Below are 55,910 nucleotides of genomic sequence, written 5' to 3' on the forward strand. Positions count from 1 at the left end.
GATTTCTGAGTCTGTCTTCTTCACTTAGCATGATGTTCACTAGTTCCATCCATTTACCTGAAAGGGCCATGATCTCATTCCTCTTTATGGCTGAGTCAAACCCACTGTGTGTTTGTACTGTATTTTCTTAATCCATCATCTACTGACAGGCTTCTGGGCCAGACAGAGCCATTTATTGTAGGACAACAGAGGTATTTATACATTCCACACAGCTTATCTAATTAACATAAACTAGATACAGCAGTCAACCAATAAGGAATCTCCACACTTAATGGCTCGCTGGCATTACTTCACAAACCACTCCCTCTGGCAAAATGCCAGGCGCCATCCTGACTTGTTTACAGACTCTAACACTAAACTCACCTCCTGGCAGCCCACAGGGAGACAGAGTGGAGGAGACCCCTGGGGCCATCTGACGCCAGATCCTGGACTTGATATACTGCATGTGGGTCAGGAACAGAAAGCTGGGATGTGAAGTCTGTTTTCAAGATGAGAGGCATGCTGCGGAGGAGCACAGTTACCAGGTCACTTCTTCAAACTTTTTTATGGCTGGGCACACAGGTGGCCTGCCACTCAGGAGGCTGAGGCAGGAGAATGCAAGTTGGAAGCCTGGGCATTGCAGAGACCCTGTCTCAAAGTCAAAATCAGAAAGGATGGGGGAAGCAACTCAGTGATAGAGTGTCTCTCTATTCAATTTCAGGAAAAAAGAGCTGTTCTTGAAGGCATCTGGGGGCAGGTAAGTTATGGACACTGAGAGGCCTGTGGAGCCTGGCCACCTGCATTCAGGTCCTGTTCCGGCTATGTGAGGTGGGCTGTGTACTCAGATTTCCTGCAAGGCACTCCCTCCCTGTTATAAAGATGTAAGTATTATGTATAAATACCACTGCAAATTGCATATTTATAAAACTATGTACTTTATCATGTGGCATATTACAGGTAGATCTTAGCATAGATATAAGTTATAGTAACACTTGGAAAGACTCAGATTATGGCTGGTAGAGGTTAAGCACTCAGGATCTCAGTTTCCCAGTAGTGAATTTCTCCTTTGGCGAGCCTTCCACAATGCAGACCTTCCCAAGTCCCCTTACTCTGAAGAAAAGGAGCAGCAGCCATCACAGGGAGCTCAGAGTCCAGGAGGGTGAGCTCCATAAACTGGACACATCCTCCTCACATGGACCTTAGGAGTCAATTTCTGAGTTATTCATATTGAAGAGGGGAACAGTAGACATTAAAATTATTTTGGAGCCCAGAAATATTTTCAGAAACTTCCAAAAATATAAGAAGCCTCCACATCATTTCAATTAGAATCCACTTTAGCTGTTCTTTCTGAATTGATTCAATTATAATATTTTCTGAATATGTTGGGTGATCAAAGATGGGTGGGTGTGTGCATGCTTCCAAAGGCACTGTGGGGTCTTCCTGTCCACTGGGAGCCCAGCCAGAGAAGCCAGGGGCACCAGCCCTGGGCAGGCTGTGGGTGCTTCCAGGGACAGAGGAGGGCTTTCCCCAAGCACATCCTTCTAACTGCACATCAGCAATGCCAGGACGTTCTTAGCAGGAGCCATGAAGTTTTGTTTTATGTTACGTTAATCAAGGCAGCACGGAAAAATCACATGTGCACCCAAAGCTGCTGCTCACCCTCCCTGAGGCGAGGACACTCTGCAGCCCTGCTCCTCTGTCTCCCATTAGCACAGGAGTCTCCTACAGCCCTGGGCCTGGGACAGCTAGGTCGGGAAGAGGGAGGCAGTGGGAAAGAGGCAGAGACACCATGAGGCCAGCAGGGACTGTCCCTCTCACTCCCTCCCAGTTTGGGAGCAAATGGGAGAATTTCATCCCCAGGGCTCTGCAGCCAGCTCTCTGTTCTGCCCTCTGTTCTCCCTCACCTGTTGAAGAGCACATCTGACCTTCCATGAATTTTTTCCTCCTTATTTTGTGCTTTCTCTTTCTCTCTCACGCCTGGTGTGACCCTGTCCTGCCAACCTCTTGCGATGGCGCCCTCGTGTGCTCTTAAAAGTAGCATCCTCACTTGGTTCCCTGTCCCTCAAACTCCCAGCTGGCAAGTTGCTGAATGTGGACAGCAGCTGTGCGAGGGATGAGCCTCTCTGCAGCCCTGCAGCAGGCCCTGGTGCCCTTGCTGAGGCAGGACAGGTGAGAACTCCTCTCTCAGCCTCCGCTCCTTCTCGCCAGCTCCCACCTCCTCCTCCAGCACCTCTCAGACCTCCGCCTCAGCACATACCCCTGAGGAGCAGAGCTTGAAGGATCTTCCCCTTTCCTCTGCTCTCTACACCAGATCCTCTTTGTTTCCTCCCAACTCATGACACACTGGCTGCCTGCCCTTGCCTGGCCCCCTGGGTGCCACGATACATGCTTATTCCAGGTACTGTTTAGGAAATTATTCTATTACCACTTATCAGAGAATTAAAATGTAATTCCCACGTAGTTGTTTTGAGACAAGTGACTGGATCTCCAGAAGGAATAGGGGCTCTTGCTGAGAATTTATTTTGACAGCTGGAAACGACAGAGTAAGTCTGTGTTTACTCAGGAGACAGAAGAAAAGTGGAAAGTGATGGGTACAAATATTTTTAAGAAAAAAAAATGAGAAGGTCTCCAGTAAAAGCCTCAGCACCAGCAGGCACCACGTCAATCTGAGTGGGCATCAGCACTCCTGCCCTGGGTCCGTCCCAGGGTTTATGATTCAGTAGATCTGGGAGGCAGGAGGCAAAAAGTCTTTTAGTGCAGAAGTTTTATCAAGAACAAAACAAAAAGCTTGGTGTGAATGATTAATAGCATTTTTCAGGAAAAACATTGTTGGCATTCACCAAATAAGCACTGGGTTAGGAACTGGTCAAGAGGGAGCCCTGGAGTGGCTGCTAGCCCTCACACAGGGATCCTGCCTAGGTTGGCTCCTCAGAACACACCTGGAAACATGGATGTTAAACTCACTTTGCAAAACAGCATCAGTGTCCCCAGTGCAATCTGCACTACAGCTCTGTGAAGGAGAGGGCCTTTCCTCCTCTGAGACATGGGAAGGAACAGAAAAGCAAACCAGAAGAGAGAGAGCGCTTGGTGGAGACATGCAGGTGTTTCCTACCCTCAGCCTGGTGACAAGCAGCCCACCTCCACTGACAGGTGAGGCTGGAAGGCTGTGGCACCCAGACTGACCCAAAGGGGAAAGCAGAACCAGCAGGCGGTTCTGAACAGAAGCGGGGAATTGGTGCCCCAACTGCCTAGGATTCACTGCAGTGTAGCCTGAAAGACAAGGGCACCCACTTTGAGGATTTTGGAAAGGATAAGAAGGCCTGTGTGTGCAAGAAATTAGTGTGGATATTACAGTAAACAGATCAGTGCTACCGAGCAGCAGGGTTTAGTAAACTATGACACGACAAAAAAATGAAGAGCATCTTTGCATTTCTCTTGTCTGTCTCTGGTGTATTATTCCCCTAAGATCTATCAAGTATTTTCACGAAGTATGGCTGTGAATATTAGGAATTGCTATCCAGGTAAGTGCTGAATAAGATAGATAGATAGATAGATAGATAGATAGATAGATAGATAGATAGATAGTAAAATCAAGACTCTCATGTGAATATAAAACAAGCACAGGCTATGGAACCCAGAATGAATTCCTCCTGACTGTGTCTTCCTGCCCTTCCTGCCTCTTTGGGCCCACTCCTCCCCACTCTTCCCTGTCTCAGTGACACTATTCCACTCTCCTCTCCATGAGGTCAGTGTTACAGTTTTCACAAATAGTTGAGAACGTGTGGTGTTGTCTTCCTGTGTCTAGTAGGGTGACCTTAGCCTTCAACAGTCTGTAACATATTTCAAAATACTGAGAAGAGTCTAAATGTTACCACCCAACACATGGAAGTGATTCGTGTTGGAGAGAAGCAAATGCTGGTTACTAAATCATTACATATCACTCATACTGTGCCCCAAGATATGCACAGATACTGTGTCAATAAAAAGTGCAGGATAAAATTTGGTCTAGCTCATTAAATAAGGAGGGACTGGCAAGACATCACAAGTGGTTCAGAGGAGAAATCAAAGTGTCATACTCAAGGCAAATGGAGCAGGATGGGGTTTACAGAGGGATGTGAATGACATGGTCCACAGAGCAGCAACCTACTGCACTACATGAAAATTTGAATCAGTTCTGTTTCTATGAACAAGAATGATCTTCATAGTTGACAATATCCTAAAACCTCCAGCACTGTAAAGTAGCTCAAAGTAATAAAATGCAACTAGACACAACACTCAGTATTTTTTCTATTGTTTTCACATTTTCAATGTTTTTCTGACTTTGCCATAATGAAGGAAGGCTGAATCCATATGGAAGTTGTATGGGTTAAAGACCTTCTTGTTCACAAACTGTTAGATATTTTATGTGCATTATTCACTTGGATCAGAGACCAGGTGGAAAAACTTACACTGTAAATTGAGGGAAATGATGTTTGGATAATTTATTTGGGGTCTCAGTGTTAATAAGTGTCTCAATGAAAATTTGTATTTGGGACTGATGGCTCCAAAGCCCCTGCCTCTTCTATTTTAGTGTCAAGTATGTGACGTTTGAGTCAGGTATGGATCGTAGACCTTCGTGCAGATTAGATGACAGCCTCATGATTTGGACTAGGCTGACCTCCCTCTTCCATCATGCACACAGTGTGGACACGGTGCTCAAATAGCCTCATGGAGGCTTTCTGGTGTCAGTTTCAGGTCATCTCACATTTCCTGATCCATGCACGGGTGAGTGAGAGGCAGGGAATCAGGAAAACACAAAAGTGAAGCCTTTGGGTGAAGCCTGAGCTCACTCTCTCTATTTTTCATAGTAAATGCTGGGACATCCAGAGAGATGGAAAACCTCACCTCTGGGAGCTCCTTCCTCCTCATGGGCTTCTCTAACATCTGGGAGCTCCAGATCCTGCATGCTGCACTCTTTCTGATGGCTTACCTGGCCGCCCTCCTTGGGAACATCCTCATCATCACCCTCATCACCAAGGACCATGGGCTGCACACCCCCATGTACTTCTTCCTAAAGAACTTGTCCTTCCTGGATCTGTGCCTCATCTCCATCACTGTTCCCAAATCCATCACAAACTCTCTGACAAATTGCAACACCATTTCATTCCCTGGGTGTGTTTCCCAGGTATTTTACTTCTTCCTCTTTGCCACAACGGAAGTAGCCCTACTCACAGTCATGTCCTATGACCGCTACGTGGCCATCTGTCACCCGCTCAGGTATGAGATCCTCATGAGCCATGGAGCTTGTATGCAGATGGCAGCCTACTCCTGGGTCAGTGGAGGTGTCAATGCAATCCTGCACACAGCGGCTACCTTCTCCGTACCCAGGTGTAGGTCTCCTGATGTTCACCAGTTCTTCTGTGACGTCCCACAGCTGCTGGCCCTGGCCTGCTCCTACAACATTGGGGAGCTAACGGTCATTGGACTGAGCCTGCTGTTGGACTTTGGCTGCTTTGTGTTCATGGATATTTCTTACATTCACATCTTCTCCGCTGTGCTGAAGATGCCCTCTAGCGCAGGTAGGTTCAAAGCCTTCTCCACGTGCCTGCCTCACCTCCTTGTGGTGACTCTATTCCTCTCTTCTGGCTTTTTTGCCTATTTACGGCCCCTGCCGCAATCTCCATCAACCCTGGACTTGCTAGTTTCAGTATTCTATACTGTAGTGCCACCCACTGTGAACCCCCTCATCTACAGTCTGAGGAACAAGGATATGAAGGTGGCGCTGAGGAAGCTGCTGGTGAACAGGCATCCTCCTTCCAGTTAGAAGGGTTGATCTCACAACATCACCATCTTTTGCCCTCTGACTTAATCACCTGCACCTCTGTAACATATTTGGCCATGATTTTGGACATTTACAGTAAGGAGCTGATGAGAATCAGGTCGTACTCATTACAGTGACACTGAGAAGCATCTCTGTGCCCAGGTCAAATGGGTGGGGACCGAGGCCTCTGCTGGTGAGTGGACTGAGGTATGCTGGCCTTTCTCTTGTCATCCCAGTGGAGCTCCTTGGTCTGTGACAAGTGGCACTGGACAGGATGGTGGGACACAGAGATAGAGAAGGCCTCTCCCAGGCAAAGTGTGGTGGTCCCTGGCAAGGGTGGGGTCTGGAACATCATGTTGATGATGTAATTTATTACCATCCTAAAGGGACTGTGTTGGAGTTGGCTACAGGGACATGAGGATGTAGGACATGGCCAAGCTAAAATGCCAGTTAAAACCCCTGATTTTATGTCTAGTGAAGGTCACCTTCTTTGGTCTCCCAGCCCCGATCCATGCTGGTTTCTGCATAGTTGGGGTGGTTGCAGTCTCAAGAGAGGAGACAGACATTAAAATTCAAATTTCCTATATATCAATACATATGCCTATAGAAATATCCAAAGGAGGCTTTGGGTCCAAGAAAGAAAATCAACAAACCAGAGACTTCACAACAGATGTGGTGAAGGAAGGCCACTGTACTTTTTTGAAAACAGGGATGTCTGAGCTTTTCTTTCAGGGATGAAGAGGCATGAATCTGTGGGGGAGGAAGGCAGACCAGAAAGACCAAAGTGTGAGCAGAGGCTGGAGGACAAGAAGGCCCACACAGCAGAGACAGGAGAGGAAGAGAGCCAGGTCTCCTGGGGGAACTGCAGTGAGCTTGTCTTCAAAGATTGCCAGGATTGCTGAGGGAAGAGGCTTGGGGGCCCCAGGTGCGGAGAGCACCATGGACCAGCTGCTGCCCTTAGGGAAAGCTCCACAGGCCTTTCAACCCCAGGTCGCAGAGATAGCCACCCAAGGGAAAGTCGGATGCTTGTCACCCCTGCTGGAACCTCCTCTCCGACCCGATGCCTGAGTGAGCACGCCTTCCTCCACTGGTCCAGAGATGGTCCGTGTGATTCTTCCTCCTCGGATCCCTTCAAAGGGTCACTTTGTCCAGTCAGATGCCTCTGGGCACTGCCAGCTGCTGCTTCTGGGCAGTTACTTTGGTTGTCATTTGACATTTCACAAAGCTTTTGACTTCCTCCTTAGACTGTGTTATTCTTGCGGTTTACCCACATCTGCAGAGTCCTGTGCCGTAGGCATTTGGCACGGGTTTTCATAACAAGTAAATTATTAACACATATGATCCACATCCTTTATTTTCTCACAAAATTTTGTATTGCCTCTGTTTTAAAAGTTTTTAATGTCTTGTTCACAATGTCAATCTTGGGTGTATTCTTGTGGAACAGAGTTTTGTTTTGTTTTTTTTTTAAGATAGTGGGCAGTCTGAAAGTTTCAAATTCCTTCGAGAAAACAAGTCAAAACCTATACATTGCTAAAATTAAAATTGCTTTAAAGTGCATTTACAGAGTCAATTTAATTCTCAACAGTCTGAGTCTAAAAATGTTCCTACAATTGCCATGAGGTTCCTTCTAATTTGTTCTGGGAGAAATGGACCATAATAACCCTTCTGCAATAGCTCTAACCAAAGTACAAGTAGCTTTATAGTGGGCAGCTGAATTTCCACAGGGACAAGTGATAGATATGTGAAATTCTATGACTAAAAAATGTTCATACATTTCTTTAAAGAATGCTTTGCGAGACTGGCTCATTCTCAAGTGTTTGGTGTGTGTCACACAGATGCTAGCATTTGAGAGGATCCCCAGGACTCACAGATACCCATCATATCTCCATGTATGACATTTTTCTTTTATAGTTGTGCCTCTTTTTCCTTCAAAACCAAGTAAACCTCAATTTTGTGTGTATTGAAATTGTCGGGGATTTGCACATTCAGGGTAGTTTTCCTGGAAACTTGTGAATATGTTGCTATCTATGGGAAAAGACTTTGCAGATATGATTTAGGTAGAAGACCTTGAGATTGACCATCCTAGATGAAGAAGGTTGGCCCAAATTCTCTACATAAACCTTCAAAGCAGCAAGTATTTCCCACCTGCAGTCTGAGAAGCATAGAGATGACAGCATAACCTACCAATACTGGCCTTTGAAGATAAGCAAGGAGCCCATGATCCAAGGAATGTGGGAAGCCTCTAGAAACTGAAGGAGAAAAGAGTTTGTCTTCTGGGACATACAGAAAGGAAGGTAGCCCTACTGATACCAGTTTAAAAAAAAAAAACTATTCTAAAAGCCTTTTTCAGGACCATTGAGAGGTATAAAGACTATCCCATCCAGGGAGATAGATCAGGCCCAACTTTCAATAAGGGGAGGATAAGTGAGGTTTATAGCCCAAGGGAGGTGGGCATGGAGCAGTTCTGTGCATAGAAAATTACTGGGATGAAATATCAGTGGTCGGGGGATTCTTGTTGGCCCAAGGGAAGATGATCTTTGCTTAAGACAGGCAGGGTGACAAGCTACCAAGGGTTGAGGATGAGAAATTTATATACACAATGGAATATTACTTAGCATTAAAAGAAAATAAAATTATGGCATTTGCAGGTAAATGGATGGAGTTGGAGACTATCATTCTAAGCGAAGTAAGCCAATCCCAAAAAAACAAAACCAAAGGCCACTCACTGATAAGTGGATGCTGAACCATATTGGGGGGAGTGCATGGGAAAAATGGAGGAACTTTGGGCAAAATGGAGGAGCATGCGGAGGGGGCATGGGTACAGGAATGATGGTAGAATGAGATGGACATCATTACCCTAGGGACATGGATGACTGCACATATAGTGCTACATTATATACAACCAGAGATGTGAAAAGTTGTGCTCCAATTGTGTACAATGAATCAAAATGTTGTCATACATATTAATTCAAATTAATTAATTAATTAATTTTAAAAATGACAGTATTAGAGGGAAAAAATGGGGAAAACTGGCGTGCAAGAGTAACATTGATTTTTAATATATAACAATATTTATAGCACTATTAATTTAAAAACTGATGACTTGTTAGCATAAGTTAATGTGGTGACCCTAATGATAAGCAAATATCTAACAGTTCTAACCATTTGAGATTTCTGACCAGATATTGAAAAAAATAAAACTTCAAATCTCTGGGGAAAAGAATTTTAAAAAGTGAGAAGATAACAGGAGGAGTTGAGTTCTCTCTGTGCAGACTCAGCAGCAGAATTCTTGGGAAACCTGAGCTCTCCAGTTGTGCCAAGGATGGGCCCAGTCAAGGAAAGGGCCATGGAAGCGGACCAGAGACCGGTCAAAGAGATCACCTGTGACACCTTCTTCATTGTTCAGAAGGGGGAACACACATCTTCTTTTTCTAAAGAAGATGGGCTGAAGATGTAATTCAGTGGTAGAACGCTTGCCTAGCTCGCATGAGGCACTGGGTTCGAGCCTCAGCACCACATAAAAATAAAAATAGACGTATCCATATACAACTAAAAAATATTTTTTTAAAAAGAAGAAAGATTTTCTTATTACAACAACATAAGATCATTTATTATTTGGCCTCCTTTGGTTCATCAAGCATCTGGTGACCCATTTGTCGAGACTTGGCAGTAGAGGACATTTGCTGAATGTTATGTTTTAGAAATGAACTCTCCCCTCAAAGCTCATGTGCAAGGTAATGCAAGGAATTTCACAGGTGAATCACTAGATTATGAGAGGTGCTACCTAATTGGTGGATTAATCCACTGATATGGATTACCTGTAGTAACTATAGGCAGGTGGGGTGTGGCTGGAGGATGCACCTTTGGGGTTTATATTTTGTTCCTAGTGAGCAAGGCATGCTTTCTCTCTCTCTGCTCCCAGTTCCCTGAGGAAGCCTCTGCCCAGATCTTTTCGTCTTTTCTCCCAGAGCCCCCTCGGCTTTCTCACCCCTTTCCCACAACCTCCTCACATGCTGTGAGGACCACATTCCCCATGCCCTAACCTCCTGGGAGTCCAGGAGTTCCTCAGAGGCAAAGGCTGCTTACTCACATGAGTGAATTTGAGATGGAGCAAGGGAATGTGGCCTATGGACATCCTTGGGCCACCTCTCCCAGGCTATGTTCCTGACACCATTTCCACCAAGATTGATATTTGCCTGGTGAGCAGCAGGGGGCACTGTGGCTCTTCCCAGGGTCTGTGCACTGGGGCTGCAGCTGCTGTGCAACCCTCCCAAATCCCCAGGGCTGGGTATGGGTGCCTGCCTCTGCTGACAGGGACTCACCAGCTGTGCCCCTCTGGACTGGATAGTCTCCTGCTCACAGTTTGCAAGGTCCCAGCAGCTGCTCCTCCTTGGCCTTCCCATGGGCAAGCTGAAGAACTAACCCCCAGCACCCTGTGTGTAGACAATCAGTCTCAGCATGGAGCAGAGATCACCAAGAGTGGAAATCAATTGGCATGCACAGCCCCTCTTCTTTCAGGCCATTGGGGAAAATAAGACAGACTTCAGCCAAGTAGCCCTGCTCTGGGGCTCCAGGGGGCTGATTCTACCATGGCCTGGACTCCTTCTTCCTGTGCTCCTCTTACACTGACAAGTAGGGACAGGCCTCAGAGACAGGGACAGGCTCAGCCTCTGTCAGACTTCTGCCTCAGACCACCAAGCAGTTTATCTCTGGCCTCCATTCCATCACTCCTGAGTGTCTGTACAGGTCCCTCCCCAGCCTGTGCCAGCCCATCACCTTTGAGTGTCTATCTGTGGGTCTCTTCCCATTCTCTACTGGTCTATCACCCCTGAGTGTCTGTCTGCAGGTCCCTCTCCAGCCTGTGCTGGTCCAGTACCCCTGAGATCTGCAGGTCCCTCCCCAGCATGTGCTGCCCATCACCCCTGAGTGACTGTCTGCAAGTCCCCCCAACACAAGCCTGTGCTAGCCCATCACCCCTGAGGTCTGCAGGTCACCCCACAAGCCTGTGCTAGCCCATCACCCTGAGGTCTGCAGGGCCCTCTCCAGCCTGAGCTGGCTCACCCCTCCTCCCCCTCTGCATCCCCTGGAGCATGGGCCAGACTTGCCTGCACCCGAGCAGTGGCCTCAGTCCTGGTGACTGAAGGATATGCAGGTTCCAGCCGAAGCAGGGAGCCCTCCCAGGTATCTCTTCAACTTTACATGCAGACAAGGCACTTCTCTGGATCCAAAGATGTGCAGGTGAGCTCAGGTGTTGTGTCGACCTCTGGGCTCTAGATGGAGGATGAGGCCACTGTTCCTGTAGCCCTCCAAGCTGTGCTCCTAGGATGTCATGGTGCTCCAGAGCCATGGGGCAGTGGGACCAGCTGCCCCGCACTCTCCTGGTCTGCTGCAGGCAGCCCTCAGCGGGCTCTAAGGAGGTGATTTCTGTGTCACATTAGACCCTGGTTTCCTTGGCAGAGTAGATCTGATAACTTCACAGTCCTTTAGCTCAAAATGTGGACTGTTCTATCACCAGCACCTGCCTGATTCCAAACTTCACAGGCAGGAATTTCATCCTTGGAGATCAAAATCTCCTAATGGACACTTTGGGAGTAAAACAAAAAGAAGTGATTCCACCTACTCCACAATCAGCCTTGAGAAATGACCCCAAAAGTCCTCTAAGTGCTTCAACTGGTTTTAGGAAAAAAAATGTCAACATGAAGAAAGAAACTGTTTCCTAGAAATAAGCCACCAGCAAGTCAAAAATAAGACTGTGTTCTCTCCAGTGTATGTCCTTGTCACCTTTGTTGGGAGCCACTTGGCTGTCCCTGTGGGCTTGGTTCTGCAACTCAGTTCTGTTCTACTGATCTGTGTACCATCTGGTTGGCTGTTTGGTTGGCTCTGCTGTGTCTGGAAATGAGAGATTGTGATGTTTCCCACATTCTTATTTTTTTAATTGATTTTATTTTTTAAATACACAACAGCGGAATGCATTACAATTCTTTTTACATGTATATATCATAATTTTTCATATCTCCATTTGTATATAAAGTATGTTGACACCCAATTCGTGTCTTCATACATGCACTTTGGATAATGATGTCCATCACATTCCACCATCCTTGCTAATCCCTGGCCCCCTCCTTCCCCTCCTACCCCTCTGCCCTATCTAGAATTTATCTATTCCTCCCATGCTCCCCCTCCCAACCCCTCTATGAGTCAGCCTCCTTATATCAGAGAAAACATTTAGCATTTGTTTTTTGGGGGGGATTGGCTAACTTCACTTAGCATTATCTTCTCCAATGCCATCCATTTACCTGCAAATAACATGATTTTATTCTCTTTTATTGCTAAGTAATATTCCATTGTGTATATATGCCACATTTTTTTTTTTATCTATTCATCTACTGAAGGGCATCTAAGTTGGTCCCACAGTTTAGCTATTGTGAATTGTGTTGCTATAAACATTGATGTGGCTGTGTCCCTTTTTAATCCAAATTGCTTTGGCTGTTTGGGGTCTTTTTTGAGCTTGTATAGGAATCATTTTTTTTCTTATTCTGTGAAGAATGTAAATGAATAAAATAAGAAATATTTAAGAAGAAAAAACTGAAGAAAAAAAAAGAAAGTCTCAAACACGGAAAACTAATACAAACTCACTGAGAAAAATGCAAGAAGTGTTAAATAAATGCAGAGGCCTGCTAGTTTATGGTTCAGGACACTAAGTGTGGTCATGATAAGGATCTACAAAATGTGAGGCCCCCTGTTTCCCCACAGAGGTCCCTGCCCAGCTTTGCCAGCTCCATTGATGTGGACCTAGACCTGAGTCCTCCCAGGTCCCAGGACCAGCCTTCTCAGGTCCTGCCTCCAGAAAGGAAGCACATCTCTGTCAGAGGGAGGAAGCTGGTGGTGGGGAGCCATGAGCTCATAGCGTCCCAGGGAGTGAGGATGCCCTGACTTCTAGACACTTGGGGATGCCCCGCCTTGAGGACTTAGTGCCGATGCCTGAATCTGACAAGCTTCATCGCTGAATATAAGACATTGCACTGACTTCGGGAAATGGGGAGAAAAATTTCAAATCCTTTTTTTTTTTCCTACTGAGAAGGAAAAAAGGGAGCAGAGAGGAGAGTGGGTGTTCAGTAGGCCCTAGTTGACCTCTTCTCTTGCAGGTAATTAGTTGCCAATCCCAAAATGCTGCAAAGACCTTGAGAATGAAAAAAAGTGCCTTTTTTATTTTTGGTAAATGACTTGAGTCATCCCTTAGCAGGTTTTAGTTGATTTCTAAATGCAGTCCTCCACCTGCCATTTCTGTGTGGCGAGAAGACTGTCTTCTAGCTATCTGAAATGCATGATATGTTCACCCCTGAGCGCAGCAGCCCAGAACTTACTCATTCTCTGTGTCTGGAACAGTGCGCCCACTGACCAACCTCTCTCCTCTGCCCCACCTCCCCCGCCTCTGCTCATCCTCGTTCTGCTCTCAACTTCTGTGAGATCAAGTGTTTCAGCTTTCAGATAGGAGTAGACCCGGAGGTCCTCGTGGTCCTGTCTCCCTGTGCCTGCTTATTGCACTTCACATCATGTCCTCCAAGTTCATCCTGTGGTCACATGTGGGAGGGCCTCCGCCTGTGACTGTGAGGCTGAGTGGGGATGTGGCTCAGTGGGGATGTGGCTCAGTGGGGATTGTTTTTGCCAGTTATGTTGTAAATTTCCACTCAGAATGACTTGGGAATTGAAGTTGTTTGTCATTTAGGGGTCACAGTTACCAAAAGAAAATTCTCCTTTTGCAGGAAGAAATGGTACATTTTTAGAAACAATTTGTTTTCTCAATAGGCAATCATGTTTCATATTTCATATCTGATATGTACTTGCAAGAGTCTCACTTTCTTTGTAAAAACAAATCTGAGTTTCAGAGAGAAAGGATAATGCAGAACATAAGTAGGAGAATCACAATTTGAACTTAGATAATTTAACATCCTGTACTTTTTTTTTTTTTGGAAACTTAGTGTGTAATTAAACCCCGTGTGTGCTGACACCATGTGCCATTCAATCATTTATTCAGCAGTTGTCTATATAGCCTTATATGAATACTTGAGCATAGGCATTATGTACTCAGTTCACTACATTTTTTTATACATCTGGCAGGTTTAAAGCCCATTCTATGTGCACATGAAACTTTTATTTACTGTAGAGTTGTTTCCTAATTGTTTATCTGTGCATACACCAATAGCTTCAAAGTTTAAAGAAATATGTGTCTGAAATATTAGCATCAAATTAGCTTTCTGATTCTGAGACTATTCCATTTCCTCTGGAGTGCCCTGCCTCCAGAGACGGGGCTGCGTGGAGGCCAGGGGCAGAAATAGAATATAACAGAGAAGAGCATTTGGCTAGAAGTTGTAGAGCTCCTGTCCAAGGTTCTCTTTGCTTCCAACTTGGTCAAGATGCTCAAGTGTCTGAAGATCAGTTGCTCTGAAACCAATATGCAGCACTTTAATACAAGGTCCAGTGATCAATCTTCACATTTACAGCCAATGATTGTTCACAAGGCACCAAGAACTCATTGCTTAAAAAGCACCAACTTCTCCTTGAACTGTGCTGGGAAAACTGGATATTCACCTGCCCAAGACTGAAATGGGGTCCTTGGGTAGAAATTCAACTTGAAATGGGATGAAGACTTAAACATGAGACAACCAACCACAAAACTAGTAAAAGAAAGTGTAAGAGAAATACTCCAAGGAATTATTTTTGGCAGTTTTTCAGGGGGAGGTGAGGAGGAGGATTTAATTCAAAAGCAAAGGCAGGACTAAAAACAAGAAAGAGACCAAAGAAATTGTATAGAATTTAAAAACTTCTGCATATGAAAAGAAACAACGTGGTGAAAAGACACTACAGAGAGGGAGAGCTTATTTAAGACAAGGCTTCGGCCCAGGATGGTGGGGGTGGATGTGCTGTGGGCCTTTGATGGGACCCAGCTGGGCTCCTGGGAGTACAAGGAACAGGTCCTTGGAGACTGTGAACCTCCTCTCTCTGTCTCTGCTGTGGTTCAAGACACGACCATCCACACTCCTATTTGATAGCCCTCCTTGACAGCTCTCACCAGGAGCCAAACAAATGCAGCCAACTGACCTTGGCCTTTGTTCCTAGTAACTGTGGACTGTAAGAGCCTTGTCCCTTCATAAGCTACTGTCGAGGTGTTTTGTATTGTAGTAATTCCAGGTTGGCCAACCCAGTTCAGACCCAAAATACACAATCATGGAAAACAATGACTCACTTGAAGTGTGGGCTGAACAGGGATCAGGAGTCCAAGTCTATATGATGAGTTCAGGGTCAGAGGTGTTGGGCAGGTGGCTTTGCTCCACCTGTTCTGTATCACCAGGTATTTCAGCATGGGATCCGAGGCCCTGCCTTATGTTGCCGCATTTGAAAGGGCAAGTCAGCAGCTCAAAGTCCCCTAGCTCCTTGGTTTCATTTTCCATCATGGGCAGAGTGGCCTCCAGCTCTCCCTCTGACGGTCCTGTCATCAGTGCCGCTGCAGAGGTGTGGCGTGAGCCAGACACCAGGGCTGCCGGTGCCCATGCAAGGATGGGGTCCGACTCTCAGACACAGAGGCACCTCTTGGGATGCAGCTCTGGCAAGCAGGCCTCGGGACCCTCCTGCTCTCACTCCTGCTTACCTGGCCAGGTGCAGGTGAGTGGCAAGGGGGACATATGTTCTGTGCTTTGTCCTGGACAGTAGCCTGGAAAGAACTGTATTCAACAGGACATGGCCAGGGCTTCAGTGCTCATGTCCTCTCCCTGACACTCAGGAACTCATCTCCGTCTGTCTTTTCTGTTTTCCTGTGCCTTCCACCTTTTCTGCTTTTCTTTAATTTTAATTTTCAACTGGCACATCATAGCCATATGTCTTTATGAGGCACATTGCAATGATGTAATACAGGTATGTGAACGTGATGAGCAAACTCTGATGCTTAGCATATTCTTTACCTCAAACATCGCTTCTTCACGGTGACAGCATGCAGCATCTTTTCTAGCAATCTTGACACAGACCCTCAACACTTCTCACATACTCCCCTCACTGGGCAGCAGAACACAGAACTCACTCTCCCTATTTCGTGCTTGCCTGGCAGTGTCTCCCTGTCACTCGGTCCCCACAGTCCCCGGGGCTCTGCTGAAGCCACACTGCTGTGCACTGCCCAGGGACCATCTCCTCACACCCCTCAGAGAGTGCCATCCTGTGGGGTCCATGGTCCTGTGCCTGGCTTTCCTCACTTAGGGGAATGCCCAGGTTCATCCTGTGCCTACACGGCAGGGTTCCCTTACCTCACTGTGGAGCCGTGTCCCTCTGTGTACACACACCACAGTTGCTGTCTGTGTCTACTTATTGATGGAGACTGAGGCTAGTCCCACGTCTAGGCCACTGGGAGTCATGCAGCCATAAACCCAGGAGCAGGCTGCCCCTCCACCATGCTGCTTTCATCTCCTTTGGTTGTGTACCTGGCATCAGGATTGCTGGATAGTAGGGGCAGGATCTCACTAAATTGCCCTGGCTGGTCTGGAACTGCCATCCTCCTGCTTCAGCTGCTAAGTAGCTGGAATTACAGGCAAGCGCCATTGCACCTGGCTGAGTTCATGTCTTAAATGTGAATTCATGCCTGGTGTGGTGGCGCCCACCTGTGATTCCAGCAACTTGGGAGGATCACAAGTTCAACCAGCCCTAGCAACTTATTGAGACCCTAAGCAACTTAGAGAGACCCTGTCTCAAAATAAAATATAAAAAGTGGGGGGAAGTTGCACAGAGGATGAGCACCCTTGGGTTCAACCCCTGCTAACAAGAACAATCAAACAAAAGTATCCCGTTCAATATAAAAACTGTACATTCACAAAAGTTGTGTGGAAGTTGGATCAATTGAGGTCACATGCAATGGGCAATGTCAACATAACTTAAAAAATATTCAACTTAAATAGAATATTAAATAAGAAGGTGAAATATGGTACATCTTACCAGAGAAAATCCATGTTGATTTTAATGAAATACATGCTATCAAATACCAAGATGAATTTCATTCATTGCTAGCAAATGAGAAAGACAATTGCAAACAAGAAAATTAACTTTGTAATAAATTTATTTCTAGTTGATACCTGGTTATTTTGTGGTGTTAAATATTTTAAAATGTATAGGTCCCTGCATAGTGAAGTGGCTAAATCAAGCTAATTAACATAAGAATTAACCCACGTGCTCATTACATTGGGAGGTGAATGTGAGTGTGCAGTTAATGGACTCAGTGGGTCGTACAGTGGATCTCTTGCGCTGATTTCTCCTGGGAAACCAAAGCTGCCTCCTTTGACTCCCAGCCTCCGAGCCCAGCCCCTGGAGACCCATGTTCTACTCTGGGTCTTCATGGGCTCCCCTTCTTTATGGTCCACAGGTGAGTGAGAGTCTGTGGCATCTTTCTTTTAGGTTCTGGATTATTTTACTTGTGATAATGTCTTCCACGTTATCCGTGTTGTTGGGAATGAAACAATCCCCTTTCTAAAAGACAAGACTTAGTTGTCCCTTGTGTGTCTACACCATATTTTAACCTGGTCATTCATGGATGGGCACTGAGGTTGAGTGCACTGTGGACCCTGGGGGACTTCAGTGATTGAGGACTTCAGGTATCCATCTGACACATGGCTTTGCTGTCCCTGGCTATTGTGCACCTGGTAGCAGGAATGCAGAATCACGTGGCAGTTCCAGTTCTAATTTTCTGGGCACTTTGTCTTGTTACCAAGTAGCTGTGCCAGCTCACAACCCCCTACAGTTTACCAGGGCCCATCTCCCCCGGCCTCACCAGTACTCACCTCCTGCCCTTCTGAGGACAGCCCTTTGACAGGCCAAGGTGCCTCGTGTTCAAGTATGCATTTCCTGGATCGCTGTGGGTGGCAAGCTGCTTCCTAAACCTGTCAGCCCTGCCCAGGGCTTCCTCTGAGATGCTTTTTCAGGTCCTGTTCCAACTTCACGTTGGGTTGTGTCCCTGCATGCTATCGACTTGAGTGGCTGTTCCTTTATTATGTCACCCCCTTACCAGATGTGTAGTTTTCAGGTTGCCTCCTTCCCGCGGGCTCTCCCTTCCCTCTGTTGATTCTGTCCTGGGCAGAATGCTTTTATGTGATGCAACCTCATTTTGCTTTTGTCCTCTGTGCCTGGGGCCCTGTGCTGGAAATCAGTACCCAGGGGAGTGTTGGGGAGCAACATTGTAAGTGTCCCTCTTCTGTTTCACAGTGTTAAGTTTTATGTGTCTTTATGGTCTGCTTGGGTTGATTTCTGCATGTGATTGAGATAAAGGTCCAGTTCTATTCTTCTGCCTGTGGATATAGTTGCTTTGGAAGAGACTGACTTTTCTCGTGGTATGTGGTTGGAAGCTTTGTGGAAACTCAATGGTCTGTGACCATGTGGAGTACTTCAACTTAGATCAGCCTGTGTGGTTTTGTACCAGTGCTATGCTGTGGTGTCAACTTTAGCTTGGTAGTAATATATTTTGAGGTCAGGCTCTGTGGTCCCACTAACTTTCTTTGTTTTCTGCTCATGACAGCTTTGACTCCTTGGGGTCTTTTGTGCTTTTATGTGAATTTACATATCTTTATCTTTTCATTTTTGTGGAAAGTGACATTGAAGTTTCCACAGTGGCTGCACTGACTCTGTGGATCACTCTGGGTACTGTGGTCATTTTAAGAGATTTTCCAATGGATGGCCTAGGGACCATCATGTTATGAGAAATAAAGTCAAACTCAGAAGGTCATGTTTCCTCTCATAGGCTGAAGCTAGAGAGGACAGGGGAAAAGAAAGGTGGAGGTGAATCTCCTAAAACTCTAAGGAACAGCAATGGAGGAAAGGGACCAAGGAAGGGGAGGGAGGGGAAGTGCTGAGGAGTGATATTAGACATACTGTGTTGTCATATTGTGTGCATGGATGAACATGTACCAACACATCCCATCAGTGTGTGCAACTACAGTGCACCAATAAAAACTGTGGGAAAAGAAAAAGAATTGATACGACAAAAAATATTTTCCAGTCCATGGCCACAGGATTTTTTTTAAAGAGTTTTATGGCTATACATAGTAGCTGGGTTCATCCAGACAAGCTCATGCATGCATGGAAATGGATTTTGGTTCATGATCCCACCTTTTCCCTCCCACCCTCCCCTCTCCCATTCTCCTTCCTGTACTCTACTAGACTTCCTTTAGCTTGTCTATTAATTTATATTTGATTTGGTTTTCATGTCTTCCTATCCTTCTCTCTCTCTTTTATTTGTTTACTGTAGCTTCTACACATGAGAGAAAACACTCCACATTTGAGTCTCTGAGTCGGGCTTCACTAAGTTCACTTAGCATATTCTTCATTTCCATCCATTTACCAGCAAATGGCCTAATTTCATTCGTTCAGTGACTGAGCAAAACTCCATTGTATGTACATACCACAATGTCTCAAACCATTCATCTATTGATGGGCATCTGTGTTGATTCCATAATTTACTATTGTGAATTGTATTGCTATAAACATTGGTATATTTTATTTGTGTGTGAGTGTGTTTTCAGTTTCCTTCATCATTGTTTGTAGTTTTCATTATGTACATATTTCACCTTTTTGACAAATTCACCCCTAAGAATTTTATTGTGATTTTTATGCTACTGAAACTAAGATTGCTTTCTTTATGTATTTTTCAGGCAGCTTGCTATTGAGAGTCTGTGGGGGAATACACACAGTGCTACTTGGCTCACATTGCATGAGCTTTTGTAAACTCTGGCTAGTTTAGGGGAAATTCCAGCCCAATGTGACATGTGCCAAGAGTTTCACATATGGCTAGGTGTCTCCCCAAGCTCTTGTTGATCCAGAAACAGTTTGGCAGTTCAGTGACCCCTGGACTGTGAGCCTCCTAAACTATGTGATGACCATGTCCTGGCCCCGTCAATGCTGCTCTTACAGGGTGGCGTAGCTAGTCCTCTTCTTGGGGTGCTAAATGACCATGGCACAGCCCAGGTTCCATGCAGACTCAAGTTAACTATGTCATAGAAGTGTCCCCTACAGTAACAGGCAAGGTGTGTCCCACACCTATCCCCATGTACCTTGCCCAGGTCAGAGGCCTCTGCCTTTTATGGATTAACTATCATGGTGTCCAGGTGACAGTCACGTAGGAAGCTGAGCAGCCTGGGGAGTTCACAGGAGATGTGGCTTTGGGCACATGGCAATTTCTTGGGAAATGGATGGGGGACTTCCTGGCTCAGGAAGGGACCTCAGTCCCAAGGCAGGGTGCTCAGTCAGCATGACCATTTCAGGGACTTTCAGGGGGTGCTGTGCCTTGTGCTGCTTCTCAGGCCTCTGAGCTCTGTGTGCAGCCTGTGGAGCGCTTGGTGCTGTTCTCCTCCCTGCACTGGCTGTTTCCTTCCTAGGCCTCAGCACAACCTGCAGACTGGGGTCCCCACTCCTGGATCAAGCGTCTCTCCAGGTCTGTAAGGCAGGCTTTGCAGGTGTGGAATCCAGGCCTCCTGTCCTTCACTCTTGTTAGATGCTTCCAAGAACACCTTAATGCCACCAAGACGGCCTCACCTTGCTCACTAAGAAGAAAAGACATCAGCTATTTAGAAAGAAGAAATTTCATGTTAATAACAGGAGCTTCCCCCCATGTTTACAAGAAAGGGTTCATGTTTTAAAAATGGAGGCTGAAAGTTGTGAGTTGGCACTTGATGTGCAAGGGGGTTATCTGCACACCAAAGGCTATAAAGAAAAATATGATACTTACATAAAATCATATAACAGGGAAATAATTAAAAATGAAATATCCAACAATCTCAAAACTTCTCTTTAATGCCATAGAAAAGTATTCAGAGAGCAATGAGCCTCTCAGACCACAGACCAGTTTCACTGACTGTAACACAATTAATTCTCTGACACTAGAGCAATTCAGAAAGAAGCCTGTCCACTGATTTAGTCCAGCCAACGTGGTGCAATAATCTCACATTCTCCAACAGGAAGGCCCCTTGTCCTAAGTCAGGGTGTGTGACAGTACCACGTCCCACATCTTGCTCATCTCAAGTTCCTTGGCCAGCGGCTGTCCCCTGTGCTTGCTGACTACAGAGTTGCTCCTAACTCCCTGACAATCAGGGACCAGGCTGAAAAGTGACAGAGACAAGGGTGCAGGGTCCCTCCCTGCCCACACCGCAAGGCCCCCTCCAGGTCCCCATGCTGTCAAAGTCCAGGAGGCTGAGGCAGTTTTTAAAAAAAAATCACACCTGCCAAAAGAGAAAGAGAAAGGGTTTACATTTCCAGAATTCTTCAAGCGATGCTCTGAGGAAAGGGAGGGAGGAAAGGGCACTTTTGATTTTGCCACCAGGCAGATCAAACATTGTCTGAATACTTGCATTTACATTTATCTTTTCACTTTTCATAATTCCTAACCTTAGATATAAGCTGTGGCAATGTCTTAGACTGTTTTTGTAAAGATGCTCTCATGCCTGTTTTCTAAAATGCAATAACATTGTATGTAGTGTTCCCTTTATTCGTCACACAGAATCGTGGCATTTAGTTGTTTCTTCACAGCACACATCGTTGTATGTACTATGTATCATATATTGAGTAATCCAAGGTTTAAACAGAGACCTTCAGATTGCTGGTGCTAGAACACTCTCTGAGCCTGGCTCATGACAATTCCCCATGCACTCATTGACTCAGTTTATGCCAATGTAAAATGAGGACCACACCCTGTAACTTTGCAGGTTCTGTTAGACTGAAATTGATGCACATGGATTTGAATTCAGTTCTTAGCCCCTGGGAAAGCACACCTGAAGGACCAGGTCTTTGCACCCACCCTCACATCCCGTGTTACCTCCTGAACTCACCTTGCCTTCCAGCGTCCCCTGCTCACTAGCTGGCCATGGCTCAGTGTGTCCATGAGCTGATCTGCTGCTCTCATCACACAGTCTCAGCCCCGCCTGCCAGCCCTTGGCCATGATGCTTTATCTTCCTGATTTCCAGGACAATTCCAAGTGATGGGACCTCGGTCACCAGTCATCGCCGTAGTGGGAACAGGGGCCGAGTTCCCCTGCCGCCTCAGCCCCTCCACGGATGCCCAGCACATGGAAGTCAGGTGGTTCCATGGCAACCACTCGGGCCTCGTGCACTACTACAGGGACTCCAAGGACTACCTGGAGCAGCAGCGGCCAGAGTACCATGGGAGGACGGAGCTCCTGAGGGAGAACATCACCAGAGGGCAGGTGGCCCTGAGGATCCACCCCATCCGCCTTGCAGATGAAGGGGACTACAGGTGTTTATTTGTAAGCTCCACCTACCACAATGAAGCACGGTTCCATGTGGAGGTCACAGGTGAGCCTGTCAAACAGAAGCTCTGATTCAGTTTTTATTGATATTCTGTTTTATCAAGAGCCATATTGATGCCATCGTGTATGGACAGAGTTGGGCTAAGCTACACAAATGCTAGATATGATGCCAAGAAAGGTAGAGATGTGAGGCTCTATTTTTGTCTTTCTTACGTTTTAATAGGAATCTATTTGCATCTCCACATGGTCAACATAATTCCAGGGAGGGAAGTGGAGGGATTCTAGCGTGCCTCATTTCTGATGGGTCCCAGAAGCCCACAGCCTGGGCTTTCAAACCCCACAAGGAGCCAGACAGAGGGAGAGAGACTCCACAACCCACCATCAGGCCTGAGTTCAGTGCACCTCACTACCATGCACATCCAGCACGATCCTGGGTGGTCTAATGTGGTGTTTCCCACCCTTGCCTTCTGGTTTACTTGGGTCCTGCATAAGTTCATGCCCTTCTGTATTGCTCCTGGTCAGATATGAACCCCAGGAAAGTATCTGTCCTGCCAGGTGAAGGAGGAAGGAAGGGTCCAGCTTCAGTGAGAGGCTGAGCCTGCATTAGCCCCCTTCACACACATCTTAAAGCCTCAGAAAGAGTTTTTGTATCTCCCTCCTCTCAGGGGGACCCATGAGAAACCAGCCGCCACCATCAGAGGGCGTTGAGCATACTGAGCTTCTGAAGCCAGGGCAGGTTGGACCTGTTCATCTCCTGTATCAAACAGGGGGCAGCCCCGATGCTCCAATCCCACGGCTTCCCCAAGTCAGGGCAAGTGCAACTGAGCTTTCCACTCAAGCATAAAGAGCAGGTAGAATGCTGAGGAAAACGAGGTAGAACTCATGTCAGCCTCCCCTAGAGCATTGTTGGCATGGAGCACTAGCTATAGCAATGAGTTCCACTGGGCTCCTTATCATGCTCTGGGTCCCCACTGTGCCCAAAGTGGGTTACTGACTTCCTTGTGTTCTCTGCGGGTGGAATGCTTGGTATTTCAGTAGCTATAGAGTTTAGGATGCAACTTTCACAGCACACACATGGTGAAGCCAGAATTCATGAAGGGCCAGGCCTTCCCAAATTATCACAGGCCTTCAGGGCCATCACGGTATAAATACTGGAATAGTAAGTGACAAAATATGTTTCTAAACATGAGATGCTTCTCCAAAGAAAGGCTTCTCTGCTGCCTACTTGAGGCAGCGTCCCTTGGCACACCTCCAGGCAGGCTGTAGTTTCCATCATGTCCTGGTGATGACAGTGGGAACCATCACTCTGAGAACCTGCTATTCTCTTTACTTAAGCCAGGAAAATGAAATAGCCTGTTTCTTCACCTCCTCCCTGTCTAGACCAGGTGTCCTGGGTTGAGCCTCTGGGTCACACCCACTGGACTCCACACAATGCAGCGTGGTGCTGGCTGCTGTGCCAGGTTAGGAGGCCTCACCAGAGCCCAGCTCCTGGTGAACCGCAGGTCCTTGGATTGAGCCTGTGGCCCTCTTCTCCAGAAGGCCTCAGTGTCCTGTGGTGGTCTAGGTTGTGTGGTTTCTGGGCCCACATGTCTTCACCTGCTCCTCCCTCCTAGAGGAGTGAAGTTTGGTTCAAGGTCAGAAATCAGTGCCTGCTGGAAATGTCATCCATTTGGGCAGCCCCAGTGTACTGTGTGTCTTAGAGAAAAGGTTCTCCCACACCTTGGGTTTAGATAGACCCCACGTGGTCCCCAATCTTTAACCATCAGTGGTGCTGCAGGTGAAAATCTTTGCAGAACCCCAGCCTTCGGTGAATTCTGAAGCTGAGTTCTTAAAGCCAAGGCTCATCCCTGTCCCACTCCCCAGCCAGCTTCACAGGAGCACAGATCCATGGACTAACATGTTGTGGGAGCTGCAGGCAGATGTTGAAATTCTCCTCTAGGAGAGAGGAAATACCACTTAAAGCCTTGGTGTCAAGTCATATCCTCAGTCTCTTTGCACTAGCAAAAACCATGGGTTTCCCCCAAGGATGGTCTCAAAGTTAATATCTCGGATTCTCAAAATATGTAACACAGGGGACAGTGGCCTGAATCAGAGAACCACCTTACTCTCTTATCCCCAGAAAATCTGGCACCTTGACGCCATGTTTCTATAAAGTCCTGCTAACTGAGCTCTGTATTTTTAGAATATACTAAACACAAGCCCATCTTTATTGAACTCATGAGGACACAGCCAGTGATGAGACACAGAGGGACATGTTTTCAAGTGAAAGGGCCAGGAGGGACAAGTGGAAACTACCCTCTGTTTCCTTCACTGAGCAGCCCTGTATGCTGAACTGTATGTTCTGATTATAGAGCCCCAGCTACTCCCTGGCTTCTCCAGCCCCTGCGCTGAGAGTGTCACCCATGTCCTAGGGAAAGGGAGCTGCTGTCCCGAGAGCTGAAGCCACTGGCTCTGCTGTGCTGCTCCATGTCAGCACAGGAAATGGGGCCGCTGGGCCGAGCAGGCGTTCCCCACTGCTTCTTAAAGCCCTCAGCTTCTGAAATGACCCTCTCCTGTTCAGACACTGAGGTCCCTGCTGTGCAGGACACCATGGGCTTGAACATTCAATCTTCACTCCAGATGTTTGTTTAGGGCCCAATTAGCAAGGCCTCAGGAGGTGACAAGAGAGGGTCATCAATAGACTCTCAGGGCTTCCATTAACAAATCACCACAAACGAGTTTGCTTGAAACAACAGAAGTTGTTTATTTATCTAGATTTATTTACATTTCTGGAGGCCTTCAGTTCAAATCGAGGAGTTGGAGAGCCAGGCCCCAAGGCCCCTGGGGAGAGCTTCCCTCTCTGATCCAGCTTTTGGCAACCCAGCTGTCCCTGGGCTTGTAGCTTCACCATCCGGTCTTGAACTCCACATCTGCTTGGCTAATGTCCCTGTGTCCCTAGGTCTAACTTTTTTCTCTTGTTAAAAAGTTGCCAGTCATATGGGATCAGGACCCACCCTAATCCAACTCAACCTAGTCTTTACCAATTATCTGAAAAGATCGTGTTACCAAAGAATGTCACATTCACAGGTATGAGGGTGAGGACTTGACCATGTCTTTATAGGAAACCGAACTCAACCCACAATGGGCGGGTTGACCCCCGGTACATTTGTTTGTATCTTATCATTTCTGTTAGCTAAGATTGAGATTATTCACTAACCTGCAAACGAGTGTCCTATAGCAGAGCTTCCTACCTCAAGTGCAGGGGTGTTGGGCACAGGTCTGCCGCAGCAGCTCACCTGTGAGGTTCCACAGTCCACGTTGACCTTGCACCCACCATGGCATGGACTCCTTCTTCACTACCAGGGATGTTTCCCAGTCTCCCTGCACTGCAGCCCCAGGAAAGAGGAAGGGGCAGGAGGCAGGGGCACTTCTCCTTAGAAACAGAGTCCACAGCACATGCAATTGCCACTCAGCCCCTGTGGGAAGCTCCAGGCCACTCCTAGCTCCAAAGGGGCTGGGGCATGTGGTCTCCTGGGTGGCCACTGCCACAGGTAGGCTTACCTTGCCCAGGTCTGCGTGGTCCAGAGTGGCGGCTGCTGGGTGCAAACTGCTTTTCACATTTAAACCTAATTGACACTAAGTGACAGGCAAGTCCGTGCCGCAGTTCAGCCAGGCACGTAGTGCTCCGCAGCCTGTGCAGCAAGGGATGGCCAATCTGACGGAGGGCCCCGACCATATCCAGGAACATAGTGGTGAGCTCCTCTGAGAAGGGCCAGGATGAAGGCCTGGAGGCCAGATGTGGGACTCCCGCTGGGTCCTCATCACCACCAAGGGCAGCTGCACAGGCTGCTCCTGGATTGATAACGAGTTTGGTGTCCAGTTTTCCAAATAACCAGATAAAATGATTAGTATGGCTTCAAAGGGTGGAAAGGAAAAATAAAAAGGACGATAGGGACTCGTATGTTAAATGTTGACATGGGTGATTTACTTTATTCCCCCTAAAGTCCTTTGTGGCCAATATTTATTTATGGATTGATTGATTAGTTTTAGTCCCACTCCCAGTTTACAAAGATGACCAGCAGACGTAAGTTCACACCACTTGAAGTGGCTCAGAACTTGAAGAAGCTGTGTCTGCCTCTCTTCACTTTCCAGGCTCGGGGTCAACCCCTCATATTCATGTTCAAACTGACGATGCCGACGGCCTGAAGCTGACCTGCACATCCATGGGGTGGTATCCAGAGCCCGAGGTACACTGGGAGGACTCTCTGGAGCAGCACCTGACCCCAGCCTCAGAAACCAAGACGACAGATGGAGACGGCTTGTTTGAAGTGCAAACCTCCATCATGGTGGACAAGAGCTTGAGTGCAAATGTGTCCTGCTTCATAAGGAACCCTGTCCTCAGCTCTCAGAAGGGAGTGTGTGTCTCCTTAGCAGGTCAGTGCCCTCCGCATCATATTCTTGAGATCTGGCCATTGAGAGAGAGGGTGTGGCTAGCAAAGGCCCACCACAGACAACCCAGAAGGATGCAGCCATTCACCAGTTTGCAACTCCTCCTACCCAGAGAGCTAGGAAAACATGTCTTCTGTCCTGTTTTATAATTCTCTCCATGGCAAAGAAATGCCATTAGTTTATTTTACAAGAATATGAATGCCTGCATGTGTGAAGGCATTCAGAGAGTAAGGGAGCATTGTAGGATACTGCCAGTTCTCTCCTCTGACCATCCAGCCCACTGCCCAGGGAAACCACTGCCAACAAGTGCAGTGCAGTTGACATTGATGAATTGAGGGGATCCTCTCCGTGTCGCTTTCCAGCTTTGCAGATTTGGGTGAGACTGACCTTCCTGTTCCCAGTGCCCAGGTGTTAGGGAGCAGGAATGAGAGGGTCTCCCCATAGAGTGTTATGAGGTTAGCTGATGCAGTCATGCCACCAGCACAGAAAGACCCCACAGGCTCTACACCCTCCCACAGTGACTGTGCAGGCATGAAGTCTGCCCAGATGGTTCAGTGCACAGTCCTTTAATAGGAAATGTCTGGATTTGAGGTCTGCAAGTCTGCAGAAGGTGCTCCTGACACCCCATCTGCTTTGGCTCCTGCAGGGTCACCTTTTGCTACCTCCTCTCTGCCCACCTGCAGGTCCACAGCAGGGCTCTGGACATTCACCCTCCTGTTCCCTCCTCCTCCCTGTACCCAGCTGGATGCCACACCTGCATGTACAGACATTAGCATCGTCCCCTCTGGGAAGCCATGCCTGAGGCATTTGTACCAAGTTTCCCACTCAGTGTGCGTGACTTTGGTCATGCACGTCATCGTGGGAGGGTAAGCCCCTGAAGACACTGGGCTTATTTCATATTCCTCCTCCTTATTCCTCTTTCATATTCCTCCTTCTTAGAACAGTACTAAGGAAGGACTTTGGGTCAACACTCTTTTATGCTTTAGTCTGGGAAGTCACATTTGTTTGAAAAGTTGGAATCATAAAGAAGACAAGCACTAATGTCAGAGGAGTAAATTACTTTTTTTAAAAAGTATTAATCTTAATAACATAAGCTCAGAGGAGAGCAAAGGGATGGAGCCTCCTTCTCAGAACTATACAGTGGAGAAAGGAATAGACATTTAACAGGAAATGATGAGCTGGGATTACAGCCGCAAAAAATTATAGTAATACAGAGTTTTTGAAAATCAAAATGTAGAAGATAAAACAGAAAAAGAATATAGTTCTTCATATTTATATGTTGGAAACAATTTATGAGTAATAGTTTCACAATTGATTCATTTATAAGCCTTTTGCTAAGATTTAGATCAAGGTAATCCATCAACAATATTGTCCTAAGGCCTTTTTTGAACCAATCTTATTAAATACAAGGTGTTGGCAGTAAAGGTCCCCTATGTAAGGTATGACAGGTGATATCGATATGCACATGCATTGTGAAGTGATTGCCCTAATCAAGCTAATTAGCATTTATCAACTCACATATTTATTATATTTGGTGTGTAGTTAGTGATGTACTCTCTTACAGAATTCCAAGTATACAGGGCTTTATAGTTAAATATAGTCCTTCAATGAGTGGCCTTGATGCTTCTCTTGAACCGACCCATTGTTAAAATATTTGCCCAATAGTCACTTTGAACTGCTGGCCATGGCCATTCCAGAAGAGGCCCTGAGGGGAAGTTGAATTCTGTTTCTAGAGCCTTGAACAGGAAACCTATTTGCCAAAACATCACAACCCCTCCCTGATCCTAGAGAAGCTCCCAGGACTCCTCTGCACTGTTACTAGGATCACAAATACATATATGTAAAAGTTAATTGCATAGAGAGGCCTCGTGACAAAGTCCCTTAGGAATGACCTAGTAGGGGGGAGAAGTGGACAGAAGGAGAAACGTGGTACTTTTGAAGATATTACTTATTAAAAAAATAATTACAAGTCACAAATACAGAGATGCTAATGTTAGTTAAATAATAATGGAAAGGTGGTCAATGGGGAAGAAGTCAGAAAGAAGGAATTGGTCTGGGTGTTCTGTTGTCCAGTAGAATGACGATAGATGATGATGAAGTACACCACAGTTTTAAAAAGCTAGCAGAAAGGTTTTTGTATGTTTTCACCAAGAAGAAATACTATTTGAAGAGAGATGAATGTTAACCCAATTTGAACACTAAACACTGCATATGTGTATCAAAACTTCATATGGCACCCCATAGATATGTAGAATTTGTGTTGATTTTAAGAAATGTTCTTAGTACATAGGTGGCTGAAGAATTGGTTTTGTATCTTCACTGTGTTTAAAATTTCTTACAATTTTTTGTATAAATCCTCTGTGTCTCCATACCTCTGGAGTCGCAGGGCAGCAGGAGTCTCTTCAGGGTCCCTGTTTCCTCGGATTACCAGGAGAGGGGCCCAGAGTGGGAAACTGGGCCCTTCCTGACAGTGTTCCCAGAAGGACACGTGGTCCAGGGACCCTGAGAGAGTGTCCTGTTTTGCAGAGGGCTTGTTCCCCAGCTCCTGCACCTGGATGGTGGTGCTGGCCGTGCTCGTCTCTGTCCTGGTCCTCACTGCAGCCATCTGTGCTGTGTTCCTGCTTGCCAGGAAAGACAAAGGTGAGTGGGGACAGACGGAAGGACTGCTGTGCAAGAAAGTCAGGAGTGGATGAGGGGCAGTCTTCAGAATTAAAACTGAGAAAGAATAACCTGAACAGGAAACAGAATTCACCTTCACCTTCTGGCCTGCGTCTTTCTCAGATGACAGGTTTCCTCGTTGAGGCAGCCACCTCGTCATGAGAATTATGTGTGTGTCTATGGGATTGTTTTCAGATCTGTCACTTAAATAGTTGCATTCAAAAACTATAACCTCCTATGGATGTATGTGTCTGTCTGTTTGTCTATTTATCTGTCTCTCCATCCAAAGATGGCCAAAGGCTGTGGTGTTTTCTCTTAGCAGAACCCCTTAGTCAGCTTTAGGGCATCTTCTCCTGTCCTCAGAGTGCCAGTGTTTTCTAACTTTGAAAGGTGCATGCTGGATCAGGCTCGGGTGACTCCTCTAGGAACAGTCACAGGATTTTGACAGATTTAAACTGCACTCAGGCCAGGGCTGCATGCGCCTGTCTACCTTTTCCCAGTCTCCAAAGAAAGCATCTCCTGAGAGAATTCAATTCCATGCCCCGATTCTCACTCCAGGTGGGCAGTGCTGGGATTGAAGCCAACTGTTGGAAACCTGGGTAGCCCAGGGAACTGTGCAGGATGGGAACCAACTGCTCATCCGTGGGCAGTGAAGGGAAAACTCTTCTCAGAAAGAATCACTCCCAGGAGGGCTGGAAGAAGAGCTGAGGCCTTGCCTTCCAGCATGTCCCCCAGTTTGTTGGAAGGTTTCCCTCCATCAGCATCAATGCCAGTGCTGTCCAGGCCCTGACCAGCCCTCCTGTAGGACCAGGATGTGGCTGCCTTAGACCCCTCTATTGACAGATGCTCACCCCATTGCAGTATCCTGAGAGCCAGCTGCACGATTTAATTCCCCTATTCCTGCAAAGGGAGTACTCATAAAGGGTGGACAGAAACCAGGGTGGGAAGAGATGCCTGCCCTGTGCACGTGCTGCTCTTGGGCCTCCAGTCCCTGCAACGGACATTTGACAGAGCCCTGCCCAGAGTGTCACATGGCTTGTCCCAAAACATGATGTTACTAATGTTGTGCAACTTTAGAAGACAGGTTTCTTTTTAATATGGAGAGATGTTTGAAGGAACCAAAAATAATATTTGGAAGCCAGAAAAGAATCCAATAGAAAAATATAAGAAGAATGTTGGTTATTGATCAAATAATTTGACAACATGTCTGATAATTTGGAAAATTTTTCAAAATGTACTACTTCAATGTCACCAGTCATCATTTATTCAAAATATCTCATTCAAATTACGATCTTCACTGTTTCCCTTTTGTATCATTTTAATTCGATAATTATATCAGCTTGAACTACAGAAAAATATCAAATAGTGTGTGTGAGTGTGTGTATGTGTCCAATTGTTAGGAGCATATATCCAAAACAATTGCTTAACTACCCTGAATAAGCTGTTTTCTTAAGATACATTGTTTTGGGTCCACATATGCACTCTTTCAGCTCAAACAACATTATCCCAAAGTGTGTGGAATAGGCTTATCACACTGATTTATCATATAAAGGGGGAAAAGGAATATTTACTCTTATTAAGTTGGTTCTACATAAACCAAATTTGAAGAAAGTATAGAAAGTAGTTAAATGTAGAGAGTGTAACTGCATAATATTTGTCTAAATTAAACATTTTTTTTTAGAATGAAAGAGATCCCTGTTAGTATTTATACCAAAAATGAAATAAAATGAGGACAGCCTGGGGTTTCTCAAATTGGTTTCCATCACCTCTCTACTTAGGAAGGGCTTCTGGTTTTGGGGGTAGAGTAGCTGGGCACAGGTTTGAGGGAACCCCACAAAGTGTATCTTATTATGTATCCCTTTGATTTGGGAGTCACACACATGCATTACCTATTGAAAACAATCAGAAATAAAACTTAGAAAATAAAAAAGAATGATTTGAGCCAGGTGTGGTGGTGCACACCTGTGGTCCTAGCTTGGCAGGCTAAGGAGGGAGAATGGCTTGACCAACCTGGCAACACAGTGAGACCCTCAAGTCAAAAATGACTGATTTATCAAGGAATGTCTATATTCATGCTGAAATGTGGGCATTTATCTGTTAGCGTGCATTAATTGGGAAGCGTCCATGTGTCAAGGTGTCTGGAGAAGTCAAGGGCACAGGCAACACAGGTGTGACTCTAGTTCCTATGGGGAAAGTAACGTTTCCCACTTTCTAAATTTCCTGGTGCCTGGCGTGAGGTCCAGTCCAGGGATGCTGCAGTGGTTGGGACCTGGTCTGGTTACCACCAGGGCCCATTGTGTTCTGCTTGGTCCCCAGGGTTGTACAACAGAAAGGCGGTCAGACTTCTTAACTGAGCTAATGGGAGGACCTTAGGTCACTGAGAGTGTGAGGTGGTTCTCACGCCACCCATTGCTAGTTCCCTTGAGAAGTTTGCTAAAGAGGGAGCGGGTCTGGGTCCTCCTCCTCCTTCTGTGTCCTGCACATTGCTAATGGGATTTAAAATGCTGCAATCTTGGTGAAAAGCAGCCTGGCATTTTCTCAAAAAGCTGTGCACAGAATTATCCTAGGACCAAGCACCCCCCTCAGGTGTGTGCCCACAGAGTCAACAACAGGGGTCACCTGCCCTTGAGCATCCATTGTGGCATTACTCACAAGAGCCACAGGCATCAACATCCCAGGCATCCAGGGTCATATGAATGGATGAACAAATATGGCATAGATTCAGACACAAAAAACAAGTTCTGTTATATTCTCTAATAGAGATAAACTTTCAAAATACTACATAGAAAAATAAGCCAAACATAAACAGACAAACAGTGTGTAACTTATTAATATGCAACATTGTCAGATGTGAGTTCCCAGAAGGAAGAAGTGGATTAGGGAACAGCTGGAGTTGGGGTGGAGGCATGGGATCCTCTGCCTAATGCTTAGGTTCCATTTGGTGTGAAGCAGAGCCTGGAAGCAGAGGTGAGGAAGGCACAGCTGTGGAACAGAGCTGTTGCCACTGGGCCACTCACTTCACAATGGTTAAAGCACTAAAGAGTCTGCACCAGAGCAGGCAAAGTTGCTTTCCTCATAACATTGGGCTTGGAGGTAAAAGCCCTGAACTGCACTCCTGGATTAAAGCGTTGCTTCTTTTTTTTTTCTGTTGCCCCTTTTTTTTTTTTTTTTCCTGCACCCTGCTCTCTATACTTGGGGAAGACAGGAATGTGGACATTTCTGGGCTCCTTCAACTACAGATAGGAACTCTGTGGGGACCTGATATCTAACTGGATCTTCAGAACTCTTGTGAGCTGAAAGGCAGCTCCCCCAGGCCCCAGTGAGTCTTACCAATCAATCCATCTTTCTTTTCTTTTCTTAGGTCTACTCAAGACAAAGCACGGTGAGTTGGCTTAGTTTTAACTCACAGAACCTCATCCCCCCATTAGGTCTCTGGAACACATTGTCCAGCATGAGAAGGTGTGGGAAGTGGGAGAGCTCAGAAAGTTCCAAGGAACTCAGGCCATCCGTGTTAGCAGCAGATCAGGGGAAAGCGTGGGTGAGGACGAGCCACCTGCCCTGCTTAACATGCCTGTGTGCACACTTCCAGCAACATCTCCAAGGGGCAGCTGTGCTTTGGTAGTTCCAGAGAACCCAGGCAGAATCACCATACCACTCTGCCTAGCAAGTCTTCTATGAGGACCCCGTAGAGCACAGGCTCTCCAACTTGGGGGTGCCACAGGTTCAGCTATTAAAAGTGCAGAGAGCTGAGCCCTATGCCAACTTCTGGTTCAGCAGGTCCAGGCTGGTCCTAAAAATGAGGACTCTACAAGCTAATGTGTGACGCTGACACTGCAGGGCCAGGGACCACACTGATGGTTTAGGAAGATATTGAGAAGCATTTAAACATCAGAGTTTAAAGTTGATGTATTAAATCTCGATGTAGGAGAATAGTCCAAGGTTGAACACAGGAGGAATGGGTCAAATCCAGCAAGAAGACAAGCAGTTACCAAGTGTGTCCACACCTGGGTCTTACCTACCTGTGGGCCTTACAAGTAGAGAAGAAGATGTAAGAATGAGAAATAGACTGAAATTTACTTCTGAGAGGAAGACAATTTATTCTGCTTTGATTTTAAAATCAAAAGAGCCATTTTGGAAACTCCATTTTCACTCACTTGGTCTATTTGGACCAGGTAAGTGCACCTGCTTCATCCCAAGGATTACGATTAAGATGTTACAAGCTGAAGATGAGGACCTTGGGTCCTGCTGCTGTTGCAAAGACGTCCCTGGCAGAGCAGGCTGGCCCTGGGGGAGGCACTAGGCTTACAGGGTAAAGCAGTTCTGAGGGAATTAGAGAGGGGCAGCACTGCCCTGTGTCCTAGTCCAGGGCTCTGGAGGGCAGATGCTGAGCTTGATCAGAAAAGCAGGTCTCCAGGTCTCCAGAGCAGGCAGAGATTCCCGACAGAGTTGAGGTGCAAGTGTGATCTCTGCAGGCCACTTCTCAGGTGAAGAGCCCCTCCAGGTGAGTAAACATGGGTAAGAATCATCGATACCTACCTGAGCTTAGAAACACAATATTGGAGGTAAATCTCCTTTGGGTCTTGACCCTCTACCTCCAACTAGTTAATAATATCAGAGAAATTATTCTTCAAACAGTTTAAAATTATTTAAATAGAAAATGCCTAATGCCTGTGGCAGTGTTTCCCCCAAGGAGCCCCATAACCTAGAGAACTCTCCTGTACCATAACCCATAACTCTCTCCTGTACCACGGTGGGCACCCAGAGAAGGGGTGAGGGAGAGGGTGCTCAGGCAAACCCATGTGACCCATCCCAATCTGACATGGATGGAATCACAAGCCGAGATCATCCATCCCTGTCAACTGTGACTCTGAGCACAGCCACATCTCTGAGCTCATACACATGGAAAACGTAAATCCCAACTTACACAAGTCATAGACTTTGGTGGCCTGCGGAATAATGAACTGTCAGGATTTTAGACAAGTACCTTTTAACTTGGGCACATATTTGTTTTTAAGATAGGCTCAAGGGACACATGGTGAGTCATTCATAAATTCCTCTCTGCTAAAGTATTTGGCTACAATTTAAAGGCCAGGTGATTTTGAAGGACAGATTTGAGGAAGGAAATATCAATAAATATCAATGGCGAGTTTGAGATTCTTAGTGTCCCTAATGAGCTTGATCAAGCATCCCTTTGCTTTGTTGGATTATTATCTCTGTTATTCCTTCCAGGTTGTAAATATGACTTTGATTCTGAGGAATAAAGAAACTGGTTGTAGAAACTGGGCAGAATGCTAAAGGAAAGGTTGCAGTAAACCCATAAAATCCTAGAAAAGGAGCCAATCTGAAAACAGCCCCATCCACCATCGAGAGCTCTACCAATGCCCACTGTTACCACTTCTTATTTCTTGCTCATTATTTTGCTGGTTTTGTTTGCTTACTCCTTTCCCTGGGTTTGAGAAGAAGGAAGGCTCCCTAATTGTATGTGAAGTGCCTTCTTTGCATTTGCCTCTCTGTGCCTGGAGGATCCTCTCTAACCCTCTGGGATTTAGAATCCTTCCCCATGCCCACACACCAATAACCAAAGAATCATTGCTCTTTATCATCACCAAGTCACACCCTATGAAGTGCTCAAGGACAAAAACATCTTTGCAATGCCCAGGATTTCTTCCAGTTGTGGCCCTGGAGACGGACTGGCTGGTCTGGGGCATCCTGACTCTTTCCACTCTTTCCATACCTACTCCTGCCCAGGGCCTGGAACCCTGTCCCTGTCCCTTAGTGCTCAGGTCTCACAGAAGAACCAGATGAGTTCTTTGAGGAATATCTTACAGGGAGCCCCACAGAAAAGAGCAGAAACCTGAGGCAAGGGTGGACACAGGCCACAGGGCAATGGCCCTCCACAGTGCTTTGCAAGTCTCAGAAAACCACCTGGGGATGATGAGGAAACACCGTCTCAGCATCTCTTCTGCCTTGTCCTCATTCTTATCTCATATCTGGCTAATCTTTTACAAAGTCATGGCTTGAAAGAATCGAGTCAAGATTGCTTCTCTAGCAAGTCTCCCAGACTTTGATAGCTGTGGACTTATCTTTGTTTATTACTTATCTCATTTCATACAGAACAGCTAATTAAGCAGAAAGGTGAGTACAATTTCTTTACGTTTTGGAGGCAAACATACTGTGGAAAAATGTTTGATATATTAAAGTTATGTTACAATTAATTTAGACATAATAATCATCAATTATTTTAAAGTGTATTTATGTCATTTATCTGCTGAAATTATCATTGATAATATTATGAATTGCAGTCACACAGACATTTTAATTTTAAGATTATCACACTGAAGCATATTCACTGTGAATATCTCAGCTTATTAAATGATTTTATTTTTTTAAGGCCACATAAAGCATAACCCTAATCCTAACCATAACCCTAAACCTGGATGCATATTCTTGGTTGGCCTTTTCTATGATTGTTTCTAGGTGAATACATCAACAACAAAATTCTGATTAATTTTCACCTTGATTTTTCTTGTGATTCAGTTTTCAATTTCTCCCTTAATATTATTTTGCTTTATTATGTTGGAAAATACTAACCAAATGTATCACAGAATCAACTCTGAACTTTTTTAAAGGCTTTTTCCTGATCTTATGTAATAAAATTAAAAAAAAGAAAATATCTGAAACTATTGACCCATTTATCCATATTTTAATGATTTTTCTCACAATATATTTTAATTTAATTTTTTAATCTCTTTCAACCTTGTTATTTTTAGCTTTGTTGAGGTATCAGGACAAATAAAGCTTGCATATATTCCAGCTGTACAAGGTGGTGTATACCTATAGAGCTGTAGCTCTCCCTGCTATATAAACATGTCATGGCTAATGTTCTTCTCTGTCTCTCCACATGGTTTTGAGTTAAAGTCCATATTAGTCTAGGTGACTCAGTTCTTTCTTGGTTTCACTGGCATGAGACAGTTTCCATCACTTCACTTTGGGTGTATCTGTCCTTATGGGTGAAGTGACTTTCCTGTGGTTTGTGTACAGCTGCAACTTGTTTCCAATGCCTCCAGCCACTCTGTCTTCTAATGAGAGGATTCAACCACCTTGCACTCAGGCAGTCAATGGCAACAGGGCTTGCTGCTGCCATGGGCCTGTTTTCTTACTGGTTTCTCCCTTTTCTCCTCCTAGCATCTGTGATTAAATGATTTTCTCCCACAGTATCCTAACTCCTCACTGTTGGATTTTTGTGCATCTCTTAAGAGATTTGCTTTGTGGTCCCTGTGAGGCTTACAGAAAACATAGTTTTAACAAACTATTTTAAGCAAACAGGAACTTAACTGACCACAAAGAAATGAACTGGGCAGAATGAAACTCAACATCTTAACTCCATTAACCAACACACCTCTTGAAAGTATATGTCACAATTTTTATCTTTTTATATTATGTGTCCCTTGACCATTTGCTGTGGCTATGCCCTTGCTTTTAATCTGTGTTTTGGCTTTGTGTTAAGACTATAGATGGATTCCACACGTGGTTACCATGTCTTTACACTGTCAACACAGACCTCCGGGTCCCTGGTCGCACCCCACTTGGCTGACACATGTAGCTGCAGCCCTTCTCCATCAGCCTCTCCATATATCTCAAGTGTTTTGATTTTTCCTGGTGATCTTTCCTTTGGAGTTATCATTTGCTGGGGCCCCTGCAGAGCTATTCCTGTTTGGGAATAGCCACCTCACTGCTTGTGAGGAAAGGTGGGGCCTGGTGCCTCCTACTTCTCCATCTGGCCAATGTCTCTCACTGTCAGCTTTATCCTTTATAATATTTGCCCTCTTGTAGGTCTTTGGACTTGCTTTTTTCCCATCTGGAACTTGTGTGTCCTCGGTCACCTCCAGGTTAGCTCTGCCTTCCCTCTAGGAGAGTGGCAACTCTTTGTTCCCCCTGGGGTGGGACGGAGCCCTCCCCGGGCTCCCATTCTCTTGCTTGTCCTGTCACCTTGCATGTTGGTCTGTACAGGTGACAAGGTGGGGCTACCTCTCCTTCACTGCTAGACCTGGTAGCCTGCTGAGTTTCTGGCCCTTGGCTGATATATAACTAACTGTTGAGTGGAAGAATGAATCTTTGTTTTTGAGGCAGATATTGATTAGTATTTTTTTTTAATCTATAGACATATTTAAGGAGAAATGACATATAATCAATCATTTAATGTTTCTCAAAATCATTTTGTGTCTGGCTGATGAATTTCATGGAATGATTTTTAAAATTCATTTTTAAAGTGATTATTGATTTATATATTTTTTATTCATTCTTTTTAGTTATACATGACAGTAGAGTGTATTTTGACATATTACACATACATGGAGAATAACTTCCCATTCTTGTGGTTGTATATGATGTGGAATTTCACTGGTCATGTATTCATATATGAACATAGGAAAGTGATGACTGTCTAATTCATTCTACTGCCTTTCCAGTCCTCTCTCCCCTCCCTCCCACCCACTAATCATGGCCCTCCTCCCACCCCTGCCTACTGTGAGTCAGCATCTGCATATCAGAGCGAACACTAGGCCTTTGGTTTGGGGGTATTGGCTTTTTTCAATTAGCATGATAGCCTCCAGTTCCATCCATCAAATCAGATAGGATAAGAGAAATATGAAATCCATTCTGTTTATTAATCTCAGGTTTGAATATTCTGTAACACCTAATTTTTCATATAATCTGTTATTCCTGGCAATTAATATTTTATAGTGACTTGGTCATACACTGGTATGAGCAATTTGGTACGTGCATTTGACAGGCTTCCTCTGGGCCACAGAGAGTCCCATCTGAACAGTCAGGTCAGGAGCTGCCTAGGAACACACCTGCCTATAGGGGACCAGCCAGACTGTACAGGACCTAAGAAGGAAGAAGTGGTGGTTCCAAAGGGAGTCTTTAAATTGTCCATCTTGCCATAAAGGGACATATTGGGACTGGCCAGTGGTTGCAAGGGCACAGAGGATTACCTTTAAGAATCTTAACACAGAGCCAGGCAGATGAATGGAAGAGCAGGGAATGGAAGAGCCAGAAGCTTCCCAGAAGCTCAGGAGACTGGAGCAGGAAGATGTCGAGTTCAAAGCCAGCCTCAGCAAAAGCGAGGCACTAACCAAGTCAGTGAGACCACATCTCTAAATAAAATACAAACTAGGGCTGAAGATGTGTCTCAGTGGTTATGTGCCCCTGATTTCAAGCACCAGTACCCATAAAGAAGAAGAAGAAGTAGGAGGAGGAGGAGGAGGAGGAAGTCATCAATACAGAGATGTCCTCTGCTGAGACAGGGTCCTCCTCTTTCTCTTTTCAAATCTGCACCTGACCTGTCTTCAGTGCTTTTGTGCTGGGTAAACCAGAGGCTTCGAGGAGATGTGAGAAGATGTCCCCTGTGTGCAGAGTGGGAGGCTGCACTTCCTAGACAAATTATGACCCCATATCTCTACCACTAAAAGGTTCTGGAAGCCCTTCTGAAGGACTTAGAGTGAGAGTGATTCCTGCCTAAAGCAAGTGGGTTGTAGATCTTCCTATAGCCAGCAGCAAAGGTGTAAGTGACCGTGTGTTATGTGGCCACATTTGGTCAAATGCTTAACTGCTGTTTTGAGAAAACATGAACTAGGTACTACGAAACAGAGATCATTATTGTGACGCTTCCAAAGAAGCTTCTGAGGATCTGTTTACCCTTGATGTCTGAAATACTCCAAATGTGAGGCAGATGAATGGAAGAGCAGGGAAATTCCAGACACCTTCAACTGTTTATGTAGGAGAATCAGCATAAGGTGGAGACTGAGGTAAGGTCCAGCTTGGAAGACCCCAGGCTTCAGGACGGCTAAAGAGCCAGGACTTTAAAACACTAAGGTGTGCATCTGGAAACACTCTTGCTATTTCTGGAGCTCCCTAAGACATGTTGTTTACGTGGAATGCAAGAGGCATCCTCCTTCTTGATCCACAGAATAAAGCAAGCCCTTCTGGAAACCATCCAGAGCTGGCTCTGCCCTGAGTTATTTTATTTGCTCCTGGTCACTTGACAGGTCTTCTCCTCTTTAATACTTTGGTGATGAATTGAGTACCTCAAAGTTAGTTGAGGATGGAGAGTTTGTAACTAATTGTTGCCTGTTTTCTCAGCAGGAGAACCTCACCCGAAACTTAAAGGCATAAAGGGAAAATTTTTAATATTCTGTTCCATATAAATATATTCACAGGTTAAAAAGTGTTTTTCAGTTTGTGTTATGACTTCTTACTCGGGTAATATGAGTTCCTCTCTGTGTCACACACACTAGAACACCCAGCTTTGGTCTCAGGTTCTCTGTTGTCAAATGGAGACCAAATCCTGGGATGGACTGTCTGTGGTTAAGAACAAGAGGAAATTTGTTAATATTGTTTTTTTGTGCTTTTTCATATATAGAAGAAATAGAACAAGAGAAAGGTAAGTGACATTTATTTTTGACCCATGCAGTAGTTTGACATATACACAATTGATCTTTGTGATTGTTGCAACAAAACCAAAATCCATTAGCAATTCCTTTAATCACCTAAAAATAATGTTTGGGGGCAATTAAACCAATATCGTGGTAATTTCAAAGGTCCGTATTGAGCATTCATAGAAGGTAGACAGTCCTGGCAGGGATGGGGGAAAGGCGTGGTGTGGGGCTTCAGCCTTTCCACCTCCCTCGCGCCCCCCAGTGATGACGAGTGACTCCTCCCACAGCAGGAGGAGTGAGCCCATGGGTCCTGCTGAGGAGGGGCCAGCCAGGCCAAGTTGCTGAAGAGCAGGGACTGGGAGTGAGAGGCGGTGGTGAGGAAGGAGAGCGCTGGCTGCACTGCTGTCCAGAGTGAGCCAGCGGGTGGCCTGGTCAGAGGAGAGGGACATCAGCCCTGGGACTCTCTTTCCCAAGCCCAGGCAGAGCCAAGCCCAGGCGGCCAGCACGCAGATCTCGTTCCAGGAGAGAATGTTACCTGAACGCTGGCCAAGAATTGAGAGGCCGAACGGATCTGCGCTCAGGTGGTGCTGCGCATGTCACATTTTCTTGAGGGCAGAGAATGCATTATACGGTTAGGTGGGAGGTTTTCTGGAAGAAAACTAAGAAGGAATCCACTCAGAGATGCTCCAATAAGCAAACAGCCTAAAAGTCAGCCGATTATTTGGTATTCAGTATTTGGTATTAAAATTCACAAATCAGATTTATTCCTGAGCCATTATACAAATCTAACAGTGCCTAATCTATTGAATAAAAACTGTTTCATTGAAGGAAATAAAATCTGTGTGATTTATGTGGTTCCTTTTAATTTATTCATCCATTCATTAATGTTGGTTCACCTAGGAGATAAATAAGTGGTGTTTAGACTTTAATGTGTATTAATGGGATCTGAAATCAGACTGACCTGTTTAAAATTATTTCAGTTCTTAAGATTTCCAAGATCTTGCAGTTTTTTAATCTCACTCAGCCGCATTTTTCATTTGCAATTTACCTATGATAATGCTATTGAGGTGATATCATTCACACTCAAGATTAAAATTTTGCATATTTAAATACCTGAACACATATTACAGATAATGTTATTCTTACTACTACCAGAATCATAGCTATTAATTTCCAGAAAAAGCATGATTCTATCTGCTTTACCAAATTCTGAGATCCCATGAAATCAAAATGAATCTATGGCATCTATTTAATCCTCACTCAATTATTTCTGTGAAATAATAAATTAGCTTAAAAATTAGTTTAAATAATCATGTAGGCAACAATGTATCCTGGGCCTGAATATTCTCCTCTCACATGCTCACTGCTCTTTCACTGACAGAGCTGGTCTACGGCCCAATATATTCATAAAGTATTTCACTACATTGAGCCTCCCATGACCAGGAATTGTTGACCTGTGCATGGTGATAATGAGTTAAGGGTCATCAGTTAGGTGAATTTGCATTTTCACCCATGTCAGCTAATTTGTTTTCCACTTGTTTGTTTTTCAGCTGCACTCCTGGAGAAATGTGGTAAGTTTTAGTTAGCCATTGCATACTGAAACCCACCATTCTGTTTTAGGAAGATAAATCTCTTGATGTGCTCATGAATATGATGATTTCACCATTATCCAGGAAATGGTTGCGGAAAGGCTGAATTCATGAACCTGGGAGAAGTAGGAATCTAGTCCTTAAATTATGTTGGGTTCTAGAGAGAGAGAGTTTCTTCTTTGTCCACTCCAGTGTCCATTGCCCCAAGTCTCTATAACACTGTTTTGCTCTCCCAAGTCCACACTCCATCCAAATGCAGCCTACCACTGCACACACACACAGCCAAGTGCCCTGCCATTGCTCATCCTAGAGCCACAGAATGGTCATTGTCTCTGGAGGGACTGGGCCTGCTCCACTGCACACAGTGCCACTGCCAAGACTCACAGCCCCACTAGAGGAGACAAGCCATAGGGTCCCAAATGGAAGGGGCTCTGCCTGTTCCTAGGGACTCCGTGCCTCAAAACTTACCAAAAATATCCTGCTTCAGCGTGAGACGGCTGTGTGGGTGCCATGCCCAGGGGTGAGGAGCCTGCTCCTGGGCTTGTGCCATGGCCTGTCGACTCTCCCAAAGGGGGGCTCTTCATGCTGCCAACACATAGAGATTTGTGTGAAAGCAAAGAAGCAAGAACAGCATGGTGGGACTGTTTCAAAGCATCCCACGCTGCTGCCTCCCCTTAGGCACCAGACGAAATGCCACCAGGTTTGCCAGGAGGTGTTGTTCACAATGGTATTTGCAAAGTTGTCCCTGCTTCATCTGACTTTGGAGGGAACTCAGAGGCAGATTCTCTGCCTAGCAAAATCTTTTTCCATAAGGTAAGCTACTAAGTACAGCAGTGCTTCAAATGAGCCTGTGCAAAGAAACCCCTCATTGGATTTAGGATGACTTCAGACACATCCTGTTCTTTAAGCCTTTATTTATTTGTTTGTTTATGTTTCCAATAATTGTGACCAACTCATTCATACAGGGTAAATCAAACTTGGTTTTAATTTAAAATAAAATCAATTGCATTTTTTGGTTTGGGTACCAAGGACTGAACCCAGGGATGCCTAACCACTGAGCCACATCCCCAGTCTTTTCTTTATGGTTTATTTTAAGACAGGCTCTCACCAAGTTTCTTGGGGCCTCCCTAAGTTTCTGAGCCTGGCTTTGAACTTGCTATCCTCTTGCCTCTCCCTCCAAAACCACTGGGATAACAGGTGTGCACCACTGTGCCAGGCTCAAATGCATTTTTAAAAGAATGCAAACAAACTGCCCTTGTATAAGGAAAAGAAAAGCATCATGCATGGAAGAAGAAAAGCTCATAACTATAGTTTATGTTACTTAAATTGGTCATATTGTATTAATCTATTTTATGCTCCTATAATAGAATACCAGAGACTGGTATTTCATATGTACCTTGATTTATTTAAAGCACAGATTTACTTCTTACAATGGCCCAAGGTCATGGCACCAGCATCCTGTGAGGGCCAACTTGCTGCATCATTTCATGGTGGAAGGTGGAAAGGCAGAAGATTTCATGTGCAGCATAGAGAGGGGAAGGTGCCTCGCCCACTCCTTTATCAGGAACTCCCAAGAGAACCAGCCCACACCATGATCATGGCACTAACTCCTTCATGAGGACGGTTCTCCCATTACAGAATTGCCTAGTAATAGTTCTGTCTTCCAACACAGCTGCATAGCAGATTATTTCTTCCACATGCACTTCCAGGGACATTCAGACCACAGCTTTCCATGGTGAAAATTTCTGGTCCCCCACATCTATGTCATTCTCCCATGCAAAATACATTTATTCCGTCTCAATATCCTCAAAGTCCTAATTTTTTCTATCACCAAAGGAAAAGTCTAAGGACCAGAGTCTCATCTGAATCAGACACAGGGAAGAAGACTCCAGGTGTGAGTCACATGGGGACAATTCTTCTCCAGCCCAGAGCCTGTGAAATCAGCAAGGTTCATGATTCCAAATATAAGGAAAGACATGAGACAGGTATACTTTTTTCCAGTTATTATATAAGAGGGAAAAAGGAACAAAGGAGTAACAGATACCAAGCCTAAAACTTCACTGATAAAATAATATCTAGCTGGGCACAGTGGTGCACACCTGTAATCCTAGCAGCTCAGGAGGCTGAGAAATGAGGGTTGTGAGTTCAAAGTCAGCCTCAGCAACTTAGCAAGGCATTACGCAACTCAGTGAGACCGTGACTAGAAATAAAATAGAAAATAGGGCTGGTAATGTGGCTCTGTGTTTGATTGCCCCTGACTTCAATTTCTGGTACCAAATAATAATAATAATAATAATAATAATAACAACAACAACATTAAGATTTAAAGCTGGAAGATAACATAATTTCTACTGCAGATTGATGGAGCACATTGATGGGCTTCCTCATGCCATTATCTTCGTGTGTCTATTATTGTGCTTTGATTTTCTCTGTCCTACCTCTACCCTGGCTTCTCCTTCCTTCTATTCCCCCTCCAGAATACTTCCTCTTCTACTTTCAGTTCATCTTTTTACATACAAGGCATTAAGGTCTTTTTTTCTCCACATACTCACCACGATGTTTTGCTCTGTCTCGATCACAGCCATTCTAACTGGGGTGAGATGGTTTCTCATGGTGGTATTGACCTGCAGTTACTCCTTGTGGCTAATGATATTGAATGGTTTTTTATTTTGTTTTTTTGTTTTAAAAAACTTGAAAAGGAACTTTGATCATCTACTCTGGAAAGATGCGGGGACCCATGTCCTTAGCCCTGTCTTCAGGGCTGACAAGGACTTTGAGGATTTACAGAAAGGGGACTGAGGTCCAGTGTGAGGAGCTTACACAGCTGGAGGCTTTGCACAGCTGCCAATGCAGGAGGTCTTGGTCAGGTGTGCCCTGCCCATCCTTATCTCAGGCTGGTCCCACAGGGCCTTGTCCAATAAGGAAGTTGCTGTTGCCTGAGCTGGGAAAGGTGGATGGACTCTACTCTTCACATGAGGTCCATCCATCAGCCCTTTTTCCTGGAATCCAGGGTGACTTTGGAGCAAAGAAGGTTGGTGTAAAATGCAAGCAGAGAGGCCGAGTCTTTAGTCCCCCTTTTAGCCCCCCACAGACATTTACAGGACAAAGTGAAGAATCTTAAGTCCTTGTCACCATCTTTCCTGTCCTCTGCCATTCCTCAGTCCTGAGGGACCTGGAGTGTTGGCCAGTCTGGTCAGCAGGTTCCTTGTCCCAGTGCTAAACTTGTCTTTAAACAATAGCTGGAACATAAAAGCAAAAAGGATCAGAAGTTAAGCCTGAAAGTAGAAGCACCATGATAAATTATAAAGCGGAATATAAGTGAGCCGAAGTCTGAAGTTACCAGTTAAATAAGTCATGCAGGGCTTCTCTCTCCTTTTAGATGGTTCCACAAATATGGGCTACTAAAAATATATAGTTGGGATCATATTTTCTTGTCTTTGTCTAAATACAGGGCCCCTGTCCAAGCTATTTGCTCCACCTTCTCTGTGCAGGAGTCTGGTGGAAGGGCTTTGGTGCCAGGCAACCGTCCGTGAGAACCCCTTCTCCGTGACTTGGGGGCTTTACTTAACTTCTGCTAGAGCTTCCACAATTGCACATAGCATCACATTAAAAGGCTTCTGTCTTCCTCTCAAGTCTCCCTGCATCCCTGTTGTCCCACTTCTCATTCCTCCTCTTGTTATTACATTGTTGAACTTCCCTGCTGAGTGTTTAAGACCAAGTAGGTGACGCCTGTGCTGACCCCTCTCCTTCTACTGCTCAGTAAGCTGAGACTTTTCAGGCCTACTCTTAGAAACTTTTGAGAAGCCTCTTGGCCCCTTCAGTCTCTTCCTCTACTAGTTGTGTCATTTGACAGAATGCGTCAAAGTCTTGCTGACCACATGGAGCTTGCCTTGAACTGTTAGGGACATTTCCCTCCCCAAAGACACTCCTCTGAAAAATGTTTGCAGATGGTTTCCTGGCCTCCAGGGTCCTCTTGGTCCCCCTGACTGATAGGGTAGGTGACTCACTCAAGTGGCGAGGCCCTTAAAGAGGGTCCTGGCTGACCTTGTAAAGCAAGACCAAAAATATTTGTTATTTTTCTTAGCCTTTATAATCTCACAGATGAGAAATATAGATAATCTTTACTTGTGTGTCTGCTTTGATCAAAATAAGAAAAAAATTAAATCCATAATATAAAAGACTAGGCCACTAGTCATTATTTACAAAAATAAATAATATTCAGGCATTAAACTATGCTTGTTACTTTCATGGAAAATATGAAATAAAGTTTAAAATGAATAGAAAAGATGATGAAGTAGCATTATTGGATGGTCTTTTTTGCTGTTATGAATTAAAATATAATATATAAGTAAAAAGATATTTTAACATTTTGTATCTAACTATTGAAAATGTAATAGAATTGATTCTCTCTCTCTCTCTCTCTCTCTCTCTCTCTCTCTCTCTCTCTCTCTCTCTCTTCCCTCCCTCTCCCTCTCCCTCTCTCCCTTTTTCTCTCTAATAATATGAATACATACTAAATAAAAATAATTGCCATGAAGAGCAATGAACCAGTGCATGGCAGTTTCTGACACTAGATCTAAGGAGCAGATTCAGTGACCTCCAGGGCGGACAAGCTCTGGCTCTCTGTGTGCCTCGCATGTGTTCTGGGCAGCCAGCCCATGCAGTCCTGAGCCCAGAGATGCCCTGTGTGGTCTGAGGCAGCCAGTTCCTTCTATCCCTGAGCCCAGAGATATGTTCCACATATCCAGTAATGCCACACAAGTCATATAAAATTAAAGCTAAGGATCAAATGTCTCAGAATTTTGTAAATTAATATCTTTCTACCTGTTTTATTTGTTTTAGATAAAATTAACAAAGAGCTTGGTAAGTCCTGTGTCTCTATCATAAGGTAAATTATAAATGTGTCCTGTGACCACTTAGAACACTTACCTCTTCCTATTTACTGTTGCAGAAGAAAGAAAATTCCTTGGAGAACAGGGTAAGTGAAGCCAGGATTCCCAATTGATGTGCCATGTGCCATTACCTACAACAGCTCTGTCCTTCCCTGTCACCCAGTTAACCCTGAACATCTTCATCAATTGCAGGTCTGAATAAAATCCGAAAATTTGCAGGTAAGTGCAAAGTGATTACTCTGTGGGGAAGACTGACTTTGTGCTTGCAATGTCATCTGCAGTTCCATCAGTCCCCCTGTGAAAAAAGAGAAGTGTTTTCCCTCCCCATCTCTAGCACACATTTGAACTGTCAACATAATCTGATTCTGGGCTTACGTTCTTTCCAATAAGCACCAATTTGCTGACTAGGAAAGGTTTCATTTTAGAAAAGACCACAGTGCAGTAGCTGTGCAAACAGGGGTAACATGGTGTCACCTGATCTGAAATAACTTTCTAGGTAAGTGAGAAATCAGTCCTCTCTCTGTCCTGACCTCAGCAATTCCACAGCCACAGGACTGTCTAGATCAAGCAGACTGGTGAGACGGGCTGGTTTCCTTTTCTCTCTTCTCCTAAAGTCTCAGAGCTCTCATGCCTCTCAGGTTCCCCTGATCAACCTGCACAAACACCACCATTTCTCCTTGTAGAAAAGAGAAGGTGGAGAGGGCTGCCTCTGTGGATCCAGTCCCTGCCACCCCCACCGTGGGTACCCTCTCATCTGTTCGACTGTCAACCCTCCACAAGGAGCTGCCTCTGAACATGCCTTCTCAACTCTCTCCCTTGCCCTCCACTTTGTCCAGAGGCCCCGTTCCTGAAGACAGGCTCTGGTGGGGCCTCCCTCCCTCGGAGTGCTGCCTTTCTGGCTGGGTCCTCTGCCTGCTCACATGCTGCTGTCCACCGCCCACCTCCCGCTGCTTGGGCCCTCAGGCATGCTCTGTCTCTCTGCTCTGCATGTAAGGGCCTCCACAGCCACCTCTATCCCTTTGAATCCACCCAGGTGGGTGGGGTAGACCTTGCTTAAATATTGAAGAAATATCCTGAGATCTGTACTGTCATTACCTATGTCAAGGCCCTAACCATGGACGTCCCAACCTATAACCAGGTCCTTTGGAACCTGTGATGAAACACCTCACGTCTGTTGTAGAGATGAAATAGTTCAGGGATAGTTCACACTGAGTCAGAACCGTTTTGTGTTTGGTTGTGGAATGGCCTCATGGGAAATAGCATACGGATCCTGTCCTTACTTATGGAAAGAACCTCAAGTGTGACCTGTTTTTGCCTTGTCTTACAATCTGGATGGTTCTAGTGGAAATCCTACCATTAATTCTCCTTCCTTCTGCAGAAGACATAATACTGGATAAAGACACTGCTCACCCTTACCTTGCCGTGTCACCTGATGGAAAGTGTGTGAAATCCGTGACCAAAAAGCAGGACGTGCCGGACAAACCTGAGCGATTTGATACAATGCCAGCGGTGCTGGGTCGGAACCGTTTCTCCAGTGGCAGCCACTACTGGGAGGTGGAAGTAGCAGGGAACAGCAAGTGGACCGTCGGGATCTGTGTGGAGTCAGTGAACCGCAAAGGACAGTACATCTCTGCTAAGACCCAGAGCGGGTTCTGGACCCTGTGCCTGAAAGATGGCACGTACAAGGCCCTCTCCGTCTCCCACCACGTTCTCCAGGTCACAGGGCCCCTCCTGAGGGTGGGCATTTTTCTGCAGTATAAGGAAGGGTTGATCTCGTTCTACAATGTGACTGAATGTACCATTCTCCACACTTTCAAAAGTGAGTTCACTGAGCCCCTGAGGCTGTACTTCTACCCCGAGCCTGCTGGTGAGAAAAGTACAAATGGCCTTACCATTGTCAAGGTGCCAGCCGCAGACCCTGCTGTCCCTCTCTAGAGCGTAGTGGTTATGTCCTCATGGGTCATAATGACAGTCTGGGTTGCCATTCCCAGAGCAGAGAGCTGCAAGCCACAAGAAGCCAGGCTCCCTGCAGACATTTGGGAAGACTCAGGATGCCTTCAGCTGCTCCGGCTGCTGTCCCTCTCCCCCTCAATGAATGTGCTTCCTTCCATCCCCTTCCCTGCAGAAAGACAAAGCTCTGCCATCCTTCTTAGACTCTGAAAGTGCTTCAAGACTGTCCTTGGTAGGTCACTGTCACATTGCCTTATGTGCTTTACCAGCTGACGGACTGTTTCTGTATGAGCAGGAAGTGGTGAGGTTTCCCAGGCAAGAGACCAACTGTCGTTCACTGTAACAATCGTCACTTTTCTTGAGCAAATACAGCACTGAACGCCACAGAATGGAGTAGAATTGAATTGCCCAGAAGGACACATGCTCTCCAGGCATTTCTGTGCAGCTCTGTGTGTAATCCCAGGGCCTTTAGGTCGCATGATCATGCACTCAGATGCAGGCCATGATGTCTGCCTCCAGCCGAAACCCTTCAGCATCTGCTGTGTTTGTTGCCTGTCAGAAAAGACACAAAGCCTTGCTCACAGAAGAACTCACAGAAAATGAGTTTAGAACAACTCAAACTTGCACACTTTGTTGACTGAAGAATCCATTTGAAGAAACATTTGGTTATTTCTCATAATGTTAAATGTGTTAAATTATTACTATAATCAGTAATTTCACTGCTGGGTGTTATTCTAGAGCAATGGACACTATGAACCAAAGATCTTCAAGAATGTTCTTAGCAGCTATATTACAAACAACTGAAAACTAGAAATTAATGTCCTACATGAGAATCTGTAAGTAAACTTAAATCCATTCATAGCCCAAAATAGTGTTTGGAACTGAAAAAACAATGAGAGACTACAATGTGCAATATGTAGATGATTCCCAGATATATTTTGCTAATCAAAAAAAGGCAGACAGAAAAAAAAGTGCACATCTCCATCTGTACAAAATTCTTCAGCAGGTAAAATAAATATCTTGTAAAAAAATAAGTAGATGGTTTTGGAGGTGACTGAGTGGGAAGGGGCAGAACTTGAGTTTCTTCGTTTCACTGTGTTTTCACTGTTTTCAGTGTGGTCAGAAGTGATCCTTGCTCCTGTTATTGGTACCCTTGCATAGATCTTCCTCAGTGAGTAACAGCCATGCTCCCAGAATCCAGTGCAGTCAGTGTTAAGTAGCATCCCAAGTCACATCCTGCAGTGGACAGCAGGTGTCCTCTTGGCCTGCTGGATAACTCACTGTGAAACATGATAGCGCCAGGCCGTGAGGGCATTCAAGCAGTTCTGTGGAGAGGCCCGTGGAGGGAATTTTAGGCCTCCTGCTCATATCCATGTGGATGAACCAATTTGAAGTGGACAGTCTGGCCCCTGTAAAACCAGCAGCAACTAGAACTTCACAAGAGATTAAGAGCCACAGCTACTCAACCATCCTCAAATTCCTGAAATACAGAAATGACAAAAATCTTGTATGAGAAACTATCTCTGTTAATGGACTAAACTTTAGGATGATTTATAATTCTGCAATCTATACAACTATTAATTGAAGAAAAATGAATTTTAAATTATAATAAAGAATCCTTTTAGCAGGTTTGCTTTGCAGTGTCATGGCTTAGCCCATTTACACACACACATACACACACATATATACATATATATTTAAGGCTTACTTTAATGCCTTTACTTTAAATAAAAATGAATAAATAAGAATGAAGCAAAATGGCAACTGAAACTCCAAGCCGAACAGATATCCATTATTTTGGTCAGTTTTTCATCACTGTAAGCAAAAGACCTGAGAACAATGTAAAGGAGAAAAAGTTTATGTGGCTCTCATGGGTTTCAGAGGTTCGGTCCATGTTCAGAGGACTCCGTAGGTCTGGGCCTGTGGAGAGGTAAGCGTCATGGCAGATGGGCACAGCAGAGGAAATCAGCTCAGGACATGACAGCCTGGAAGCAGGCGCACATGCGCGTGTGCACACTCACACACACACACACACACACACACACACATACAGCGCTTCCCACCAGGGCTGAAGTATAGATCCACTGCTTAGGTGAGGCTCTCTAACCTAATCATTCCAACTTTGAACGTACTTGCATTGTATCACACATGAGTTTTGGGAGAACACCACATATTCAACCCATAACATTCATGCACCAAACTATCTTCAAAAGAGCTAAAAAGAAAACAAGTGAGAGAAGGTGGTGCTCTTTTTTAGTATAACAGAAATACTTCTTTTTTTTTTTTTTTTTTTTTTTGAGTACCAATAAGTCTTTATTCATTGATTTTCCCAGGGAGAGGAGAAGGAAGGGAAGAGTCAGAATGTGTGTTATAAAATGATTAGAAAATAGGAAAGGAAGAAAGTATCTGGGTACAGCAAAATCAAATCATAATATAAAAACACCCCAATGGTGGGGGTCACCAAAGCCCAAGGGGGCTTAGTCTCCTGTATTTCAGGAATGAGGGGAAGAGATCAGGGAAAGAACAGATAGGTACATACTTTCCCACCCTCCCTCCCTCCCTCCCCATAAAATTCAAGATTTCACACAAAGCTTTGGTTTCTAGCAGTAAACATGGAGTTACATTCGTCCGTCTCCTATTAAACAATCTTGTGGCCACTTTGACATAAGTTTCTTGCACCTGAATAAAAGTTCCTGAGTGACTTGAACATACATTCATATTTTCTTTCCTGGTCTCCTGACCCAACTTTGTACATGGAAAGCCCCCAATTGCTTCTCTCTACTTTAGAATTACAGATTAAGTAGGTTTGATCCATGCAAACAGTAGTGTGGTATTTGGCATGAATTGCATCAAGAGCTGGTCTTGACTCCAGAGGTTAGGAACAAGGGGCAGGGAATCCCAGCTTCTTTAGGAATTCTGCATAAGTCATTTAAGAGTTGTAGAGACACTCAAAGGATTAAATGTGTATGTAGGTTTTCTTTTGAGGAAGAAGGTAGGATAAGAGTCAGGCTTTTAGGACAGAAGATCTGACCCAAAATAGCAAACAGGGAAAGAGGAACATAAAAGATGGTTTAAGACCCTCATTTCAAGAAGAGGGCCCCCCAAACTTATGTTTCAGATCCTTTTGCCTGGTGCAGAACCTTCTGTCAAAGATGCTTTGGCTATTTTTCTCTCAATACAAAAAGAAGTTTGTAAACAATAAAACCCCAAAAGAACATGGAGAAAGACCAACACATTATATTTACACAAACTAGGCCACCTAGCAATCACCAACTCAGAGACTCAGTAAAGTCCTACAAAGCCCAGACAAATATAATAACTAGAGGGGGGCAGCATCTGGGGGAGACAAGAAACCAGGATCAGACACATACCACCCAATGCGTTCTATTGCATTTATCCCATTTCAACACAGTGAGGTAGGTTTGCGGTGATCTCACAGCATGTAAACGAAACCCCCTTTCTTTCCTCTTTTAGCTACCTTGACACTACTCATAATTATTGCAGCAGGGCAGGACACTGGCTCTGGGCGCCACATAGAGTCCTTGCTATGGGTCTCCCTGGAAGCCAAGAGTTTTGGAAGGTTAAGGATTTTAGCCCTTTGTTCATATAGCCTTCCTAGGGTGGGATAAGGGTACTGGTCTTTGAACTCATCCTTACTCTCCTTTTTTAAAAAAATTTTAAAACAAAAACACATATACACCCTGTTGTACATGGTAGGCCTAGGCTAATCTGGTGAAGGATGGGTCTATAAAGCAAGTTCCATGCCTTAGCATTAGACAACCATCACTTAACTTTGGCTTCCTCTCTGGACCTGTTAACCTGGCCCCCACCTCTCAAACTTCCCTGCACCACTTTTTTTTTGTTTAGACTAATTTCCAGTCTTCCAGTACAAGGAGATCAAGTCATGGGGCAACTCAATTAAAACCTAGTCTCCTATGAAACATTTAAGGTGGAGGGGGTTTCAAGAGGACAGTATAGCAGAAAAGCAAGCTCTAATTGGCAGAAATGAGGTAGTTCAATAGGCTGTGCACTCCAAATGGTTGCTCTCCATGGTGATAAAAACAACAACAAAAATTATTCCTGCTGTGCAGACCTGGAGCTGCTGCCGCCTTATCCCTGAGATTGCTCATGTACCTGAGAACACAGTGCAGGAATGAGGGCCTTAGATTAAAATATACAAAAATACAAAACCAGAATATTTATATTAAGGGGGAAAAAAAAGTTAAAATGCACAAGATACGTCATTCGCACACAGATAGTGCAGTTGGCATCCTGGAGAAAGCGGGACCCAAGGTGCAGTTATCCAAGGGAGCAAATAAATAAAATCACATTGGCCCAGAAAGAGTGGGAGTGAGCTAGGAGCAGTGGGTCTGCAGCTGTTTCCCCAACCACCCCTTTTGCCTATCCTCACAACCCATGACTTGGGACAGTTTCCAGCACTATATCCCAAGATTGGATTATGAGGAAGGTAACAAGATGTGAAAATCCTGCTTTGCTCCTGAGATTCTCCCACAGAATGTGGTAGTTTGTGGGTTGGGTCCATTCATCTGATCTTTTGTGTTAACTGTTTCATGCCCTGGCAAGGGAAATATTATTACATTTCCTTCTTTGAAAGGAAAACAACCTCCCTATCATCCAGGCCACTTTCAAAAGCTAGAGGTTTTGGGGTGAAGAATCAGATAAAGCACACAGGTTTTAAGGTGGCTTTGCCCCAAAGCCCTTACTTGCATTTCGATAGAGCATGGCTGGAGTTCCTTTGCCTCGCCCCTTCCCCCCACTGAAAGGGAAGATGGGATGATGCAGGGGAACCCCGGCCTGAGAAACTTGGCACTGCCAGCTACCCCCAACCCACCCTTATCCCCACTTTCTCCACTCTGCCGATTGATGCCTGCTCCTTGAACTCCTGATAGCAAAAGAATAGCCCCCACCCGCTATGGCTCAATTCTGGGCCTCTGCAGGGAGCAGGGCAGGGCTGTGGATCTCTTCTTCTTCCTCCCGGAAATAGGCTGGCTTGCCCTGGGAGCTGGGCGCCTGCTGGGCCTTCAGTGGACATGAGGCTACCATATGATTGATGCTTTGGCAGAAGTGGCACTTCTTGGGCTGGGGTGGCAGCTTGCATTCCTTGGCATGATGATCTAGCCCACCACAGTTGTAGCACCTGTCTCCTTTGGATCTGCGTTTTTGCATGTTCTTCCCTTTTGGCCGCCTCTCACTCCCAATACAGAACACACCACCAGGGCCAGTAACACGGATGGATTCCAGGCCCTTGGCAGACTTCTTAAAGGTAAACTCCACTGCCTCGCCCTCCTTCAGGCTCCGGAAGCCCTCCATATGCAGCTTACTCTGGTGCACAAAGACGTCCACTGGGGGGTCGAGCGCGACCCCGGCGAGGGCGGTCATGGACAGGAAGCCGAACCCCATGCGCACGTTGAACCACTTACAGATGCCGGTACCGTGCAGCAACTGTGGCTCGTCTGCTGCCCGGGCCGCGTCCGCCGGCGCCTCCTCGGGCGCCTTCTCCGCCGCTTTGGTGCAGCCACCTGCAAACTGCTGGTTGGACACCGAGCCCATGGTCGTCTGCTGAGCCCGTGGCCCCGGGCCCCTAGTCGGGCGGCTGCTGGCCCCAGAGAAGTCCGCAGGCAAAGGGGTGGTTCGGAGAAGCCAGAAATACTTCTTGAAGTGGGCAGGAAGGAACGAGTTGCCCAAGTCACCCGCCCTAACTCCTAGAAGCCCAGCATGGGGAGAGTTGCCTCCCCTTTCAGGGAGGAAGAGAGAATAAAGTTTGGGGCTTAGACATGAAACCCAGGCCCAGGCCCACTACAGTAACACCCTGTATAGGCAAGGCTCCACCCCTTCTGACAGGCCATTCCCATGGACTTAGCCTGGAACTTCACTAGGCCAGGCAGCTGAAGGCCTGCACTCCTCCACCAACCTCAGAGGCTGACCTGGGAGCAAGACTCCACTCAGTGATCAGCTAGGCATGAAAGACAGCAAAAGCTTTGTCTAAGATTCTAGTGCCAGCCCTGTCTCAGTGAGATAAAGCACAGAAGGCCCTGTAAACAGGCCACAGTGCAGATGGAGCCTCTAGACCCATTTAAGACCAAGATCTACTGTTATCGTTTAGCTATGAGCTGTCTCCAGAAAGGTCATGTGTCAGAAGATGCAAGAAAGTTTGGAGGAGAGATGATAGGGTTATGAGGGTCTTAACCTAATCAGTGCATTAATCCTCTTGAATGGATTAACTGGGTGGTGACTATAGGCAGGAAGGTGTGGCTGGAGGAGGAAGGTCACTGCCTTTGGGGTTTATATTTTGTCCCTGGTGAGCCAAGCTTAGTCTCTCTGCTTCCTGAAACCCATGTTCTGGCTTGCTTTCCTGTGACACTCTTCTGCCCTGATGTTCTGCTCATCTTGCATACAGAGCAATGGAGCTGGCTGTCTATGGACTGAGACCTCTGAAACTGTAAGGGTCAAACTTTCCTCCTCTAAAAAGTTCTTGTCAGGTCTTTTGGTCACAGCAGCCAAAGAGCACATGCCACTTGAGCACTACTGGCACAGACTTGTTAGGGTCTGTAAACAAGTCAGGATGGCGCCTGGCATATTGCCAGAGGGAGTAGTTTGTGAAGTAACGCCTGTGAGCCATTGAGTGTGGAGATTCCTTATTGGTTGACTGCTGTATCTAGTTTATGTTAATTAAGATAAGCTGTGTGGAATGTATAAATACCTCTGTGGTCCTACAATTAACGGCTCCCATTCCTGCTGTATCAATCTACACAAGTTGCTCGTCACCCCCCCAGCCCCACCCCCGGTTATTTTGCTGCAGTCGGACTGCGGCACAGACTCACAGTTCAGTGTGCATTGCTCCCAGCCTCAGAGGGGGCCCAGGTCATACCACCTCCTCCTAAGTCTGTGCAGGCCTCTGTGGCTGGGAGACTTGGCATATCCCAGTTAAGCACCAGTTTAGATGGCCGAGGCCAACCTTGGGCAATGCCGATCTCAACAGATAACTGCTCAGACATAGGACTCTAGAGTCACTCTGGCACAAGGTGGGAACTGTGGGATGGACTCGTGTGTGAGCCTGCACCACATCAGCTTCAGTGTGGGCTTCACCACACTCCTGAGACTTCACAAGTCATTGCCAATCTGAGAGGCAGGTGTGACCTAGCTCAGCATCCGCTGGGTAGCCAAGTGACTGCCTTCACCAACATTATCCTGACCTCAGGCAGCAGGGTGGGAGAAGACCCATCTTCTGGGAAACAGGAAAGTGTGGTAAGTGCAAGACTTTGCCCTGGAACTCAGTGTTGCCCAGGTGAAAACTAATACTGGGCAGGTCCTAAGTGCCTCCACACCCAGGCTTGCCTATCAATGGAGACTGTGGAACAGCCCCAGTTTCAGGAAAGACAGGCAACTCCAGTCTATAGACATGGTTTCAGCCAACAGCACCTGTGCTGTGTTGCTATGGTCTTGGGTCACAAGTCTGCCTCAGCAAGAGGTAGCCAATAGCAGTGTGAGGTTTCTTTTTTTTTTCCTACCCCAGTGTTGTGCTGCTTTTGGTGGGCTGTGTGCAAAGAATGTAACATAGATTGACAGATTGACAGAATTGTTGGCCACAGGCTGGTATCTGTGGACGAAGCATCCAAGTCTCTCCTGGCCCTAGGGAAAGACTTGTGGATACAGACTACTCTTTCTAGGTACTTCCCTATTTCTTTTGAACAATCCACCACCAGTGTGCATTTGGGAAAACCCAGGGCTTGGATTTATCTCTACTATTGAAATAGTGGTAACAGACCAACAACAGACCACCATAAAATCTGGACCTGAGTGCCAAACAGGGCTGAAACAATGGAAGTGACTACAATCTCAGAGAAAATAGATAGCCTGGTCAGAATTTTTAT

At 45.6% G+C, this 55,910-nt stretch overlaps 2 protein-coding genes and 1 pseudogene across 2 annotated transcripts; 2 read left to right on the plus strand and 1 right to left on the minus strand.

Moving 5' to 3' along the window:
• The first annotated feature begins 4,849 nt into the window (after positions 1 to 4,849).
• LOC114083905 (olfactory receptor 14A16-like) lies at positions 4,850 to 5,782 on the plus strand. The gene has a single exon (XM_027925143.2). The coding sequence runs from the start codon at positions 4,850 to 4,852 to the stop codon at positions 5,780 to 5,782; it is 933 nt and encodes a 310-aa protein (XP_027780944.2).
• Positions 5,783 to 15,229: 9,447 nt separating this feature from the next.
• On the plus strand, positions 15,230 to 48,003 carry LOC139705839 (butyrophilin subfamily 1 member A1-like). The gene is made up of 11 exons (XM_071612741.1): positions 15,230 to 15,439; positions 17,084 to 17,177; positions 21,761 to 22,108; positions 25,683 to 25,793; positions 26,194 to 26,475; positions 27,137 to 27,356; positions 29,033 to 29,130; positions 39,572 to 39,592; positions 41,138 to 41,158; positions 46,261 to 46,287; positions 47,447 to 48,003. Exons 1-11 carry the CDS (start codon positions 15,230 to 15,232, stop codon positions 48,001 to 48,003), a joined length of 1,989 nt encoding a protein of 662 aa, XP_071468842.1.
• Positions 48,004 to 52,956: 4,953 nt separating this feature from the next.
• On the minus strand, positions 52,957 to 53,589 carry LOC139705630 (protein lin-28 homolog A pseudogene; annotated as a pseudogene).
• Positions 53,590 to 55,910: the final 2,321 nt, after the last annotated feature.

The sequence above is a fragment of the Marmota flaviventris genome, chromosome 5 (genome assembly GCF_047511675.1).
Source record: "Marmota flaviventris isolate mMarFla1 chromosome 5, mMarFla1.hap1, whole genome shotgun sequence".
Classification (NCBI taxonomy): domain Eukaryota; kingdom Metazoa; phylum Chordata; class Mammalia; order Rodentia; family Sciuridae; genus Marmota; species Marmota flaviventris.

What these genes read in the sequence shown, in the direction of transcription:
- LOC114083905 (XM_027925143.2), top strand. Translation starts at nt 4,850, where the DNA reads ATGGAAAACCTCACCTCTGGGAGCTCCTTCCTCCTCATGGGCTTCTCT.
- LOC139705839 (XM_071612741.1), top strand. Translation starts at nt 15,230, where the DNA reads ATGGGCAGAGTGGCCTCCAGCTCTCCCTCTGACGGTCCTGTCATCAGT. An exon ending in GCTTGCCAGGAAAGACAAAG is followed by an intron (nt 29,131 to 39,571) that starts GTGAGTGGGGAC and finishes TTTCATATATAG; the next exon opens with AAGAAATAGAACAAGAGAAA. An exon ending in AGAAATAGAACAAGAGAAAG is followed by an intron (nt 39,593 to 41,137) that starts GTAAGTGACATT and finishes TTTGTTTTTCAG; the next exon opens with CTGCACTCCTGGAGAAATGT.